The sequence below is a fragment of the Nannobrachium achirus genome (genome assembly GCF_963921795.1).
Source record: "Nannobrachium achirus genome assembly, chromosome: 9".
In the NCBI taxonomy this organism is placed as follows: Eukaryota; Metazoa; Chordata; class Actinopteri; order Myctophiformes; family Myctophidae; genus Nannobrachium; species Nannobrachium achirus.
The window spans coordinates 678,993-751,081 of NC_137818.1; the positions used below are offsets into that span (position 1 = coordinate 678,993).

At 42.0% G+C, this 72,089-nt stretch overlaps 1 protein-coding gene across 1 annotated transcript; it reads right to left on the reverse strand.

The window, feature by feature from the left end:
• Positions 1 to 32,833: 32,833 nt before the first annotated feature.
• LOC308291378 (synaptotagmin-1-like) lies at positions 32,834 to 58,657 on the reverse strand (the record flags this gene model as incomplete). Its single annotated transcript, XM_080733376.1, has 8 exons — positions 32,834 to 33,049; positions 36,206 to 36,339; positions 38,704 to 38,821; positions 41,316 to 41,483; positions 43,557 to 43,724; positions 45,463 to 45,600; positions 55,072 to 55,232; positions 58,453 to 58,657. The coding sequence occupies 8 exons, from the start codon at positions 58,655 to 58,657 to the stop codon at positions 32,834 to 32,836; spliced, it is 1,308 nt and encodes a 435-aa protein (XP_080589502.1).
• Positions 58,658 to 72,089: the final 13,432 nt, after the last annotated feature.

Genomic DNA, 72,089 nt, shown 5'->3' on the forward strand with positions numbered 1-72,089 from the left:
AGTAAGACTCCCTAATCGGGAGATAAGCGACCGTTGGTCGCTTATCTCCTGTCACACTGCTGACATCAGTATGACATCACACCGTACACAAATGACCCTTATATAAGACTGGCATTATCTACCGACAGATTAGTAACAAGATGTCAAAATCGTTGAAGGTTGAATCTCCAGATATGGAGATAACCAACACATCCCTCCATGGCTCCATATATGGAGATAACCGACGAATCTCACTAAGTCTGACCTCACAAGCCCCATATTTGGACACGAACAACATATAACTCCATATATAGAGACATAGCTGCTGACATCAGTATGACATCACACTGCTGACATCAGTATGACATCACACCGTACACAAATGAACCTTATATAAGACCGGCATTATCTACCGACAGATTAGATGCAAGCAGGATCTCGACTCTGACACAACTCATCGGCTCATAAGCTGGTTCTCCCTCCATATATGGAGATAACCGACAAATCTCACTAAGTCTGACCTCACAAGCCCCATATTTGGACACGAACAACATATAACTCCATATATAGAGACATAGCTGCTGACATCAGTATGACATCACATTGCTGACATCAGTATGACATCACACCGTACACAAATGACCCTGACGGCACACACCAAGCAGTGTGATGTCATACTGATACGGAGATATGAGCAGGGCAAAGGTGTGACGTGTGACGTGTGACCGACGGACGGACGGACGGCCGGTGGAGGTTTTGATACTAAACTGCGACCTGACGGTCGCAATGATGGACATCACAAGGTCACAAAGGTCAGTGTGACATCACCATGATGACATCATTATGACATCACAAGGTCACACAGGTCAGTGTGACTCAGATTCAGATTCAGATTCAGATTTCTTTATTAACCATTGTGTAATACACATAGGAATTTGCTTTGGCATACTACATTTTTGCATTCAAATCAATTTTTTCACATATAACATAAACAAAAACAAAAACAACAAACACAAAAACACCGACAGAACGCAACACGTAGTCACCACAGCTGCCATGGACGGCGCTAGAGCTTAGAAATTCAGCCCGAGCCCGACGGGACCCGACGGGTCGGCGCGGCGCGGGCTGGGCCGGGCTCAAATTTCCATGTATATGACGGGCTATGGGTCGGGTCTGGCTTTTATAATCCGGTAGGCAAGCGCAGCGCAGTATCATGATGTCTCTGTGACTGTGTAAACTGCGCGCTCATGACTCTATGGCTGCACCGCTGCGCTGTTTCGCAACTTGACAGTTGAGCGTGAGTGTGTGTGCGTGCGCTGTGTGTGTGCGTGTGGCTGGCTGCTCGCTGCTGTGGCGTGTGCAGTGCATGCATGCGCTGCCAGCGCTGGTCGAGCAGAGCAGAGCGGAGGACATCGTTGAAACAGTCCACAGACACTTTTTGTATCCTAATAATCATAATAGACGTTGTGTGAACGTTGTAGCTATAATAGCCTGTGCGCCTGCTGTCTGATTTAGCGGCGGCCGTCAGCTGTGTTTTCCAGCAAGGCTTTTTGATTGATTGAAGAATTAGGCTCCGATGTTTATTTGTTCCATAATTAGCATGGTACTTGCTACAATGTCTTATATAGGTCTATATAAAGACAGTTGGAAAAGGACTCTGTTCTACAAATCACCATATGAGAAAAAAGGCTGCTGCAGCAATTAAGCTTGTTTATAATGTCGGGCTGCGGGCTGTGTCGGTCTCCAATTGTCAATTATGTATCGGGCTTTGGGCCGGGCTCGGGCTGCCGTTCTGTGGGGTGGGTTGGGCCGGGCTCATTTTTTTAGGCCCGATCTAAGCTCTAGACGGCGCTATCTTGGAGAACCTGCGCAACAATTTCGGGCGGTCACGAGGGAGGGAGAGCAGATAGAGGTAGGGAGAGAAGGAAAAAAGCGACCGCCTTCCTTGAGGAGCAGATTCAAGTGACATCATTACGATGGACATCACAAGGTCACAAAGGTCAGTGTGACATCACCATGATGACATCATCATTATGACATCCAAAGGTCACACAGGTCAGTGTGACATTAGTCTTGCATAGCCAGACAACTATTTCACAATCTCGGAATGCTATATATGTTATATAGAGTCTGGAACTACACCTCCTGAATGTTATATAGAGTCTGGAACTACACCTCCTGAATGTTATATAGAGTCTGGAACTCACCTCCTGAATGTTATATAGAGTCTGGAACTACACCTCCTGAATGTTATATAGAGTCTGGAACTACACCTCCTGAATGCTATATAGAGTCTGGAACTACACCTCCTGAATGTTATATAGAGTCTGGAACTACACCTCCTGAATGTTATATAGAGTCTGGAACTACACCTCCTGAATGTTATATAGAGTCTGGAACTACACCTCCTGAATGTTATATAGAGTCTGGAATTACACCTCCTGAATGTTATATAGAGTCTGGAACTACACCTCCTGAATGTTATATAGCATGGGTATTCAACTGGCGTCCCGCGGGCCAAATGCGGCCCGCGGGGACCTTCCTTGTGGCCCTTAGAGCAACTTTGAAAAAAAATAAAAAATAAATAAAAGATTTGAAAAAAAAAAAAAAACGAAATTGTTTTTTTGTGGAGGCTAATGAACGTTATAAGTATGGTTTGCGCGGTATGAAACGTGAGCTTCATCTTACCATAATCACAGTAATCCCTATATTCCATCAAATCAAGTGAAGTGACTCCAGTCAGAGCACTGCAGCAGAGTGGAGTGTGTGTGTCTGCGACCCACCTGATCCTCGTTGAGCATCGTTAAAGCATCAGAGAAGGCAATTGTGTGTGCACTGTCAATAAGGTCGACATCTACTCTAAGATACCATCAAAGCCAGGTTGGCCATCACTAGTGTGATGTAGTTAATTAGCACTAGGTTTTAAACAAGAAAGCATGTTTACAGTTGTCAACTTGTTGAACAGAAATTAAGCACATTAACATGAAAAGTATTCTACTTGAAAAGTATTATGCTTTGCAATGTAGTTAGATGAAAATGTGGTTGTTTGTGAAAATGTAGTAGTGAAAATATGGTCGTGCCCGTTGTTTCAAGTGTACAATAGCTGGGGGGGGGGGGGGGGGGTACGTTGGTGCGGCCCCCGGCCCCTTGGGTTTCTGTCAATGTGGCCCCCTGGACAATTTAGTTGAATACCCCTGTTATATAGAGTCTGGAACTACACCTCCTGAATGTTATATAGAGTCTGGAACTACACCTCCTGAATGTTATATAGAGTCTGGAACTACACCTCCTGAATGTTATATAGAGTCTGGAACTACACCTCCTGAATGTTATATAGAGTCTGGAACTACACCTCCTGAATGTTATATAGAGTCTGGAACTACACCTCCTGAATGTTATATAGAGTCTGGAACCACACCTCCTGAAAGGCCAGTAACAGCAGTAGTCACTGCTGCACGGAACTGTAACAGAAACACACTAGCACAGACAGAGTCATTCTAATGAACTGTAGTCCCATTGGAAACATAACAGAAGCACACTAGCACATACAGAGTCATTATAATGAACTGTAGTCCCATTGGAAACATAACAGAAGCACACTAGCACATACAGAGTCATTATAATGAACTGTAGTCCCATTGGAAACATAACAGAAACACACTAGCACAGACAGAGTCATTATAGTGAACTGTAGTAGTCCCATTGGAAACATAACAGAAGCACACTAGCACAGACACAGTCATTATAATGAACTGTAGTCCCATTGGAAACATAACAGAAACACACTAGCACAGACAGAGTCATTATAATGAACTGTAGTCCCATTGGAAACATAACAGAAGCACACTAGCACATACAGAGTCATTATAATGAACTGTAGTCCCATTGGAAACATAACATAAGCACACTAGCACATACAGAGTCATTATAATGAACTGTAGTCCCATTGGAAACATAACAGAAACACACTAGCACAGACAGAGTCATTATAGTGAACTGTAGTCCCATTGGAAACATAACAGAAGCACACTAGCACAGACACAGTCATTATAATGAACTGTAGTCCCATTGGAAACATAACAGAAACACACTAGCACAGACAGAGTCATTATAATGAACTGTAGTCCCATTGGAAACATAACAGAAACACACTAGCACATACAGAGTCATTATAATGAACTGTAGTCCCATTGGAAACATAACAGAAACACACTAGCACAGACACAGTCATTATAGCAACATATTCTTGTGATGTGTGTATAGTTTAAGAAAACATTTGAAAACATCATGGAGTAACACCAGCAACACCAGAGAAAGACGAAGTAACATATTGATTTATTGAAAGAAGACATAAAGCTTCCAGTAGGACTTGTTACTGCTACTGCACCAAGGGAGCGGATGATGCATCACTTCCTACTGATGATCAGACTTCCGTTGCTCCAGACTGTTGGGTTCCAACATTAGCGTTCCGTGGGTAAGCAACCCGGCCTGGCGGAGACGCATCGATTTTACATTGATTGATCACATCAATTGACCTTTAGAGGAGTAGTTCACTCCAAACATTTCTATTGATTCTATTGATTACTCACGCCATGGAGACTTGAGTTCAATAATATATATATGTCACGGTTTGTTAGAGAAACAGTACGGTCGAGAAACGGAGCACTCGCCGTGCGGCACGGGGCGGAACAAGCGGTCGCCACAACAACGTCCTCCAGGCGGAGCCGCTCGATTGTCCACGACATTGCAAGCGGCGCGAAGGCCAGCGGAAGGCGGAAGGCGGAGCGCCGCGCGAGTTACGAAGCCGTGGTGAATGCAATCGTTATATTTATGCCCAGGCCGTAAGGCCTGGGCAAGCCCACGATAAACGCCCTGTCCAAGTGACTACAATGGAGCTAATGGCTAATGGCTAATGGCTAATGGCTAATGGCTAAACACTGCTGAGCTAGGCTAGTAAATAAAGAAAGAGAGTCGCAAACGAGTGACGTCAGCGCCTTCACTAGTGAATGGCTGTCGTCGCCATCTGGTGGTGATTGGTGTGTGGTGAACGACAAAACAAGCGCTCTTACAATGAACGTACTGAGTTACCCAAACGTACTGTAACATATATATATATATATATATATATATATATATGTCTTTGTATTTGTCGCATTCCTAAGACAAAAATGTGATTATAGTAAATTTACCCTGATGGTTTCCCCATCCAGTGCCATGCATTGGTCCCCATCCAGAATCAATGGGGGTAAATTTAATACATCCGTCTTAGGAATGCGACAAATACAAAGACAAATCTATTATTGAACTCAAGTCTCCATGGCGTGAATAATCAATAGGACAGCCTAAAACAAAGATATTCTTTAGATGTCATTTTTAATAACGTCAGCGTTTTAACCTCTGACCTTTAGAGAGCAGACAGGATGTCAGAGCCATGCAGCAGTCAGGAGGCGGAGAGGAAGGTACGTTACTATGATGTCACGGAAATATTTCACTTTTTACTTCATCTTCACCACACAGAGAGGAAGGTACGTTACTATGATGTCACGGAAATATTTCACTTTTTACTTCACCTTCACCAGGGGCGTCACTTCAGCAAAAGCTAGGGTATGGCAAAGATGGGAGTCCTCATGGAAAAGAGGCATTACATGTTTTATAACTCGGTTCTATTGTGAAAATAGCAGATCTACATGCTCACAACGCCTCGCGCTAAAAAACTAGTTTAGTCCGTTTTTTTACACAGGTTTCTACAGTTTCTTGGGCTGGATATGGCAACGTGGAACGGTTGTTCAAGTGCAGCTAAACTTGGCATGTTAGTAAACGTGCCACATTTAACAATAATGCATTGCACCTGTGCAGCTGACCTGCAGAACGTGGGAATATACCATTCTGTCAAGATGGGGAGAATATAATTATAATACCGTGTTAAAGTGACCATTTTGTTACATTTTGCATTTGTAGTTATTTTACTGTAATTTAACAACATAATAACCAGCACAGATAGACAAAGAGACATTCATGGATTTATATTTAAAGTAACTTTTATTTCCCCCCCTGGACCCAGGGTATGGCAGCTGCATACCCCTGCCATTACTCCATTGCATGCGTGCCCCCAGGTTGGGGGCACGCATGCAAATCACTAAAACGATAGAAAGAAGTAAATGAAAACATTTTAACACTCATCTTTTCTTTTCTCTAATGACCATCTAAAATATGAACCCTTAAAGTTGTCCTTTAATCGACCAATTTAAAAATATATATTTGATTTTAAAATAAATAAATATTCTCTCTCTCACTTCTTGTGCCAGGGTGCCAGTGATCACTCTGCCCTGTGCCAGGGTTGGCACCGTGCCAGAGACTGCCTAACCCTGCTTTATGTTTTCTCAGGAAAAAACGTTTCTTGAGAAGAAAGTGTCGGACATGGAAGAGGATCTAAAGGTCAGTGAATGTCACACTCTGGACAAACTGCACCAGGGCATCTGGTACTATATGGTTATGGGGGGGGGCAGGGGGAGGGGGCCAGGGGGAGTGGTCTGCTATGTTGATTGACACCTGCCTGTCACCTCACCTCAAAAGACACAAGCATGTGTGTACACACACACACACACACACGCACGCACGCACACACGCACGCACGCACGCACGCACGCACGCACGCACGCACGCGCACACACACACACACACACACACACACACACACACACACACACACACACACACACATAGCTACTGTGTGTGGCTGCAGTGATGCGAGTCACAGGGAATCCGCTGGCTTCACCACAGGAAGAAGGAAAACGTGTTCTGTAATTCATGGATTTACACTAGAAAGTTCTGCTCTCCATTAATTATGTCTTAGCATTAGCATTTAGCACATTAGCATTTAGCACATAGAAAATTGACTTTTGGGGTCGCAGAAAAGGTTACAGAAAACGTCAGACGAACTCATTGAACAAAAAAGGTTCACAAAAAATACAGGTTTACTTTAGTGGTCATTTCCTCCTCATAGAACTCTGATGGGTTGGTTTAATTTGTGATGTCATCTCCTCATAGAACTCTGATTGGTTGGTTTAATTTGTGATGTCATCTCCTCATAGAACTCTGATTGGTTGGTTTAATTTGTGATGTCATCTCCTCATAGAACTCTGATTGGTTGGTTTAATTTGTGATGTCATCTCCTTATAGAACTCTGATTGGTTGGTTTAATTTGTGATGTCATCTCCTTATAGAACTGTGATTGGTTGGTTTGATTTGTGATGTCATCTCCTCATAGAACTCTGATTGGTTGGTTTAATTTGTGATGTCATCTCCTTATAGAACTGTGATTGGTTGGTTTAATTTGTGATGTCATCTCCTTATAGAACTCTGATTGGTTGGTTTAATTTGTGATGTCATCTCCTTATAGAACTGTGATTGGTTGGTTTAATTTGTGATGTCATCTCCTTATAGAACTGTGATTGGTTGGTTTAACACAGCGGCCATCTTGCCATTCAGTCAATGAAATGTATTTACAGTTTTCAATGCAAATTTCAAACATGGCCGCCAGGGGAATATTATGGTCAGTGTCTCCCTGATCTCTCCTGCTCACTTAGCCTGGTTAATAAACCAGACTGCACAACACCACCCCCTGTTGGTAGTGGTGGTGTTGTGTAGTCTGGCCCTTCACATTAAAAAGCTTTTTCCACCAGCCCTCAGAGAGGGCGAGCCAATCAGGGCTGTAGGCTTGGGGCATGTGGTGGGTGGTGGCCTGGTTCAAAACCATTCAGCCAATCAGGCGAGTCTGTGTGTATTCAAACACATTCCCCCCTCCACTCTTATTACATCAAACAGATTGTAGTCTTTGATGCTTTCAGTGACTAACGAGCTATTGACACTTGTATGGCTCAATCAATTACAGCAGCTCACATGCCCTTTGAAGTTCAGAGGGAGCAATCAAGAGCAAGTCAACTAAACATGATGATACCATATATAGACTGACTATTAAACCTGATCATACCATATAGACCTGACTTCTAAATGTTCTGGTGATACCAACCTAGATGTGACTTCTACAGACCAGTCCATACTTCATGAACCATGAAGTGACGTGCAGCCTGTTCCTCCCGTGTTCAGACAGACGGACAGACAGACAGACAGACGGACAGACAGCTGTCTCACATGGTTGCATGTAGCGTCCCTCCTACTGGCTGTTTCCTTTCTAACTTCTACTTTGGCTAAAATTCCTTTCTATTTCCTGCTGTTAAAATGTTTCTTTGTCATTTGGTTTGTTGAGAAGTGTTATTTCCCTGTCTGTGTGTGTGTGTGTGTGTGTGTGTGTGTGTGTGTGTGTGTGTGTGTGTGTGTGTGTGTGTGTGTGTGTGTGTGTGTGTATGTGTTTCTTTCCAATCCCAGCTTAAAGTTCTTTCCCGTTTTTAGACACGCAGTCCAATCCTCTGTAATAATATAATATAACTCTGATGTTATATTTATTAAAGAACAGGATTAGACCTGATTAAACCTGCCAACCTCGCATGCTCTCTGTCTGTCTGTCTGTCTGTCTGTCTGTCTGTGTGTCTGTGTGTCTGTCTGTCTGTCTGTCTGTCTGTCTGTCTGTCTGTGTGTCTGTGTGTCTGTCTGTCTGTCTGTCTGTCTGTCTGTCTGTCTCTCTGTAGGCGTGTCCTGCTAGGCCCCGCCTCCAGGCATGGCGCCACGGTAATGCGCTCCTATTGGCTGAGAAGCGGGCCATGCTGCGCGTCCTGGCCAGGCTGGCTCACATGGCGCCCGTGCCAGAGACACAGGACCTCTGACATTTGACCTCTGATCCATGCCCTGCATAGACATAGAAAGGTCGACGCCCCCTCCGGCTCTGGGCGTTGGTAAAAGAGGACTGGCATTTTTACAAGCTTCTGGAATTATCCTCACAACCAATCAGAATGGGGTAGTGTGTGTGTGTGTGCATCTGTAGTGTGTGTGTGTGTATGTGCATCTGCAACTCCACGTTCAGCAGTTGTTCAATTGTCTAAAAAACATAATACAAAAATCAACGCATATTCCTTGCTGACCATCAACTTTTCCACCTTCAAATGCATCTCTACTTTTCATAATCACAGAATGTTTGTGTTTGTATGCTTATTTCGCAATACCTATTGCGCAATCCTCTGTAGAGTGAGTTTGTCATTATCATCACGAAAGTATTGGGTTTCAAGAGGGAAGGGGGGGTCAGATGGAGAGAGAGAGAGAGAGAGAGAGAGAGAGAGAGAGAGAGAGAGAGAGAGAGAGAGAGAGAGATGTACAGTAGGGTACAGTAAAGTACAGTACAGTACAGTAAGTGGATGGATGGATGGATGGATGGATGGATGTGGATGGATGGATGGATGTGAATGGATGGATGGATGGATGGATGGATGGATGTGGATGGATGGATGGATGGATGGATGGATGGATGTGGATGGATGGATGGATGGATGTGGATGGATGGATGGATGGAGGGATGGAGGGATGGATGGATGGATGGATGGATGGATGTGGATGGATGGATGGATGTGGATGGATGGATGGATGGATGGATGTGGATGTGGATGGATGGATGTGGATGGATGGATGTGGATGGGATGGATGGATGGATGGATGGATGGATGGATATGGATGGATGTGGATGGATGGATGGATGGATGGATGGATGTGGATGGATGGATGGATGGATGGATGGATGGATGTGGATGGATGGATGGATGGATGCATGGATGGATGGGATGGATGGATGGATGCATGGATGTGGATGGATGGATGGATGCTTGGATGGATGGATGGATGGATGGCTTTGAATGGATGGATGGATGGATGTGGATGGATGGATGGATGGATGTGGATGGATGGATGGATGGATGGATGTGGATGGATGGATGTGGATGGATGGATGGATGGATGGATGGATGGATGGATGGATGGATGGATATGGATGGATGTGGATGGATGGATGGATGGATGGATGGATGTGGATGGATGGATGGATGTGGATGGATGGATGGATGGATGCATGGATGGATGGATGGATGGATGGATGGACTGCATGGATGTGGATGGATGGATGGATGCTTGGATGGATGGATGGATGGATGGATGGATGGCTTTGAATGGATGGATGGATGGATGTGGATGGATGGATGGATGGATGGATGTGGATGGATGGATGGATGGATGGATGTGGATGGATGGATGGATGTGGATGGATGGATGGATGTGGATGGATGGATGGATGGATGGATGTGGATGAATGGATGGATGGATGGATGGATGGATGGATGGATGTGGATGGATGGATGGATGTGGATGGATGTATGGATGGATGTGGATGTGGATGGATGGATGGATGTGGATGGATGGATGTGGATGGATGGATGGATGTGGATGGATGGATGGATGGATGGATGTGGATGGATGGATGGATGTGGGTGGATGGATGGATGGATGGATGGATGTGGATGGATGGATGGATGTGGATGTGGATGGATGGATGCATGGATGGATGGATGGATGTGGATGTGGATGTGGATGGATGGATGCATGGATGGATGTGGATGGATGGATGGATGGATGGATGTGGATGAATGCATGTATGTGGATGGATGGATGCATGGATGGATGGATGGATGTGGATGGATGTGGATGTGGATATGGATGTGGATGGATGGATGTGGATGGATGGATGGATGTGGATGGATGGATGGATGTGGATGGATGGATGGATGGATGGATGGATGGATGGATGCGTGGATGGATGGATGGATGGATGGATGGATGGATGGATGGATGTGGATGGATGGATGGATGGATGGATGTGGATGGATGGATGGATGGATGGATGGATGTGGGTGGATCACTGCTGCAACGTAGCTGTGAGCGCCTGCGAAGCAGGCGCAATCTCTAGCCCGAAGGGCCGCGAACCTCTAGTTATTATTATTATATTTGTTTCTATAATGCTTATACCACGATTTTGTAACCCATTTTTTCCCACCCAGTGCCAGTTGCCTAAGCTGTAATCATGGGCTCTGCATATGAAAAAGATTTTCAGTCTTATTTTTTATGGTTTAACAGAATGTTATACAAGCTGTAGTAGGGGTCCCTGCTTCATCTCTCTCTGTAAGGGGTCCCTGCTTCATCTCTCTCTGTAAGGGGTCCCTGCTTCATCTCTCTCAGCTAAGGGGTCCCTGCTTCATCTCTCTCAGCTAAGGGGTCCCTGCTTCATCTCTCTCTGTAAGGGGTCCCTGCTTCATCTCTCTCTGAAGGGGTCCCTGCTTCATCTCTCTCTGTAAGGGGTCCCTGCTTCATCTCTCTCTGTAAGGGGTCCCTGCTTCATCTCTCTCTGTAAGGGGTCCCTGCTTCATCTCTCTCAGCTAAGGGGTCCCTGCTTCATCTCTCTCTGTAAGGGGTCCCTGCTTCATCTCTCTCTGTAAGGGGTCCCTGCTTCATCTCTCTCAGCTAAGGGGTCCCTGCTTCATCTCTCTCTGTAAGGGGTCCCTGCTTCATCTCTCTCTGTAAGGGGTCCCTGCTTCATCTCTCTCAGCTAAGGGGTCCCTGCTTCATCTCTCTCAGCTAAGGGGTCCCTGCTTCATCTCTCTCTGTAAGGGGTCCCTGCTTCATCTCTCTCTGTAAGGGGTCCCTGCTTCATCTCTCTCTGTAAGGGGTCCCTGCTTCATCTCTCTCTGTAAGGGGTCCCTGCTTCATCTCTCTCTGTAAGGGGTCCCTGCTTCATCTCTCTCTGTAAGGGGTCCCTGCTTCATCTCTCTCAGAAAAGGGGTCCTTAGTCCCTGTCATGTAGTTAGATAGATTCCCCCCCCCCCCCCCCCCCCCCCCCCCATTCATCATTCATCATCACTGCATGGTTGGAAATCCTTCCTTCAACACTGTGTAAAAATATACACACACACACACACACACACACACACACACACACACACACACACACACACACACACACACACACACACAGTAAATTCACTTAAACCAAGATCCTAAAAAATGTGTGTGTGTGTGTGTGTGTGTGTGTGTGTGTGTGTGTGTGTGTGTGTGTGTGTGTGTGTGTGCTTACGTGTGCACGTGTAATCAGATACACACAGAACGTTGTACAGTAGTCTGATTGTTCCACAGAGCAGATCTTTAATAAAACTCATTAAAGGGATATTTTGAACACACTTTTTAATTTGCTTGATTCAATATTTAGATATTTGATGTAAATGTTACCAGGCCCTCCAGGCCCAGGGCCTCTCCCCACACACACCCATTGTAACTTCAAACTCCATTTTAACCATGATAGATTCATCAAAACACACATTATGTTTTCTGGTCGACCCCCCCGTTGGTAAAAGAGGACTGGTGGATAAAGTACTTGTATTTTGTACTTGAGTAAAAGTACAAAAAGGGGACTGCCCCATTGGTCGAACTCCTGTTGCGTCGAACAGCGTCGTCAGGTTAGATAATCACCCGCGTCACGGTTACTGAGGTTAGGTTTAGGGTTAGGGTTAGAGTTAGGCATAGTTTTACTGAGGTTAGGTTTAGGGTTAGGGTTAGAGTTTGGTGGTCGATCCAAAGGGTGTTCGACCTAATGACCTAATGACATGTTACCATGGTAATGACATGTTACCATGGTAATGACATGTTACCGTACAAAAAGTATTTTATCAACCCTCCTAATATGTGAGCAGGCCGTGTTTTTTCAATAACCTTTTTCAGTTTTATTTGTAATAATTCTTTGGGAAAATGAAAAGAAATATATATTTTACTTTATTTTAAATATTAAAATAATAAATAAAATATTACATATTTTACTTTATATTAAAAATACAAAAATATTAAAAATAAATGGAAGAGGTTATCGGAAAAAACACGGCCTGCTTACGTATGAGGAGGGTAATATGAGTCACCAGAACAAATAATGGGTGTTTTAATGAATCTATCATGGTTAAAATGGAGTTTGAAGTTACAATGGGTGTGTGTGGGGAGAGGCCCTGGGCCTGGAGGGCCTGGTAACATTTACATCAAATATATAAATATTGAATCAAGCGAATTAAAAACGTTCAGGGTGTTCATAAAAGCCTGATTAGATGATAAAATGACCAAAAGTTTTTTTAAAGTGGAATATCCCTTTAAGTTCATCATCAGATAACAGATTGTTACATTGGCTTGTTTGAATATTAATCATCCTATATGAATACTGATTAGAGATCTAATTAGAGATCTACAAGCTGGCTGTGAGTTTGTAGATCAGATTACAAACAGCTGTTCTCTCTGTGTGTCATCAGGTACTAGCTGACCTCAGGTCAGATTATAATACATTAATCAGATTATCTGTGATGTCATCAGATCAGATTATAATACATTAATCAGATTATCTCTGATGTCATCAGATCAGATTATAATACATTAATCAGATTATCTGTGTGTCATCAGATCAGATTATAATACATTAATCAGATTATGTCTGTGTCATCAGGTCAGATTATAATACATTAATCAGATTATCTGTGTGTCATCAGGTCAGATTATAATACATTAATCAGATTATCTGTGATGTCATCAGGTCCTCGCTGACGTCCAATCAGAGAACAGGAGGCTGAAGGATGAGAACGGAGCTTTGATCAGAGTCATCAGCAAACTGTCCAAGTGACAACAAACACGTTGTCATGACGACAACAAACACGTTGTCATGACAACCCAAGTGAGACAACAAACACGTTGTCATGACAACACACACGTTGTCATGACAACACAAACAACTTGGAGATCCACCTCTATACCTCCAGTGGTTCTCAAACTTCAAACATGTCAAGGACCATCACAACACAAGAGTACACATGGCACCAAACAGACCTGTAAGGGTCCATTTGGTTCCATTTGTACACTCTCAGAGTTACAGAGCCGTAAGGGTCCATTTGGTGCCATTTGTACTCTCTCAGAGTTACAGACCCCTAAGGGTCCGTTTGGAACCTCCTCAAGGACCCATGAGGGTCCCCGAACCACGCGTTGAGTCCTTTGAGGATGTTGGCGTTTTGACTCCACCCAAGAAAAGGTTGTTTAACTGCATCACAACATGATCCACAGTGTCATGTCCTTATAAGGAGTGTGTTTAATTACATCACATGATCCACAGTGTCATGTCCTTATAAGGAAGTGTGTTTAATTACATCACATGATCCACAGTGTCATGTCCTTATAAGGAAGTGTGTTTAATTACATCACATGATCCACAGTGTCATGTCCTTATAAGGAAGTGTGTTTAATTACATCACATGATCCACAGTGTCATGTCCTTATAAGGAGTGTGTTTAATTACATCACATGATCCACAGTGTCGTGTCCTTATAAGGAAGTGTGTTTAATTACATCACATGATCCACAGTGTCATGTCCTTATAAGGAAGTGTGTTTAATTACATCACATGATCCACAGTGTCATGTCCTTATAAGGAAGTGTGTTTAATTACATCACATGATCCACAGTGTCATGTCCTTATAAGGAGTGTGTTTAATTACATCACATGATCCACAGTGTCGTGTCCTTATAAGGAAGTGTGTTTAATTACATCACATGATCCACAGTGTCATGTCCTTATAAGGAAGTGTGTTTAATTACATCACATGATCCACAGTGTCATGTCCTTATAAGGAAGTGTGTTTAATTACATCACATGATCCACAGTGTCATGTCCTTATAAGGAAGTGTGTTTAATTACATCACATGATCCACAGTGTCGTGTCCTTATAAGGAAGTGTGTTTAATTACATCACATGATGCACAGTGTCATGTCCTTATAAGGAAGTGTGTTTAATTACATCACATGATCCACAGTGTCATGTCCTTATAAGGAAGTGTGTTTAATTACATCACATGATCCACAGTGTCGTGTCCTTATAAGGAAGTGTGTTTAATTACATCACATGATCCACAGTGTCGTGTCCTTATAAGGAAGTGTGTTTAATTACATCACATGATCCACAGTGTCATGTCCTTATAAGGAAGTGTGTTTAATTACATCACATGATCCACAGTGTCATGTCCTTATAAGGAAGTGTGTTTAATTACATCACATGATCCACAGTGTCATGTCCTTATAAGGAAGTGTGTTTAATTACATCACATGATCCACAGTGTCGTGGCCTTATAAGGAAGTGTGTTTAATTACATCACATGATGCACAGTGTCGTGTCCTTATAAGGAGTGTGTTTAATTACATCACATGATCCACAGTGTCATGTCCTTATAAGGAGTGTGTTTAATTACATCACATGATCCACAGTGTCATGTCCTTATAAGGAGTGTGTTTAATTACATCACATGATCCACAGTGTCATGTCCTTATAAGGAGTGTGTTTAATTACATCACATGATCCACAGTGTCATGTCCTTATAAGGAGTGTGTTTAATTACATCACATGATGCACAGTGTCATGTCCTTATAAGGAGTGTGTTTAATTACATCACATGATCCACAGTGTCATGTCCTTATAAGGAAGTGTGTTTAATTACATCACATGATGCACAGTGTCATGTCCTTATAAGGAAGTGTGTTTAATTACATCACATGATCCACAGTGTCATGTCCTTATAAGGAAGTGTGTTTAATTACATCACATGATGCACAGTGTCATGTCCTTATAAGGAAGTGTGTTTAATTACATCACATGATGCACAGTGTCATGTCCTTATAAGGAAGTGTGTTTAATTACATCACATGATCCACAGTGTCATGTCCTTATAAGGAAGTGTGTTTAATTACATCACATGATCCACAGTGTCATGTCCTTATAAGGAAGTGTGTTTAATTACATCACATGATCCACAGTGTCATGTCCTTATAAGGAAGTGTGTTTAATTACATCACATGATCCACAGTGTCATGTCCTTATAAGGAAGTGTGTTTAATTACATCACATGATCCACAGTGTCATGTCCTTATAAGGAAGTGTGTTTAATTACATCACATGATGCACAGTGTCATGTCCTTATAAGGAAGTGTGTTTAATTACATCACATGATGCACAGTGTCGTGTCCTTATAAGGAAGTGTGTTTAATTACATCACATGATCCACAGTGTCGTGTCCTTATAAGGAAGTGTGTTTAATTACATCACATGATGCACAGTGTTGTGTCCTTATAAGGAGTGTGTTTAATTACATCACATGATCCACAGTGTCATGTCCTTATAAGGAAGTGTGTTTAATTACATCACATGATCCACAGTGTCATGTCCTTATAAGGAAGTGTGTTTAATTACATCACATGATCCACAGTGTCATGTCCTTATAAGGAAGTGTGTTTAATTACATCACATGATCCACAGTGTCATGTCCTTATAAGGAAGTGTGTTTAATTACATCACATGATCCACAGTGTCATGTCCTTATAAGGAAGTGTGTTTAATTACATCACATGATCCACAGTGTCGTGTCCTTATAAGGAAGTGTGTTTAATTACATCACATGATCCACAGTGTCGTGTCCTTATAAGGAAGTGTGTTTAATTACATCACATGATGCACAGTGTCATGTCCTTATAAGGAGTGTGTTTAATTACATCACATGATCCACAGTGTCGTGTCCTTATAAGGAGTGTGTTTAATTACATCACATGATGCACAGTGTCGTGTCCTTATAAGGAAGTGTGTTTAATTACATCACATGATGCACAGTGTCATGTCCTTATAAGGAGTGTGTTTAATTACATCACATGATCCACAGTGTTGTGTCCTTATAAGGAAGTGTGTTTAATTACATCACATGATGCACAGTGTCATGTCCTTATAAGGAGTGTGTTTAATTACATCACATGATCCACAGTGTTGTGTCCTTATAAGGAAGTGTGTTTAATTACATCACATGATGCACAGTGTTGTGTCCTTATAAGGACGTAGGTTCATGATGAAACGCCTTCACTGCATCCACATGGAAGTAACTTATTATCCATGGCGTTTCAAGGCTTTATGGTGATGAGCTGTTGTTCAGGGTTCGGCCCACCCGGCCTGGTGAGGATTCAACATGTCAGAGAGAACGTTTGTTAAAATCCTCCTTGAAGACTTTGTGGCGCTGCTACTTTACATCTGCAGTGTATTCATAATATTAAACATAATATAATATTATTAGTGCCGGTGCTATATATATATATATATATATATATATATATATATATATATATATATTCATAATATTATGTGTGGTTGTAAAAAGATATTTCAGACTGAATTAGATATGTTAGTTTGCTTATAGATCTGATATGTTTGATATTAATGTTTGATAATATCACAATTCAATTGAAATATTAACTACTAGTGATGCGCGGGCTGACCCGGTGCCCGCGACGCCCGCCAACCCGCCGCGGGTGGGTTAAGGTTTCAGACTCAATTGGCGGGCGGCGGGTGGGTTATCACCACTCTCATGTGTAAAAAATAAATAAGAATAATCACCTGCTCTTGTTTTGCCTTTTATTCTTAATAAGAGTAGGCCTATAATAATAAGAATACAAAGTTTTGAATACGAGCACGAGCGAGCGAGTTTTAAAATGCGCCAGAGAGGCTTGGAGCGCTCCTTGGTGCGAGGACCGTCCCAATTCCGCTCCTGTTGGGGCCGCGAACCACATTCACCAACATTTGCGCTCACACCATCAGACACACAACGTGAGCACAGCAGAGAAGAATGCACAAACAATTCAGCACGTGTCGCTGATCAGGATTTCACTTAAATGTCTCTGTCATCCACACAAGTCTGTTTGTGTCGGTTAAGTTATAACCAGCCAGTCAACGGATACGATTTGACACAACTTTCGCAAGTGAGACGGATTCTTTGACTGAATGAACCACGCTCGAGTCGCTCCCATCTCTCAAATCTGGTGATTAATCAATAACCAACAGGATTTAATATTGTACGTCTTTTGCTGTCTGTTTGAAGTGCGAGGCGCTGTATAAATATGATTGACATAAAACCTGAAACGCCATTCTTACCCCGACGATGCCCCAGAGAGAATGAACGTCTTTGAATGAATGTCTTTTAGGCTAAACCCCAATTTGAACAACACGTTTGTTTATTTAGCCCATGACAATATTGTGCTACTGTAGACCTTTCTGTAAAGTGACTTTGGGTCCTTAGAAGAGCTGTATATAAAGATGAACTATTGTGGAGATGATATACCATCTTTTCTTTAAATGTGGGTTGCGGGGCGGGCGGCTCCGTTGATTTGTACATTGTTCTGCGGGGCGTGCGGGCGGGTCTGCAGGGCGGGCGGGTTACGTTCCATGCGGGCTGGGCGACGCGGGCTATGAAAAAAGCTGACCCGCGCATCACTATTAACTACATTAAGCCTGCTGTTTTCAAAGGTCCAAATTGGTCGAAATGTGATTGAAACATTTTTCAATTTCCTTTTTTTATTCCAAAATAGCAAATTCTGCTAATTTAAGCCCACAATGCATTGCGTCACAATGTGTTGTGAGCTTGCAGATCAGCTATTTCCACTATTGATAAAGTATAAAATAGAGAAAGGCCCTTAGCTGAGAGAGAGATGAAGCAGGGACCCCCACAACCTGTTCATAGATTCCATATAGTTTCATTGTTTGACAGCACAATCATCAGTGTATTTTGGATTCATGTCAATTTGTGTTTTCAGATATTTAACCACTTGAACCGTAAATACTTAATAAACTTGACCTTTCACTCTGTACTTAGTCTGCTCTTTTTCCCCTCTAAACCAAACCTCTTTGCCGAAAATAGCCGATCTACAAGCTCACAACGCCTTGTGCTGCGAGGCGTTGTGAACATGGTGGTTGTTGTGACATTAATATGAAATGGATTTAATAATATGTTTTCATGATACATTTATATTTAATGAAACATTTACTGTAATAAACACACTTCACATGTACTGTATTTATGGTGGTTTGCTTGATTGTGCAATTTTTCTTTTGACGACTAAAACTATGACGAAAAATATTTTGTCGACTACCTTTTTTCACGGACGAAACCTACACAAAAATTAAATAAAAGCTAAGCTATGAAAGCTATGACAAAATATAGTATCGATTTTGTCAACAAACTGGACTAAAATGTCAGGGAGGGACTACCGGAGAAGAGATCCAGTAGAACTAAGACTAGCGGAGAAGAGATTCCGTAGAACTAAGACTAGTGGAGAAGAGATCCCGTAGAACTAAGACTAGTGGAGAAGAGATCCAGTAGAACTAAGACTAGCGGAGAAGAGATCCAGTAGAACTAAGACTAGTGGAGAAGAGATCCAGTAGAACTAAGACTAGTGGAGAAGAGATCCAGTAGAACTAAGACTAGTGGAGAAGAGATCCAGTAGAACTAAGACTAGTGGAGAAGAGATCCAGTAGAACTAAGACTAGCGGAGAAGAGATCCAGTAGAACTAAAACTAGCGGAGAAGAGATCCAGTAGAACTAAGACTAGTGGAGAAGAGATCCAGTAGAACTAAGACTAGCGGAGAAGAGATCCAGTAGAACTAAGACTAGCGGAGAAGAGATCCAGTAGAACTAAGACTAGCGGAGAAGAGATCCAGTAGAACTAAGACTAGTGGAGAAGAGATCCAGTAGAACTAAGACTAGCGGAGAAGAGATCCAGTAGAACTAAGACTAGAGGAGAAGAGATCCAGTAGAACTAAGACTAGCGGAGAAGAGATCAGTGGCGCCGGCAGTGGTAAAATAGTGAGGGGACGGTGATGTGGGCGTGGCCAGGTGGTGACGTCATAACCGTAACCAAACGTACACCTCGGACTTTAGTATAACTATCACAACAATCACTAGCACAATGTGTTGTTAGATGACAATTGTTAGTAGCTCTGGATTAAGAATTGAATTCAACTTTTTCACAATACATAGGCCTAACTTGTTTTATCCTGCTTTTCTTATTTCAATATTAATTATTATGCCCTACAATGTTGTAGGCCTATGCCTTGTTATGCCTTCTGTAATCTTGGCATGAATGAGGGCTCTGCTGCGCTCAATGTATTTTCGAGAAAATACATTAAGTTTAAATGTGAATAAAGTAAGGGAAATTCCAGCTACTGTATAGTGAAAGTTAGAACGAACTGCTTTTACATCGTAGTCGACTGAGTGAGGAGAGAGAGAGTGACCGAGCCGACGCTGCAGCCCGGCCGTCAGTGAAGAAAAAAGAAAAGTAGACCTACTCACATGTTTTACTTAAGTAAGTAAAAGTAGAAATACTCTGTTAGAAGTCCCATGTCCAAAATAGGCCTACTTGCATAATGACGTTTTGGTATCAAAATGTAGCTACTGTATAAATAAAACATAATCATTTGCAGAACGTCCCATTTCACAGGTTTTAAAAAATGTACCATAGATACAAATATTTTAGCAGATCTTGTATTTTCATTTCTAATGGTCTAAATATATAGACTGAACTGGTTAATGTATGCCTTTATAATAATCGAAATCTGCAAAGTAACTTAACTGTTTTTAAATATTTGTAGTGGAGTAAAAGTAGCCTACTATATTTGCCTCTGAGAAAGCCTAAAAATTGTACTACAGTAGGCTACTTGAGTATAATGTAGGCTAATTTGTTACTTTAGGCTACCATGCACTGCAGCCTGGCCGTCATCAGAAGTTCAGAACCGGTTGAACATGTAAGCAGACAGACTTGTGTATTGGAAGCAATTAGCATGAGTGACTGGGGGTCGCACTGGGCGGGGCTACTGCCCTCGCGCCGGTCGAGGAGAAAACATACAGAAAAAAAAGAAAAAAAAAGCTGATAGCCTAAAAGTGGGGTGGCAGTCCAGCCCAAACAGTCCATGGTCCGGCGCCTATGGAAGAGATCCAGAAAAACTAAGACTAGCGGAGAAGAGATCCAGTAGAACTAAGACTAGAGGAGAAGAGATCCAGTAGAACTAAGACTAGCGGAGAAGGGATCCAGTAGAACTAAGACTAGTGGAGAAGAGATCCAGTAGAACTAAAATACAAGTCATTATATGCTTGGATCGGGTTCTACATCTGTTAAGGAATATAAAAGAAAACATATCACAGGTATTTTTCCAATCACTTGCCTTTCGATGTGCACAGTACATAATTAAATAATAATAATAACAGTAAATAATAATCGTTTCTGTCTCCGAAGTATCGCGATATCAGGAAACGGTGGATAGTCTCGCGATACTTGGCACGTTTAGAAACATACTTTGTGCTCTTTAGATACTGCTATAAAATGACACACATCGAAAATCAACTCGGCAGAAAAAGAATTGTGACATGCCTTCTTTAATTTTCCTGAGCTGAGTACAGTAAGTTATAAAGTACAGTATGTACAGTAAGTACAGTATGTTATAAAGCTGAGTACAGTATGTTATAAAGCTGAGTACAGTATGTTATAAAGCTGAGTACAGTATGTTATAAAGCTGAGTACAGTAAGTTATAAAGTACAGTATGTACAGTAAGTACAGTATGTTATAAAGGTCTCAATTGTTCAGAAATAGTGTTTGTTAATGAGCTGCTCCCAGACTGCTCCAGTGCAATCTGCCGAACCTCCGAGTGCAGTTTGGCAGCCACGGTGCGACCGATCTGCCCACGGTGCGACCAATCTGCCCACGGTGAGACCGATCTGCCCACGGTGCGACCGATCTGCCCACGGTGAGACCGATCTGCCCACGGTGAGACCGATCTGCCCACGGTGAGACCGATCTGCCCACGGTGAGACCGATCTGCCCACAGTGAGACCAATCTGCCCACAGTGAGACCAATCTGCCCACAGTGAGACCGATCTGCCCACGGTGAGACCGATCTGCCCACGGTGAGACCGATCTGCCGGTTAGAATTTGCGAGATAGCGAAAGGGGCGTGGGTGTCTTTACCTCCTATTTACCTTGACGCAAACAAAGAAGTGTTGATCAAATAGAATCCATATTTGGTCACTGTATTGTCCATTTCTCGCTTCTAATGTTTTCAAAAACCTTCTTGAGGGCAACGTTTAGTTGTAAATGACGCTGTGTATTTGTTTACATGGCTGACATGTTGGATACAGCATAAATTCACACAATGCATCCAGAGTGCAGCAGGTGTTCTGAGCCTTTGATTAGGCAGCGTTCCGTTATAGTGCGGAGCGGGCTAACATGTCATTAGGTCAAACACCCTTTGGATCGACCACCTAACCTTAACCCTAACCTCAGTAAAACTATGTCTAACCCTAAACCTAACCTCAGTAACCGTGACGCGGGTGATTATCTAACCTGCGGACGCTGTTCGACCCAACGGGAGTTCGACCAATGGGGCAGTCCCGTTATCCAGAAATATCAGAACTCTGATTTCAGCGATTGACCAATCAGAATCAAGCATTCAAACCAGCTGTGCAATAAAGCATGCTAACTATCCAATAATAGAAAGGTGACATTTCTTTCATCCATGATGTCACTGGTGGATGTTTCGCACACACACACACGCACGCACGCACGCACGCACGCACGCACGCACGCACGCACACACACACACACACACACACACACACACAGAGTCGGGGTTTATTAAAAGGCCTTTATTTCCTATCAGTTTCTTACAGAACTTGGTAACACATAATTAATGATGAATTGGTATTAAGTTATTTGGTTCCCTTGATGGTTGTTTTTGCCCCCCCGCCTGTAGCGGTGCTTTGCGCCCACAGGGGGGCAGTAGAGTACAGGAAGATGGTTGAAGACGGGTTGAAAAGCATGCGATTCACATCAGAGGCACGACCAACGGACAGGACGTTTTCTACACACGCAAAAAACCACGACACGAAGACAGACGTTTAAAAAACAGGGCTTTTAGAGGACGCAGCGCCCACGTGTCCCCACGCGTCCCCACGCGTCCCCTCCTGGAAGCTTCCAAAGACGAGGAGGAGGAAGAGAAACAAAGTCTTTACAGAGATTTTTGCTTTGTCGTATAAATTAACGACGCGGCACAAATTAAGAATGATTTAGACCTTGTCGCGCAACGGGCGCCGCCCGCGGGGCCGGAAACAGCCGACCTGTAAGCCCGTCGTGAGCTTATAGATCGGATATTTCCGGATCGCGGGAACAGTCGCGGGGACGGTGCACGAATGAGGCTTCTATACGACCGCATGGAGGATGGGATCATTTGAATACGACCGCATGGAGGATGGGATCATTTGAATACGACCGCATGGAGGATGGGATCGGGAGAAGAAGTGTAGCTCTGTGAAGTCCTGCGTGTTTGGCAGTTTTGAAACACTTATGATGAATAAACATGGAACACATGAAGGATGCATTCTAACCAGCACAACGACAGCAACAATAAATGAACTTTAAAGGGTAATTATGTCCATGTTGTGAACATGAACATTCTACCAGCACATCCACAGAAACACACGCTCATCCACAGAGTTTTACAAATCATGGAAACAAAAAAACAAACAACAACTAAAAGACAAGATTGAGAAAAGAAAAGAAAAGCTCTAAAACTGTAGAATTCTCATTGTTTATTTGACTTTGACCAAACCAAATGGACCTTTGCAGTTAAACCCTGCATAATGCATCCCTGCCCCTTCCTTAATTAGTGTGCACTGAGAATTATACAGGATTAAATTACAATTAAAAATTAGACATATGCAGTATTAAAGCAAATTAAAATAGAATTATACAGTATTAAAACCAGTTCTCTAATGCAGTCCTAACGACACCATTAAAGAACTAAACACGTCTATCTGTGTGGAGTTTGCATGTTCTCCCGGTGTCCCCTAGAGTAGGTACCCTCAGAAAGAAAACATGCAGTAATCCTGGTCTCTATACTGCCTCCCCCTGGCCAGCCGGGGCGCCTGATGGAGGGGAAAAGAACTGGTTGGAATAACGTGTTCCTTCCACGCGCTACGTCCAACCAAGTGAACTCCCCCCTGTCAGGTGATAAGAAGCGGCTTGGACTCCTCATGCATAGAAGGAAGCATGAGGTCAGTCCGTTGCTCTGCCCAGGTTGGCAGAGGGAGTGTAGCGCCCTCCCCAGGTTGGCAGAGGGAGAGCAGAGCCCAGGATTACATTAGATAATTGATACGGGTGAAAAAATATATATTTGTCAATAAAACATTGACAAACAGCTGAGAAGACATTTAAAACATTTAGACATGGTGGTATAACTGTACTATGGGTTAGGGTTAGGGTTAACCCTAACCCTAACCCATGGTGGTATAACTGTACTATGGATGTTTTCCCTTTTTAAATCCTGTTATTGGTTAGAAAACTACAGAAAACTACAGAAAACTACAGGAAACTACAGAAAACTACAGGAAACTACAGAAATGCATCATAAACTGCTGTTGTTCTGCACCAGGGATGTCATTCCTGAAAGAAACCAGAGGGTGGCAGCACTGAGACAAGGGATGTAAGAATTACATTTAAAACGGTGACCGCTTTGAGCTTTTAAGAAACTCAAGATTTAAAAGAAAGATAAAAAGTTATTCTTTAAGCCTTTAAGAGATTTAATAAATAAACATGAAAGTGGAGAATAATGATGCATTAAAGAACTGAGATTGAGGTTATAAATGCAGACACTAGGGGGCGCTCTGTGCACACCGCCTCCAAATAGATGATGTTTGTTTGTGCATAATGATGTTATTACATCTACTGTACATCTACTGTACATCTACTGTACATCTACTGTACACATAACTACTAGAACATGTATAGATATAATCTATATGTCTAGATTTAATCTATATAAATGTATAGATATAATCTATGTAGATTTAATATATATAAATGTATATATATATAATCTACATGTATAGATTTAATCTATATGTATAGATTTAATCTATATAAATGTATAGATATAATCCCCGCTTATTTGGACTGATAATTCACATAATGTACATTAATAGATTAATTAACTGATAATTCACATAATGTACATTAATAGATGAATTAACTGATAATTCACATAATGTACATTAATAGATGAATTAACTGATAATTCATATAATGTACATTAATAGATGAATTAACTGATTCTGATTCTTCGGAGTGAAAAATGGTCGCACGACGTGGTATAAAATAATGAAGCTTTTTTATTGCACCGTATTGACTAAAGGGCAACGCTTTGATCTGCTTTACACACTGCACACATGCACACGCACACACACACACACACACACACACACACACACACACACACACACACACACACACACACACACACACACACACACACACACACACACAGAGTTGTCATAGAAGTGGTCAGTGTGTGATTGTGGCTGACCGGTGAGCTGGGCAGTGAAAACACTATTAAATGTAATCAATCTATGCTGTGCTATTCATTAATTAATACCGTTGGTTAATCATCTATTGATTAATTAATACCGTTGGTTAATCATCTTTCATCAGGATGCATCAGGGAATGACATTGGCTGTTTGTTATAAAAAAATAATAATAATAAATAAATGTTTGCTTTGACGTGGTGTCAAGAAAACACCTTCATCTGCGATGTTTCTTAAACACATGTTCATAGCATGTTGTAGACATGTAGAAATATTACTCCTTAAAGGAGTAGTTCACCCCCAAAATGTTTTTTTTTCTTTCTATTGATTACTCACACCATGGAGACTAGAGTTCAATTATATACATACATACATACATACATACATACATACATACATACATACATACATACATACATACATACATACATACATACATACATACATACATACATACATACATACATATATATATATATATATATATATATATATATATATATATATAGCCAAAAAAAATATTATAGTAAATTTACCCCCATTGATTCTGGATGGGGACCCATGCAGATGGGGACCCATGCAGATGCATTTGGGTCCCCATTGGGGTTCTGGATGGGACCCATGCAGATGCATTTGGGTCCCCATTGGGGTTCTGGATGGGGACCCATGCAGATGCATTTGGGTCCCCATTGGGGTAAAATTACTTATATTAATCAATAGGAAGAAAAAAAAGGTTATTTTGGGGAACTACTCCTTTAAATGTCAATAAAAATAGTATGTACTCTAAACAAACAGTATGTACTCTAAACAAACAGTATGTACTCTAAACAAACAGTATGTACTCTAAACAAACAGTATGTACTCTAAACTCTAAACAAACAATGAAATATCAAATAAATAAGTATTGTCAGGCGCTCACTATAATATATAATCTATGAAGAGTCCCCAGGAATTCTTTTTTTCACCACTAGGGGGAGGGTTCCCATATGAACCCTTTTGGCTCCCACAGATTCAAACATAAATGCTGGCTGGTGATTGGGCAGTATAATCATGGCATTATGGATACTGGCAGTATATTTTTTATTAACACATTGGAATGTTTTAATGAAGTAGATTAATTATCCAGTGTTTCTCTTGGTCTGAGTCAACCAGGGTTTAACTTTATCATTGAATGATGAACCATCATCAGTGATTCAATTATAACATTGCAGGTTGACTGTTGGCAGATACAGTAGAATCTACAGTAGAATCTACGCTTGTTGCTATCACTGGAGTTGTGGCAGTTTTAAAGTTTAGCTGTGCTGACATGACTTGTTACAAATCATAGTTCTATGGGAGGAGCCAGGCCGTCTATGGGAGGAGCCAGGCCATCACAACATAGTTCTATGGGAGGAGCCATGCCGTCACAACATAGTTCTATGGGAGGAGCCAGGCCGTCTATGGGAGGAGCCAGGCCGTCACAACATAGTTCTATGGGAGGAGCCAGGCCGTCTATGGGAGGAGCCAGGCCATAACAACATAGTTCTATGGGAGGAGCCATGCCGTCACAACATAGTTCTATGGGAGGAGCCAGGCCGTCACAACATGGGTCCTTCTTAAGTTTCTCCACACCTTCATGTGTCTGTTAGAACTCAACGTTACCTAACGAACAACATTATATTGGTGCTAAAAACTAAAAACCAATAAAAGAGAATCCTTTAGATCAATACGGCCTCAGTCAAACATAAAGCCTTAATGATTAGCTTCTACTATGGTACGGTCAAAGAGAAACCTGAAAGCAGAGCCAGTCAGATTCTCTCATTGCACTCAGCCCAAGATGCACAGTTAAAACCAGGAGGATTGTGAAGTGTAAAAACGTATGTTTACACTTCCACAGTTCTGACGAAAAGAAATTCTGTGCGGAAAATCTACTCTCATATAATCATTAGTACTTTTTTTCTTTTTTTAGAACTTTCTTGTGAGATTATATCTATTGATTCATTAACTATAATATCAAAACGAGGCATAGACACGACACGATAGTCACAACAACACCGTTAAAACTCAGCGACCTCGAAGGACATCCACAGCTTTTCAAAGTAGAAAAAACACATTCACTCAGTTAATAAAAGAAAAACACATTCACTCAGTTAATAAAAGAAAAAAGACACATTCACTCAGTTAATAAAAGAAAAACACATTCACTCATCAGTTAATAAAAGAATAAAACACATTCACTCAGTTAATAAAAGAAAAACACATTCACTCATCAGTTACTAAAAGTCCTCAGAGCTCACATTTACAGTAGAATGCATTCCATTTTGCCCTCGTTGAGCTGAATTCCTAACCCGCTGCGTCAGAACGTTGCTTGACAAAAGAACAGATCTACAAGCTGTAGGATTAATCGTAGTGTCTGCTTGTTGATTGAGGATTAACTGAACTAAGCTTGTTAGTTTAGCGTTAGCTTGTTGATCTGTTATCTTTCGGCGAGTGACGTTGTTGCCGCACTACGACATCTAAATGTAAAACCTCTGAACGGAATGTTGAAGAGAAAACACACTGGCCTAGGAAATGAAGACGTGTTCTTTGATTTATTTTTTATATATATCTATATATATATCTATATATATTTATAATATCGACTCTAGCTACTCAGCTGAGCTCTAAAGAGTTAGTGCTTGAGTTTTATGGCTTTAAGTTGTATCGTATTCGTCTATCCGTAAATACACATAAAACACATTTCATAAAACACAGTAAAATAGACAAGGGTCGTAAAAATTACACCCACTCAGAATGAAACTCCAAGCAAAGTAAAAGAAATGAATTAATCTGGGATTACAGACGGGGATTTCCAAGCCACTTGTGTGCGGAGGTTGAGACGTTTAATCTCTGCTTTGTTCTGGAACTTCTGACCTCAAAGGTTCTGCTTTCAGAGGTGAGATGCATTAAAGGTACATCTTCAGTTCAGACACAGTACTCATTATTACTATTGTTATTAATATTATAGTTATTTATTATCGTGGTACATAGCAGGCTGTACCTGTTAATATTATAGTTATTTATTATCGTGGTACATAGCAGGCTGTACCTGTCAGGACAGTTTATCATGGTACATAGCAGGCTGTACCTGTTATTTCCATGTCAGGACAGTTTTTACACGGCTGTGGACTTGGAGGCCGACCAACTCCCCAAAACATAAAAAGAAAGGCAATTCAAAATACATGAAAAAACATAACAAAATCAATCAATCAATTGATTATTCTCTGAAAAATAATCATAATAATCGTAGTCATGATAATATAAAAATACAAATTCAAATAAATCAATCAATTAAAAAAGAACTAGTATATACCTTGTAAAGACACGTTGAGCTTGAGATAAGCCTTAAATAAATAAAAACACACTTTTGAACTGAAAGGTAAATATATTGCTCCATAAACATCAACAGCTTGGACCACAGGGAGTTTAGCTAGCTAGCATGCGGCTACAGGTTCATCCTACACACGGTTACTCAACGTGACAACACATCTTTGTTTTAAGAAGTTTTCAGGCGTGGAGAAAAGGTTGTTATTATTAGTAATAGAATATTCTAATATAGCAGGACATTCTCTCCAAATGACACTCATGGAAAATCATCACACATTTTGATTCATTTAGAAAATATACAGTGCATCTTTTTTTTTTCCCCCGTCGTTTGTTGTGTTGTTATTAAAATGACAAATGACACCCATTTATACGTACCACAAGATATCTTTGCTTTAGTCTCTAAAACATGCTCTTATGTACAAGATCTTTGTATAAACATGCAGTATTAACATGTATGAGCTATGTATATATGTATACATATGTACCATATGTATGTATATATGTATACACACATCCATATGTATGTATATATGTATACATATATCCATATGTATGTACATATGTGAAACGACACACCAGTGGGTTTGCTTTGATTGCTTGCATTTTGTCTTTGCTTTAGTGTTGCTTTGTCAACAGAGAAGAAAGAAATTATACAAAACATTGAACATGAATTCTACTGGACAGAATACATAAAAATAAAAACTAAATGACTCGATACCCAACATTCATTAATTTCCCAAAGTTGTCTAAAAGTAGTGAAAACGTCCAAATGTTTGACTACGCAAGCATGTTCGTTGACGTTGCATTTTCTTGCTCATAATCAAGTTGTGTTTTTTTTGTTGTAAATTCTGTGTCTTAACCGACTGTAAAATGTTAATAAACACTTGCTCACTTATAAATTGCAATCTTAAATCTAGCAAATCAGTTCAGGTATTAAAGATTTGGCCCCAAGAACAAAGACTTTTGATCCAATCACTGGCTGTAGTTTGGAGCTCGTCGCCGTGTGGCCTGAAATCTGCCCTCCAACAGCGAGTCAGATCTCCGCTAAAACAACCGAATGTCACAACATTAAAAACAACCGAATGTCACGACGTTGCATCACAAAAACCACGCACCTCAAATCACCACAGAACGGAGCGAGTAGTGCAATTAAGGGTGATCTGTACGCAGCTGCCAGCCGCCGCCGTCGGCAAACCAAAAAGAGGTGTTCGGTGCAAAGACGCGGCCGCGCAGCCAAGCACACATCAGGCATTTAAGATTCAGCAGTTTGGTTTCTGTGTGTCAAAAATACACACTGATTGATGCATCCTAACACACCTCATCCTGGCAATCACATGAGAAAACCTTAAATTAAAGCAATAACCAAATCAAATCACACACAAACACAAACAAACAAAAATGCTTCCCTCTCGTTGTTTTGTTGTTAACCAGCGATATTTTAAACATTAAAGCTCTGGCTTTGGAGAGTAGCAAAATCTGTCAACGTAAAGTGCTTGAGGAATAAAAATGAAAATAAATAAATAAACAATCAAACAGAAATGCAGTAAACAATGGAATAAATAAATGAAGACATCAACACTGCTAACCGGAAGGCGTCCCTGGTAAAAGTGGTACAAGTTGAACATTGCTTATATTTTGTTAACGTTGGAAGGCTTGTCTCCTTTATGACTGATGTGTAGATTATAGGGATGTCTGCTGTGGGTCTAGAGATCGGTGCAGATCTAAAGACCCATCCGGTGGGTCCACGGCTGATGGCAGTGCAGACCTACGTACTGATGGAGAGGTGTTGAGAAGGTGGCCAGCAGGTGGCGCTAGATCTGTAGATGGCAGGCTGTACACACACACACAACACCGTATGAACGTCATGTCATTGGTCTCGTCATGGGCGGCGTGACGTCACCTTGGAGGCGTGACGTCACCTTGGAGGTGTCACGTCACCGTGGAGGTGTGACGTCACCGTGGAGGTGTGACGTCACCTTGGAGGTGTGACGTCACCGTGGAGGCGTGACGGTCACCGTGGAGGCGTGACGGTCACCAAGTCCCCACAGAGTCTCTTTCAATGACAAGCGGCCGCTCGCTTTCAAAACCACTGAACGATTTATCCTGGTTAGCGCAGCGCGGCGTCACGCACTGAGAATAGCTTTAGTAACACAGCCTAGTTTTTTGTGCGGTGCCAAAAAAAAACAGCCGTTCGGCGAGTTCACAAAGCCTTGAGCTTTCTGAGCTGACGGAATCGGCTGTTTTCAGTTTGCGACGCCAACTCTGCAACAATGTATACCAAGGATACATATATACCAATGTATACCAAGTATACATACCAATGTATACCAAGTATACATATATACCAATGTATACCAAGTATACATAGATACCAATGTATACCAAGTATACATATATACCAATGTATACCAAGTATACATAGATACCAATGTATACCAAGTATACATATATACCAATGTATACCAAGTATACATAGATACCAATGTATACCAAGTATACATATATACCAATGTATACCAAGTATACATAGATACCAATGTATACCAAGTATACACCAATGTATACCAACTCTGCAACAATGTGTACCAAGCCCTTAACAGTCAATGCTTCTCATGGATACAAACTAAAACCACCAACGAGTCACGAGCCTCGAGGGAACAACGCTGGAAGAAGCAAACGGTTGAGGTTTCAATTCAAACTTTTTCTCTTTCTAATCAAGCAAAGCGAAGGTTTCTGTATTTTATTTTTGAATTAAAAAAAGGCGTTTAAAATGGAGTTAACAGTTTCTTTTCTCTCTCAGATCTCCTGAGACTTTATGGATAGAAGTTTTAACCGATTGTAAAAAGGCAGTGAGTTTGTGGACCAATGGATACGCGACTATCTCTCCTCGCTCGCCCACTTCTAGGAATGTTCTTCAAACTAACCGGACCGCTCCCCAAGCCCCTCCCCCCCCCCCCGCCTCGTCCAGCCACGCCCAGAACAGCAGATCTACAAGCTCGCGGCGCGCTAGCGGACGCCACTCGCCGTGAGCTTGTAGGTCTGTTGTTCTCTCGGCCGTTCTCTCGTCGGCGGCGGGGCGTCAGCGAGGCTTGGTGTGGGCGGGGCTTAAAGGAGACTGATTGGCAGGTGAAAAGCGGTGCTCATGGGCGACGCCTACGGAATGGAACCTGCTTGTGTTTTTCTCTATCGGACGGCAGTACAAAGCATTTAGGAAGGATTTAAGCGTTTTTATCTTTTCTTTTATAAGGAAGCAAACTGACTAATAAAGGGAAAACTGGGGTTTTAAAGGTAACAATTGATGAGGTTATGAAGGATTCTGTGTCGTATCATAACCGTATCATAATTAATGAGGTTATTATCATAACCGTATCATAATTAATGAGGTTATTATCATAACCGTATCATAATTAATGATGTTATTATCATAACCGTATCATAATTAATGACGTTATTATCATAACCGTATCATAATTAATGACGTTATTATCATAACCGTATCATAATTTCCATTAACGACTTGTTCTCATGGAACCTCAACCCCGATATAAAAATATATCTAAAGAAAAAAATCAACTGAGTATTTTTCTGTCCATTCTGATCTCTCTGTTCCTTTGCTGTCTTTTATTTTTTTATTCTTCTTTTTTTTAATGACGTGATTCGGCGTAAACCTCGGGAACGCCGAAGGTTTTCATCTATGGATCGTTTGCGTGGTCGTGTGTGTGTGTGTGTGTGTGTGTGTGTGTGTGTGTGTGTGTGTGTGTGTGTGTGTGTGTGTGTGTGCGTGCGTGCGTGCGTGCGTGCGTGCGTGCGTGCGGGTGTGTGTGTGTGTGTGTGTGTGTGTGTGTGTGTGTGTGTGTGTGTGTGTGTTAGGGAGGGGACGATAAGCGATATTTTCGTTTATTGTGATAAAAAACTCACGAGATTTAATTTATCGTCAAATCGTCCTCCGTCATGCACTGGGATTGTCTATATATCTACCAAATCTCTTTGCCAAAGATTAGCCAATCTACAAGATCATAACGAGTCACATTGTGACGCGTTATGAGCTTGTAGATCGGCTATTTTTTGGCAAATGTTCCGCCCCAGGATAAAGGACGTTGGGAATGTTTTGATTATGGCGATAATATCGTATATCGCGATTTATTTAGTTGCAATAATCGTGACATATCGTATCGTCCAATCCCTAGTATGTGTGTGTGTGTGTGTGTGTGTGTGTGTGTGTGTGTGTGTGTGTGTGTGTGTGTGTGTGTGTGTGTGTGTGTGTGTGTGTGTGCTGGGGGCGGGGCTCCTCCTCTACTTCTTGGCGGTGAGCGCGGCCAGCGAGGCGTCCACCTCCTCCTCGGGCTGTAGGGGGTGCCACTGAGCGATGGGGCGGCGCGGGTTGGCCAGCATGTCGCTCCAGTGCTTAAGCCCCGCCCCCGTGGACTTGCTGCCCACCCAGATCTTGCCGATGGCGTCGTTCTTGCCGATCTTGTCGTAGTCGAGCACCGTGATCACCGCCTGGATTTTCTGCGGGAGGAGAAGAGTTTGTTTCTCTGTCTTGTCCATAATTACAACACCAGAGGCAGCGCCACAGATCAATTTCAACCCAGAGTCAAAACCAACAAAGAGTCAAACTCGTTCTTCTGCTATACCACCAAAATGTGGAAAGCCTTACCGAAGGCCATAAAGGAGTGTGGATCACTAGCATCCTTTAAAATTGCCCTGAAAAACCACTTACAGGCAGCAGCCGTTCGCAACTGGTAAAAAAACTAACCTAGCCCAACCCTACCCTCCCCTGCCCCTTCTTTGTATGTACTGTTTGTTTAGACTTACTGTTTTCTTTTTTTCTTTTTTGGTTCTTTCATTTTATTTTATTTACATATCTACTGCATAGTACTGAGTTCTATTCGTCTGTCATTCAATGTTATATGAGATACTTTAATGGTTTCCTGTGGAAATAAGCGTAGTCTTTTCATGGATCTCCTTTTAGTAGACCTTGTACCAGTGAACTGTACCGTCATGAAACTGTACCTTTTAGTAGACCTTGTACCAGTGAACTGTACCGTCATGAAACTGTACCCTTTCCTCAATCAATCAATCAATCAATCAATCAATCAATCAATCAATCAATCAATCTTCTTTTTCAGTTTATAGATACATTTTGGGTTTTTTTCTTCCATTATACAAGGGTCTTCAAAGTTTTCAGGCCAGGAAAAAAGATTTCCCTTCCTTGTTTTAAACTTGCAACAAGGTACAGTGAGCAGGGTGGCCGTGCCGCTACCATTTCTAAACATACTACTTATTAACTGAGAACCAAATGTCAATACTATCAACTATCTGTCCATTGCACAGTAATCATGTATACATTAGGGCATTAACGACAATTCGACTCAGTCGACTTCATTACACAAGTCGACTCCCACCAGAGAAAGTCGAAAGTCGAAGTAAAAAAAAAAGAACTTTCTATTGTGAAAACAGCAAATCTACATGCTCACAACGCCTCGCAACATGTAGATCTGCTATTTTCACAATTTCTGCCTTTGCATTTGACAATTTGGACAATGTTTCATTTGTTATTTTAGAGGTATTAAAAAGTCCTTATATTGTCACTTTAGAAATGTGCAGATACCCTCTATATACACTTAAACGTTATGTTGGTGTGTTTACTGTTGAGTGAGAAAACAATGTTTCACATTAAGTTAATCATCTGGGGAAGGAGCTCCTTTATCATTTGATGACGTCATCAAACGATAAAGTCGACTTCAACTAAACTTTTTACTGAGTCGAGTCGACTTGCAAAAATCACAAGTGGTGAATGCCCTAGTATACAAGACCTGTCCTAGTATACAATATATAACTGTCCTATACAATATATAACTGTCCTAGTATACAATATATAACTGTCCTAGTATACAATATATAACTGTCCTAGTATACAATATATAACTGTCCTAGTATACAAGCTATTCAAAATGGACAGAATCATTTTGAACATAAATATCAATTTCAAGGACCCCCTGCAGTACCTACGCCACTTCCACCGTCAGTCCGTCACTCAGTATGTCCGTCACTTCACGTCACGTCACACTTTTGGCCCTACTCTTATCTCCGGCACCCTTGCGCCGATCCATGCCAAACTTTGCACACGCACTCCTTGGCTGGCAAACCACAACCTCCACCACTGATTTCTCACATGTAGACACATTGTGTACCGATTTGCGTGATTTTAGGGCAAAATTTGTAGGAGTAGTCTCCAAAAATGTGTTTTGCAAGAATCGGCCTCATGGTGGCGCTAGAAGAGGGGCATGTGAGAATTGATGGGTTTTTGGTAGGCAAGGAGTGTGTGTGCAAAATTTGGTATGGATCGGGGCAACGGTTGCGGAGATATGAGCAGGGCAAAAGTGTGACGTGTGACAGACTGGCGGACGGACTGACAGCCGGTGGAGGTTTTGATAGTAACAATAAAACATGACACTGCTGCTCTGGCTGCCTGTACGTCATGATTCATGTCAATGTGCCTCCAGAATAACATTTAGGCCCCATTTAGACTGGCAGTCAAATCCAGCCTGAATCAGATCTGTTTCACATCCAGATTGGAATCTGATTTGCTTAAATTGGTCTGAATGCAGACAGGTCACATGACATCCAGAGGTGGATTCAAATCTGATTCAAATCTGATTCAAATGTGATTTCTAAAGATGTGTCTCAGTCTGAACGCAGTAACCTGATCTAACGAGGCAAGTCACATAATAATTATCAAACTGTCCAAAACATCACTTGCAGCTTGACCCGAGCACCACTCAATGCAGGGACAGAGAATTGTATTTTGAGGGTGTAATGACCAGGGATGGGTATCGTCTGCGATACTTTTAATGGTATCGATCCATGACGTCGATACTATCGAGTATCGGTTCACGTAAAAACGAACGATACCTCGTTTCGATACTTTTGAACAATAATAATAATAATAATAATAAAACTTCAACAGTATCAATAGCCTATCGGTAAAAAGTAGGTGTATATTCTATTGTAAACAAACAATAGAATTAATTATACAATAGCAGCCATAACAGTAATAGTAGTCACATCAACTACTCTACTAGGCCTACTTGACATGAAAATGGCTGAATAACTGGCTTAATAACATATTTTGGTGTGTAAAATAGCCCATAGAAAAAGGCAAATAAGAATTATAATAATAATAAATAAAAAGTATCGAAAATGGTATCGAAAAGGGTATCGTATCGATTCCCAGGTATCGAAAAAGGTATCGTATCAATTCAAAGTTGAACGATACCCATCCCTAGTAATGACATTCCAACAATAGTTCAGCATACGTTTTACACTGCAGAAGAAATGCAGAGCAGCATTCAGTGGACAGAGGGAGACATTTTACGTCTCCTAAGCACTTTGGGGGGAAGAAATGAACAGGAACAATTAATTAATTAATTAACACATCAGATCTGCTGTGTGAACAGTCGGGCCAAAAGATCAGGCTAGATTTGACTGCAGTCTAAATCCACGCTAAACTGAGATCTGAAGCTGTAGTGATTATGACTGTGTGTGTGTGTGTGTGTGTGTGTGTGTGTGTGTGTGTGTGTGTGTGTGTGTGTGTGTGTGTGTGTGTGTGTGTGTGTGTGTGTGTCATAGATATAATAAGGGTAATAAGGGTAATAAGGGTACCTGCATCTGCTCCAGAGGGATCTCAAAGCTGAAGGATTCGTTGTAATAAGGGTTCAAGGTGTTCTTCTTCACCGTCGTCTTCTTCTTCTTCAGACGCTTCCCGTTCTGCAGCAGGTTGATCTTTACGTAGGGGTCTGAGGGTTAAATAAGTACCATTTATTTATTTATTGATCTTTACGTAAGGGTCTGAGGGTTAAATATGTACCATTTATTTATTGATCTTTACGTAGGGTTCTGAGGGTACTGCGTACAAGTGGATAAATATGTATTTTTAGAAACATTTCTCTGTTTCTGTTTACACCAGCCCCCATAAGTCACATCTGCACGAGAACGTTTGCGATGCATCAATTGGGAATGGGCTGGGTTAGGGTTAGGGTTAGGGTTAGGGTTGGGCTTATTGTGTTTAAAAATACATATTTAGCCACTTGCAGGCATGCAAATGAAAATCATTAAAATCACTAAAACGATAGAAAGAAGTAAATGAAAACATTGTAACACTTTTCTTTTATCTAAAATATGAACCCTTGTTGTAAAAAACAAAGTTGTCCTTTAGAAAATACTAAATCTAGAATAAGGTCATCAATATGTCCATGTATGGACGTATAGATGATGACCTCTACATCAACATGTCCTTTAGAATATACTAAATCTAGAATAAGGTCATCAATATGTCCATGTATGGACGTATAGATGATAAAATACTAAATCTAGAATAAGGTCATCAATATGTCCATGTATGGACGTATAGATGATAAAATACTAAATCTAGAATAAGGTCATCAATATGTCCATGTATGGACGTATAGATGATAAAATACTAAATCTAGAATTTCCCACGAACGCCAAGTCTTTGCCACGGACTTGTATGTATGGACATATTGATGACATCAACATGTCCATACATGGACATGTTGATGTCATCTATATGTCCATGTATGGACATATAGATGACATGTCCATACATTGAATATAGTGTCCATATAAGGGCATATTGATGAGCTCTGGATCCACTGAGGTCCTGGTGTTGTTGTAATGCAGTGTTCTGCCAGCAGAGGGAGACAGCTACCATGCATGGAGAGGCACTGCAGTCAGCAGAGAAAATGGCTGTTATCTGTGTGTGTGTGTGTGTGTGTGTGTGTGTGTGTGTGTGTGTGTGTGTGTGTGTGTGTGTGTGTGTGTGTGTGTGTGTGTGTGTGTGTGTGTGTGCGTAGTGAATACTATACAGCAAGCTGTAATCGCACTAAATCACATTCTTAATCATGGAACAAAGCATTTTAGTTTGGTTTATTGGAAATATTAGAATCAGACGAATGTTTAATCGCATATTTGACCTGAGAAACGTATTTTTCTCAATTGAAATGTATTTTGCTTTACGCGTGAATCAATGAGTGTTTTTTTTTTATCTAAATCTCCCATCATCCACTGGGTCAAGCAAAGCGCTCTGATTGGCTCCACTGTGTTGCGCTGAAGTTTGTTGTTTGTTGGTTGGTGCAGCGGTACCATCGCTACGCCTGAGAAAAGGTTCTGAGTTGCAAAAACTAAGCAGGATTAAAATGTTTCTGTAATGAATTAATTGAAATGAATCATCATTAATAATAATAACAATAACTAGTAAGACACCTCAGGGTGACTTGCGACCTCAGGGTGACATGCGACCTCGCCCTAAAGGGCGAGGTCACACCAATTGTTGGCCATCTGGCCAGTGATGTATATGGGACCAGTTACTCATATATGGAGACCCCTTCATGATAGTTATGTTATGTCAAAACATGCCCATATATGGACATTACCAAATATGGGCATTCCTATATATGTCCTTAATATTGATAACATAATATCCTTAATAATGTCCTTAATATTGACAATATAGGAATCTCCATATATGGGCATAAAACGTACGTAAGTAATGCCAAGCAGGGCCTAGGTGAGTTAGGGCCTTGGTTGGATGCCTGTGGATCTCCATATATGGGCATAAGGGGGTACCCTAACATTCTCATTTTTGGCCTGGAATTTATGACATCAGAAATCTCCATGTATGGACATAAAAGGTTTTTTTCTTTTTCTGGGAATGACCATATATGGACTTTTATACCCTGAGAAATCTTGTAGCTTGTCTGACTGTCAGTACAGGAAGTGATGTCACGTAACATCCTTTTTATGCCCATATATGAGTCATTCTGTACCACATCACTGTGACTCACTGACATCACGTGACATCACTTCCTGTACTGACAGTCAGACAATACTGACAGTCAGACAAGCTACGAGATTTCTCAGGGTAAATGCGACCAACAATAATAACAGGAGCGTACCTGACAGTCCTCTGGCAGTAGAACTGTTAATAAGTGTAGTAATAATAATAACAGGAGCGTACCTGACAGTCCTCTGGCAGTAGAACTGTTAATAAGTGTAATCATAATAATAACAGGAGCGTACCTGACAGTCCTCTGGCAGTAGAGCTGTTAATAAGTGTAGTAATAATAATAACAGGAGCGTACCTGACAGTCCTCCCACATCCATCTTCTTCAGGTTCTTGGCCTCCAAGATGCAGATGGTCAGTTTACCCGCTGTGGGGACGTAGCGTAGAGAGATGCAGATGTCCCCGAGCTTCTCTGGCTGCAAGAATCATTAAATAACAACGTTTAATACAACGTTTAATACAACGTTTAATACAACCATTAATACAACCATTAATACAACCATTAATACAACCATTAATACAACCATTAATACAACCTTTAATATAACGTTTAATACAACCTTTAATACAACCTTTAATACAACCTTTAATACAACCATTAATACAACGTTTAATACAACGTAGCGTAGAGAGATGCAGATGTCACCCAGCTTCTCTGGCTGCAAGAATCATTAAATAACAACGTTTAATACAACCATTAATACAACGTAGCGTAGAGAGATGCAGATGTCCCCCAGCTTCTCTGGCTGCAACGACCATGAACATAACAACCTTTAATACAACGTAGCATAGAGAGATGCAGATGTCACCCAGCTTCTCTGGCTGCAACCAACATTAATACAACCTTTAGACTGACTTTAAAGACTATCTCATTTAAACAGTCCAGTGTCTTATTTGCATAACCCACCGGTGGGTGAAAAGTCAAGAGTCCATGTTGTTTTCTTTCAGGTTGAAATGCAGCATTTTATCACTGATAACACTGATATATTGGGTGCGTTCGGAATTGCGCACTCAACGCACTGGTGTGCCATGTTGTTGTTCGTTATTCGGTGCACTTGGTGCGTTGTCGTTCGGAAATCCAGTGCGCGGCGCATCGGGTGTGCTGAGTGCACGCACTGAACGACCCTACTCAGAAGATGGGGTTTGACGGTGCTTACTTTACTTTACTTTACTTTTGGTGCATCAGTGCTGTGTTTTGATTGGTTGGTTTTCATGGCCGTGTCTCGAGCGCTTCTCAGCTGTGAACAATGGAGGAAATGACCGCAAAATGCAGCTTTTGATTGGTCGTTTGGGCTTGATAGTTTCACACACATCAACATGTAAACTAACAGCAGGAAGGCCAATGTTATGAATTACATCTCCTTTCAATATCAACGTTACGTTAGCAACTGCTGCTTTTCAGAAAGTTTACCTTCAGAGTTCAGAGTGAAAAAGCTCACAGCTGCCTCTAAACTGGTCGTTGGTAAATAAGCCACACTGAACGCACTCTACGTCACGCCCACTGCACTCACTACACTGAGCACACACCCGAACGCACCCATTATCACTGATAACACCCGAACACACCCATTATCACTGATAACACCCGAACGCACCCATTATCACTGATAACACTAACATTAACATTAAATGATGAATGTTGTTTTCTTCAGGTTGATGTGATAATAACACCATTACATGATAAGAGTGTTTAGAGGACTCAGTCTGGAGGGCACTAAGACCCAGACATCTCATCATGTCATCCCAGGTTGAACTGCAGACAGAGATGTTGTCATGTTTGTCATTGAGCAAATATTTCTGCCTCTGATATTTTTGGTCAAAGTTCAATTTGTCATTTTGGATGTATTAACACTCGGGTGACTGAAAAAAATCACTACCACTCTGACTGCATTTATCAGTCAAATTGACAGGTAAATTCTCTCCCTTTTTGCCCATAGATAGATATATAGATAGATACCTTTATTATCCCAATCAATTTGACTGATAAATGCAGTCAGAGTGGTATAATCGTATATTATTTCATACTTAGGAAACATTTCAGAAGGGGAAAAAAAAACGAGAACATATATCTTGAGTATTTAGGAAAAGTCACGGGGAGAGTTATTGCACTTTGCGATCTCAAAATTGGCCAAAATGACCGGTTAGTCACCCGTGTGTTATAAAGTCCTTAAATTGTCACTTTGGAAATGTGCAGACACCCTCTATTCAGATATAGATTATAGATCAATATATTAGATCCATATGTGGATAGATCTACCTCCTCCTGGTCAGCACTGTCCAGATCAATAAATTAAAATAGCCGATCTACATCCTGGCGGTGTGAGCATGTAGATCAGCTATTTTCACAATTTCTGCCTCTATATATTTGACAATTTGGACAATGTTTAATTTGTCATTTTAGAGGTATTAAAAAGTCCTTAAATTGTCACTTTAGAAATGTGCAGATACCCTCTATACACTTAAACGTTATGTTGGTTTGTTTACTGTTGAGTGAGAAAACAATGTTTCACATTAAGTTAATCATCTGGGGACCCCCCAAAATAATTGGGGGGTCGTGTGTGATGTGATGACGTCATCAAACGATAAAGTCGACTTCAACTCAACTTTTTACTGAGTCGAGTCAACTTGCAAAAATCACAAGTCGTCGATGCCCTAATATGGATATAAGCGGTTGCCTCACCTCTTCCTGATCGGCACTGTCCAGATCAATAAATTAATAGATCAATAGATTAGATTATAGATCAATAGGTTAGATCCATATATGGATAGATCTACCTCTTCCTGATCGGCACTGTCCAGATCAATACATTAATAGATCAATAGATTAGATTATAGATCAATAGATTAGATTATAGATCAATAGATTAGATTATAGATCAATAGATTAGATCCATATATGGATAGATCTACCTCTTCCTGATCAGCACTGTCCAGATCTCTCCACTCCTCGATGGGCTTGGACAGGTCCAGGGTGTGCATGGGGAACTTCAGCTCGCCGATCACATCGTGTTTGGAGAAACGGTCAAAGTCGTAGACGGACATCACCAGAGTCTTCCCTCCCATCTCCTGGAAGGGAATCTGGAAAACAAAAACAAAACAAACGGTTCAGGTATAAGGTCCTTTCACACTGTGGTGCCATACCATAACAATAACAATAACCATAAAAAATATCTTCCTCCATTGAATTGGATGAGAGTGGATGGCAGCCTCCGCACCACAACGATAATGCCAACATAATTGACGTGAACGCCGACATATCGTTTGTTTGTTTGATTGATTGATTGATTGATTGATTGATTGATTGATTGATTGATTGAAGACTTTTTATTGTCAGTTTGAAAAGGAAAGGGTACAGTTTCATGACAATATAGTACATTGGTACAAGGTCAACTAAAAGGAGATCCTAGTAAGCGTTTCAGCTTATTTACACAGGAAACCTTGCCTGGCTCCAGCCCATAGCCCCGCCCACTCTCTGAGCGGACTGCTTCCATAGACCCGCCCATAGCCCCGCCCACTCTCTGAGCGGACTGCTTCCATAGACCCACCCATAGACCCGCCCACTCTCTGAGCGGACTGCTTCTCTTGGTCTGGTGTTGCGTAACGAACCCAGAGTTTCTCTGGTCTGAGGCGAGACCAGGCCGATGAGAGTCGGAGCCATGAGTTCCCAACAACCATTACTACTAGGGATAAACCTTTCCAACATGTGGAACAAATGGCCAAGCTTATAATATATCTGCTGTTTTGTAATATTTCTGACAGGATCTATGGGTTAAAGTGTGGGTAAAGCTGCTCTAGGATCTATGGGTTAAAGTAGGATCTATGGGTTAAAGTAGTATCTATGGGTTAAAGTAGGATCTATGGGTTAAAGTGTGGGTAAAGCTGCTCTAGGATCTATGGGTTAAAGTAGGATCTATGGGTTAAAGTAGGAACTATGGGTTAAAGTGTGGGTAAAGCTGCTCTAGGCTGTTGGAAGCAACAATGTGCCTTTGGAGGATGAGCTGTGACATTGTTTGTGGTTCAGGGACGGACAGGGACGCTCCTTCACAAGACAAGACCTAGATTTGTGTGTCTACAGACAGACAGACAGACAGACAGACAGACAGACAGACTGCAGTGCTGTCATTATAGTGGCATGATGAAAAATGCTCGACTCAATCCTCGCCGCGTGCGTGTGTCTGTGCGAGCGCACGCACACACGCACACACACACACACACACACACACACACACACACACACACACACACACACACACACACACACACACAGCCTTCTAAGCGGTTTAGCTGTCCTGTCAGTTTGAATCGTCTGCCACAAAGAACTTATTTTTTTATTTTCTTTGATCTCTTTTTTTATATTCCTTTTTTTTAGGTTATGACAAGATGTCTGTTATTCACATACAGTTACCATAGAAATACTAACATATTGCCTGGCATTGTGACTTTCATGTCATTAACAATGCAAATGATCACATTCTTGTGGGTGTGAATCGAGGTTTTTTTCATTGCATTCGCTACATTTAAACTAAATACCATGTGAGGGAAATCTGTGATAGAAATATTGATATTCCATGACAGGACAGGACAGGACATGCAGTGACAACAGTTCACATGCACTGTGTTTGTGCATGTGTATTTACAGTATGTTTTCATATAAATTATTATGTATTTACTTTTATTGTCATGTGGAGGAGGAAACCATGCTTGGCACCAACCTGCTCACCGGGAGCAACCAGGGGTTCAGAGTCTTGCTCAAGGACTCTTTGACACTAAAGCTGTTTGCACACTGCTGCGTTCTTTGGTTGCGGCAAGGAGAGAGAGAGAGAGAGAGAGAGAGAGAGAGAGAGAGAGAGAGAGAGAGAGAGAGAGAGAGCAAAGGACCCAGTGGTCCGAAAATAAATAGGAAACTGGCGGCAGTGTGCAAACGTGAATGACATAACATGAGGTTGATTTCTTTATTTACGTGCTCCGAAATTCACTCTGATATTCGGCCGGAAAAAAACACAGCAGTGTACAATAACCTTAACTCTGCCCGGGATCGAACTGGGAACCCTTCGGGAACCCTCTGTGTACTAATGATGGTTCCTCTACCCCTGATAGATCCTTCAGAGATCTTCAGAGATCCTTCAGAGGTCCTGACAGAGAGAGGCTCACCTTGAAGATGAAGGTCTCGTTGAAGACGGGGTTCAGGGTCTTCTTGTGAACCTTGGTGTCAAACTTCTTCTTTTTGTCGGGCAGAACAAACACCTTGACGTAGGGGTCGGATGTTCCTCCTCCGTCCATGGCCAGAAGCTCTGCTGCCTGAAGGATTCCCACGGTCAGCTGGAGAGAGCAGGACGGTCAAACAGTCAGGATCAGTTCACAATGAAACTATAGGATCATAGAACGCAGAGAGACAGCGTAGCGTCTCAGTAAACTATAGGATCATAGAACGCAGAGAGACAGCGTAGCGTCTCAGTAAACTATAGGATCGTAGAACGCAGAGAGACAGTGTAGCGTCTCAGTAAACTATAGGATCGTAGAACGCAGAGAGACAGCGTAGCGTCTCAGTAAACTATAGGATCGTAGAATGCAGAGAGACAGCGTAGTGTCTCAGTAAACTATAGGATCATAGAACGCAGAGAGACAGCGTAGCTTCTCAGTAAACTATAGGATCATAGAATGCAGAGAGACAGCGTAGCGTCTCAGTACACTATAGGATCATAGAACGCAGAGAGACAGCGTAGCGTCTCAGTAAACTATAGGATCATAGAACGCAGAGAGACAGTGTAGCGTCTCAGTAAACTATAGGATCATAGAACGCAGAGAGACAGCGTAGCGTCTCAGTAAACTATAGGATCATAGAACGCAGAGAGACAGCGTAGCGTCTCAGTAAACTATAGGATCATAGAACGCAGAGAGACAGCGTAGCGTCTCAGTAAACTATAGGATCGTAGAACGCAGAGAGACAGCGTAGCGTCTCAGTAAACTATAGGATCATAGAACGCAGAGAGACAGTGTTCTAAGAGAGACAGCGTAGCGTCCCAGTAAACTATAGGATCATAGAATGCAGAGAGACAGTGTAGCGTCTCAGTAAACTATAGGATCATAGAACGCAGAGAGACAGCGTAGCGTCTCAGTAAACTATAGGATCATAGAACGCAGAGAGACAGCGTAGCGTCTCAGTAAACTATAGGATCATAGAATGCAGAGAGACAGCGTAGCGTCTAAGTAAACTATAGGATCATAGAACGCAGAGAGACAGCGTAGCGTCTCAGTAAACTATAGGATCATAGAACGCAGAGAGACAGCGTAGCGTCTCAGTAAACTATAGGATCGTAGAACGCAGAGAGACAGCGTAGCGTCTCAGTAAACTATAGGATCATAGAACGCAGAGAGACAGTGTTCTAAGAGAGACAGCGTAGCGTCCCAGTAAACTATAGGATCATAGAATGCAGAGAGACAGTGTAGCGTCTCAGTAAACTATAGGATCATAGAACGCAGAGAGACAGCATAGCGTCTCAGTAAACTATAGGATCATAGAACGCAGAGAGACAGCGTAGCGTCTCAGTAAACTATAGGATCATAGAATGCAGAGAGACAGCGTAGCGTCTAAGTAAACTATAGGATCATAGAACGCAGAGAGACAGCGTAGCGTCTCAGTAAACTATAGGATCATAGAACGCAGAGAGACAGTGTAGCGTCTCAGTAAACTATAGGATCATAGAACGCAGAGAGACAGTGTAGCGTCTCAGTACACTATAGGATCATAGAACGCAGAGAGACAGCGTAGCGTCTCAGTAAACTATAGGATCATAGAACGCAGAGAGACAGTGTAGCGTCTCAGTAAACTATAGGATCATAGAAAGCAGAGAGACAGTGTAGCGTCTCAGTAAACTATAGGATCATAGAACGCAGAGAGACAGTGTAGCGTCTCAGTACACTATAGGATCATAGAACGCAGAGAGACAGCGTAGCGTCTCAGTAAACTATAGGATCATAGAACGCAGAGAGACAGTGTTCTAAGAGAGACAGCGTAGCGTCTCAGTAGTTTGCGATGGCAGGCATAGTGTTAACATACCTTGTTTTCCTGGAAGTCGTAGTCGATGCTGTACTGCAGCTTCCCCAGCTTCTCCTTCTCCTTCACTTCCTCTTCCTTCTCGTCTCCCGTCAGGCCCGTCTCGGCGTCGTCTTCGTCGTCATCGTCATCCTGTTGTTTCTGTTAACAGAAGCAAAGATGGCCGCCCGCGCCGCCAGTTAGCCACGCCCTGCTAAGCTGCTTCCTCCTCCCAAACCTCACCTGGGGCAGCGGCAGTCAGGGTTAGTAACAACAGCACCACCTACCTGAGCCCCGGTGTTACTACAACAGCAGTGCAATCTGTTCAACCATGACCACACGGTGCAACCTGACTTGATTTCACTACCAACCTCCCGGACCACACCTGTTTGATCACTGCTTTGATTGGTCGCTTTATCATAGCATTACTGGGTTTATCACTGCTTTGATTGGTTGTGGTTATCATAGCATTACTGTGTTTATTACATTACTGGACCACACCTGTTTGATCACTGCTTTGATTGGTCACTTTATCATAGCATTACTGGGTTTATTGTTGTCTTTCTGATTGTATTTTTATTGTGTACTGGATGTTCTAGAGACAGGTTGAACCAAACCACAGATTCCTTTATGAAACGACTGCAGAGAGAAGGAGAGAGAAAGAGAAGACTATGTAAACAGAAAGAAAGAAAGAAAGAAGTAGAAAAAGAGAAGACAATGTAAACAGAGAGATGGAGAAAGAAAGACAAGACAATGTAAACAGTCAAGACAGTCATTTTCCTCTTTTACCACGTTCACTCTATCCTTAGTTGACTGGCGGAAATGTCTTTGCCGAAAATGGAGGATCTGTAAGCTTACAATGCATCAAGACTAGACACGTTGTAAGCTTATAGATCAGCTATTTTCAGCTGAGGTTCGACCCATAATAGAGATGTCCTGGATCAGGTTCAGGTTTGGTTCTCAGAACATTGCTCAGCTCTGTTCCAGAACTTCTTAAAGCTATCGCTATGTGTGACTTTTATCTGTTAATAACATGAGTTCTCCTTAAAGCTATGTGTGACTTTTATCTGTTAATAACATGAGTTCTCCTTAAAGCTATGTGTGACTTTTATCTGGTAATAACATGAGTTCTCCTTAAAGCTATATGTGACTTTTATCTGGTAATAACATGAGTTCTCCTTAACAGTTCTACTGCCATATTTAATATTTATTTACCGGGGCAGGTGCCAGCAAAAAGCAGCTTACCTTTGCAATGTTATAGAAAAAGATCTATTCATTATTAATTGTATTTATTATATGTGTACTTTAGCCAAGCTGGCGGCAGAGGGCAGCCTTATGCAAAGAATGGATATGAATTGGGCCGCTCCGCTTGCCGTCGTTCAGCGTATAGAAATGCATAATCTAGATCAGGTCCACAGAGAACAGCCAGGAAGTGAATTGGACATCATTGATGTTTACGTGTGGTGGAGATTTGAAAGCAGCATTACGGGAGATGTTTTTACTGTACACACCCGCGCGACCCCTCATCAGCTTACAGTCATCAGACAAGGTAAAAGAACAAGCCGTATTGGCAACGAGCTGGGGTGAAAATTGGGGCGAACGGGAACGTCCGAAGCGGTAAAATTGAGGCGAACGGGAACGACCGAAGCGGTAAAAGAGTTAAGGCTATATGTGACTTATCGGGCATTACCCAGAATGCCCAGAATCCCCACATAGCGCTGGTCGAGCAGCCTCTCAAGTTTAGTCAAAAACAAAGAACAGACTTTTGTTAAAGAGGCGGTGCCATAGTTTTGTACTTGTTCTGGTTTTCATGTGTCTAGGAGGTTGACAGTATTTCATTTGACCCCCTGGTGTGGTTGTTATGAGCAATTATGTATTCCCTTTGTATTTGGGGTTTCTTCCTCGAGGCTGCCACCTTGTGGGTCAAAAGTGCCGATCCAAGTGTAGAAGGGCTCACATGAAAATGTATTTTAATTGTTATTCTGCACATATAAAATAAATGTAGCCGTTGGGATATCTTGTTTTACATCAATACCATTCATGTGAACTGGTTTGTTGAAGCGTGTTTGTTGAAATGTTGAATATCGGTGAATCACCGCCCCCTGCTGTTGGAACGAAGATCTGCTGCTCACTGAAATACCAGCTCTGGTTGGCAGACAACCAGAGCGATACATCTTATCGATTTGGATAATTAATTACAATGAATAAGCATAAAAAAAATTGTTCAAATTAACGATATCGACTCTGCCTGAACTGCAAAGATGTGGCATAATAATAATAATACTAACAATAATAAGTTAGTCAATAATAAGTAATAAGCCTGACAGAACTTTAATAATTTAATAATAAGTAATAAGTAATAATTTAATAATAAGTAATAAGTAATAATTTAATAATAAGTAATAAGTAATAATTTAATAATAAGTAATAAGCCTTAACTTTCTCCCTCTGTTTTATTGAGGTTTTGTGTCTTTAGAGAAGTTCAATCACAAGAAGACATTTTATTCTGAAGGATCGATGATGAAAGTCTCTTCTTACAAAAAACTGATGTCTTCATTGAGCGGATGAGCTGCAAGAGGAACACACACACACGCACGCACGCACGCACGCACGCACGCACGCACGCACACACACACACACACACACACACACACACACACACACACACACACACACACACACACACACACACACACACACTCACACACACACACACACACACACACACACACACACACACACACACACACACACACACACACACACACACACACACGCGCATGCCAACTTTCACTCATGCTGAGAAATCCACTATCCCTCACTGCTAACACACACATGCACACGCACACGCTCGCTCGCTCACGCACGCACGCACGCACGCACGCACACGCACTCGCACTCGCACACGCACACGCACACGCACACGCACACGCTCACACACACACACACACACACACATACACACACGCTCACACACACACACACACACACACACACACACACACACACACTCACACACACACACACACACACACACACACACACACACACACACACACACACACACACACACACACACTCACAGCTATATATTGATATAAATTGATAAATGCGTGTCATTCAACATGCCAGGCCTCACAATGCAAAGAGAAATCCTTCTGAACAGGAAGTCAAATGGAAATGAAGTTACCTTTGGGAACTGCAGCGCGTTGGTTTCTTTGATAGTTTTTTTTAGCAGTTCTTAAATAACCGCACATGAGCAAAATGAGCTGTAATGTTTTCATGCTAGATTGGACAGTTCTCCTCAAACTCTGGGCGGGGTTCACGGATCAAGACATGGAGCTTCTGAAAGCACGGCCTTCACCTCCAGAGGTGTGTGAAGTTTAATACAACACGTCAATAAAATGATAAAAAGCCAAATGAGGAAATATCTGTTTGGTGAAATGTGTAGCAGTTCAAAACCTTTCATACGTATCTGAGCGGATCACATCTGGATGAGGGACTGATTCATAAAACTAAACTACCAGTAAGACTCCCTAATCGGGAGATAAGCGACCGTCATGTCTTTAGAAGGCAATGGTAGCCAATCAGGAGGGAATATGGGGAATGGGACAGATCCATGTTGATGACATGACTGTAGAGATACTGTGTAGCGCTTAGCGTGATTTTAGGGCAAAATATGTAGGTGTCCAAAAATGTGTTTTGCAAAAACCGGCCTGATGGTGGCGCTAGAAGAGGCCTGATGGTGGCGCTGGGGAGGAGGGGTAATAGCTGGACATCTGTGATCGTAGAAACAATGATGTCAATAAGACATAATTATGATCATAGAGTTGTTAAAGCAACAATGATGTCAATACGACATCATTATGATCTGTGATCATAGAGTTGTTAAAGCAACAATGATGTCAATAAGACATAATTATGTACGTTTGATTCCTCTAACACAGGGGTTTTCAAAGTGGGTGACAGGGCACCCTGGGGTGCCGCGACGGCAGTCCAGGGGTGCCGCGAGATCAATTGATATATATCAATATATATATATAATATTTAGTATCATTTTAAACTTGAAGTACAAAGTTATTTTCAGTCAGTTCTAACCAAAATGGCTGTTATCTCAATGTTTTCCTCGCAACATAATCACTAAAATATCCTCACTGTCAGGCAGAAACCTCTGTCGCACAAAACTAGTGAAAACAGACAATTTACAAGCACACAATTGTGTGTGCTTGTAGATCTGCTGTTTTCACTAGTTTAGTACATTTTATAGATGATAAATACAAAACCGAATGGTTTTGGACATACAAGGTTTCCACCCGACAACGACGATATGCTATAAATGAAATGAAAATTATAATGTAGGGGTGCCTCGGATTAAAACATTAATATTTATAGGGTGACCTGAGATAAAGCAGTTTGTGAAGCCCTGCTCTAACAACCAGCCTCCAGATGTGAAGCGTTCGTTCAGACAGGATGAAAGGTGTTGTGTTGTAAACCTCCTGACACCCATGTCTGCTCCGTGGCACCCCAGGGTGCCGTGCCGGGTGCTCTAACAGGATATGTCCTAATATGGCCAGCTAGCAGCGTTACAGGGTCATCCAGGAAGTTGTCGTTACTCTCAAGTCAAGTTTGTGGCTTTCATTCAACGTTGGTTCAGCGTTAAGAAGAGCGGCCATGTTGGGACGCTTGTCAACATGAAACACCTTAACGTTGGTTCAGCGTTAAGAAGAGCAGCCATGTTGGGACGCTTGTCAACGTTGGTTCAGCGTTAAGAAGAGCAGCCATGTTGGGACGCTTGTCAACGTTGGTTCAGCGTTAAGAAGAGCAGCCATGTTGGGACGCTTGTCAACATGAAACACCTTAACGTTGGTTCAGCGTTAAGAAGAGCAGCCATGTTGGGACGCTTGTCAACATGAAACACCTTAACGTTGGTTCAGCGTTAAGAAGAGCAGCCATGTTGGGACGCTTGTCAACATGAAACACCTTGGAACACTTTGCATGTTGGCACAACCATTAGCATATGATTAGCATACCATTAGCATAACGTTTACCATTTCAAGACATAGCTCCAAGCATGTTGTATTGGGATGCGTTTTGAGCTTTTAGATCGGCTATGCTCAAATAGTCATAGTAATAATTGTGGTTTGAGTTGATTGGTGTCTGTAAATGTAAATGCATTCAACGGATTGGTTCTCAAAGTGTGGTCCAGGGAACCTCAGAGAGTAACTCTGAGAGTGTACAAATGGAACCAAATGGACCCTTACGGCTCTGTAACTCTGAGAGTGTACAAATGGAACCAAATGGACCCTTACGGCTCTGTAACTCTGAGAGTGTACAAATGGAACCAAATGGACCCTTACAGCTCTGTAACTCTGAGAGTGTACAAATGGAACCAAATGGACCCTTACGGCTCTGTAACTCTGAGAGTGTACAAATGGAACCAAATGGACCCTTACAGCTCTGTAACTCTGAGAGTGTACAAATGGAACCAAATGGACCCTTTCAGCTCTGTAACTCTGAGAGTGTACAAATGGAACCAAATGGACCCTTACAGCTCTGTAACTCTGAGAGTGTACAAATGGAACCAAATGGACCCTTACGGCTCTGTAACTCTGAGAGTGTACAAATGGAACCAAATGGACCCTTACAGCTCTGTAACTCTGAGTGTACAAATGGAACCAAATGGACCCTTACAGCTCTGTAACTCTGAGAGTGTACAAATGGACATGTTAGGGTCCATGTGGTGTCAGAGATGCGGGGAGACCTCGAAATGTAAAGTATTTGAGAGCCTCTGATTTAAAAGATATTTCCAATTGTAATTAGTACTGTACTAATTAGCATTAATTAGTACTGTACAATACTGCTTCATCCTGATTGGTTGTTTAATGGGTAGTGTACAAGCTGCTTCATGCTGATTGGTCAACATGTGGGTAAAGTGTGTCCTCTTCCTCAGGTGTGTGCGTTGACAAGCCCCCAACGTGCGCGCCCCTGTGCTCATGCATGTTAGTGAACTCTAGTGAGGTGCACGAGGCTGGGAGCCGCTCGGATGCCATCTTTAAACCTCTCCTGGGCGCCATGTTGGAGCCAAACCCCCCCGGGAGCCAAGACATCAGCAGTGGGTGTGGCATGTCATCAACCATATCCTAAACCATATCATATTAGGGCTGCACCATAAGTAGGAAAACATGCCATAACGCTTTAACATTGGTGGAGATTGATGGATTAATATTATTTAAAGTAATATTAATATAGTGTGTACCAATTTGTGTATAACGGTCAAATATCTTAACTCTTTGATTGTGCTGTTCCAAAACAAACCCTGTTGTTCTAACGTTGTTGTTCCTACAGCCTTGACACTGTACAAGGGCCTGATACAGTATGTAACTGGCAAACCATCTTTAATCAACAATTCTGTTGTGTTCTGACCACTGATAAAGGTCAGGTCAGCCGATGAGGTGACCACGGTCACGATATTACATCATACTGCTTCACAGTAACTATATAAAATCATGTCAACTGTCTATTAACCTGAGAGCTACGATGGGTGATTTTGCTCTACTGTACTTGTACAGTACAATTTAAACTGACTATATTTTCAATACAACTTATCAAAAAACGCATATTCCCCGGTGTGGTCTCATTCATTGTGTGGAGTACTTTATTATGGTTGGGGAAAACTGTTTATCCATATGGAATATGATCCAAATTCCATCAGAGATATATGAGGAATATGGATAGAATGTCTTGGTATTTTATATGAGGAATATGGTTAGAATGTCTTGGTGTTTTATATGAGGAATATGGTTAGAATGTCTTGGTGTTTTATATGAGGAATATGGATAGAATGTCTTGGTATTTTATATGAGGAATATGGTTAGAATGTCTTGGTATTTTATATGAGGAATATGGTTAGAATGTCTTGGTGTTTTATATGAGGAATATGGATAGAATGTCTTGGTATTTTATATGAGGAATATGGTTAGAATGTCTTGGTGTTTTTTCATGTAACAAGCATTCTGATAGGCTGAGGACAATAAGGCCTCTCGTGGCTCAAGTCCGCTCTAGACACCGTGGCTACGTAGTTTTTTTAGCAGAGCCATCAGACTTTTGACGTCTTGGTTTGAGAAGGGCACTTCAGTAGGCCAATTTCTAAAGAAAACATCCTTCATGCTTTGTTGCTGAAATGAATAAAAACCTAAACATGTGTTAGTGATTGTATCAAATGTATCGATATGCAGAGTGTGAACACATGGTACTTAATTATACCATTGAGTGCAATTCAAGCAGTCTATTTTTGTGATGTGTATTTGCGATGACGATACATTTCCGGTATATGGTGCAGCCCTATATCATATATCATATCATAACATAACATATCATAACATATCATATCAGAGTCATTTCAGTGACTTGCGAAGCTCCCCGCGACCGTCAAGCAAACCCTGCAATCAACGCAGCAGCAAACCTTGCAAGACTAAACAGAAAAGCCATCGCACTCGTCGTCATCATCATCATCATCATCATCAATATGCAAACCAGTCCCTCCAAGCTCCGCCCCCGCCCATCAAACCCCTCCCACCACCACTGGGCCCTGGGTCTGCGCTTACACAGAGCAGCCAGAGGGGGCGCAGTAGGAGCATCATGTCAGACCTACCGTCAAGGCACAGAGAGAGAAGAAGAAGAATCCACCACAGTCAAGATACACGAAGCACAAGACAATCACACCAAGGAAGAGAGATCAACATTACAAGCAGAGAAGAAGAGAGATCAACATTACAAGCAGAGAAGAAGAGAGATCAACATTACAAGCAGAGAAGAAGAGAGATCAACATTACAAGCAGAGAAGAAGAGAGTCACAACAAGACAACGAGAAAACAACACAATCAACTTGACTTGGAGATCAGTGGTTCTCAAGGACACGCCCCCAAATCCCTGATTGGTGCGTTGATTTCTTGATTATTCAAAACATTTTTAGACTTTTAAATTAATTTACAAGCTCACGACGTGCCTCGATGCAGTGCGTTGTTGAGCTTGTATATCGACTATTTTCAAATAGCCAAAGTATATAAAACAGGTTTAAAGTGTTTTAAACTGATTTTGATGCTGGGGACCACCTGGAACCCTTACAAGGACCCCCGGGGGTCCTGATGCTGGGGACCACCTGGAACCCTTACAAGGACCCCCGGGGGTCCCCGGACCCCACTTTGAGAACCACTGCGATCGGGCAAGGGAACATGAATTAAACTCAATGACATCATTAATTAAACTCAATGACATCATTAATTAAACCCCTCCCCTTATCAATGACATCATTAATTAAACCCCTCCCCTTATCAATGACATCATTAATTAAACCCCTCCCCTTATCAATGACATCATTAATTAAACCCCTCCCCTTATCCTTGTTCAATAAAACATTCAAACATCTTTACTGTTTACAGTTTAGACATTTATCAGACTCTTATCTGGCGGAAATGCAACAAACTAAATAAATGAAGAACCGAGTCAACAGGTGACAGGCTCGCGGGGCGTGTAAATAGAACGCAAAAAACTATGTAAATATAGTTTAACTTTAAACACAAGTATTTCCCTCTCATTGTTGAGCGGTGCAAACCGCTCCTACATTTGGCTTAGTGTGTACATCCCTATGTTTAGTTTGTTGAATAAACATGGGAATGCGTTTCGTTTTCCTTCCAAGACCAAAAGCACAAGAGAGAGAGAAGCAACACTCATGACAAATACATGTAATAAGTAATAAATACATAAACATACATAATAAAGATGATAACATAAATGGACTGTATAGTGAAGAATCACACAGTTAGGGTTGGCAGAGTGGAATAAAGACATGACTATAACCTACTATCATAGTATTATTGTTATTATTATTATTATTATTACCCGTATATAATGGTATCATGGGTTTAGGGTTAGGTATTGTATATATAGTAGATATATATTAATATATTCCTACCTCTCCACCCTTCATGCTATTCATCTATATAATGTTATAAAGAGGTTAGGGTATAGGGTATAGGATGGTATATAATGGGGTTAGGGTATAGGGGATAGGATGGTATATAATGGGGTTAGGGTATAGGGTATTGTATAGCGGGTATAGTATGGTATATTACCTCTCCACCCTTCATGTTCTTCATGCCAACATCTCCCTTGCCCTTCTTGTTATAATGTTAAAGTGTAGTTATGTATGGGGTTAGGGTTAGGGTATAGGGTATAGTAGGGTATATTTTCCTACCTCTCCACCCTTCATGTTCTTCATGCCAACGCCTCCCTTGCCCTTCTTGTTATAATGTTATAGTGTAGTTATGTATGGGGTTAGGGTTAGGGTATAGGGTTAGGGTATAGGGTATAGGGTATAGGGTATAGTAGGGTATATTTTCCTACCTCTCCACCCTTCATGTTCTTCATATATATATAATGTTATAGTGTAGTTATGTATGGGGTTAGGGTTAGGGTATAGGGTATAGTAGGGTATATTTTCCTACCTCTCCACCCTTCATGTTCTTCATGCCAACATCTCCTTTGCCCTTCTTGTTATAATGTTATAGTGTAGTTATGTATGGGGTTAGGGTATAGGGTATAGGGTATAGGGTATAGTAGGGTATATTTTCCTACCTCTCCACCCTTCATGTTCTTCATGCCAACGTCTCCTTTGCCCTTCTTGCCCTTCTTGTTCTTCTTCTTCTTACAGCAACATTTCTTGACGATGCAGAAGCAGCAAGTTAGGATGAGCAGCGCTGCTACCACCGCGATGGCTATGACCGCCCAGGATGGCACTACACACACACACACACACACACACACACACACACACACACACACACACACACACACACACACACACACACACACACACACACACACACACACACACACACACACACGCACAAAGCATTAATTATGTATTTATTCTAATTAGCATAATGACTTAAATTAGCATAGCACAGTAAACAGCTGGCAGCGGAGTGTTGCAACACATCTCTGACCCTGAACCACATAGGGAAGGATGTATGACCATATAAGGGCAGGATGTATGACCATATAAGGGCAGGATGTATGACCATATAAGGGCAGGATGTATGACCATATAAGGGCAGGATGTATGACCATATAAGGGCAGGATGTATGACCATATAAGGACAGGATGTATGACCATATAAGGACAGGATGTATGACCATATAAGGGCAGGATGTGTGACCATATAAGGGTAGGATGTGTGACCATATAAGGACAGGATGTATGACCATATAAGGGCAGGATGTATGACCATATAAGGGAAGGATGTATGCCCATATAAGGGCAGAATGTATGACCATATAAGGGCAGGATGTATGACCATATAAGGACAGGATGTATGGCCATATAAGGGCAGGATGTATGACCATATAAGGACAGGATGTATGACCATATAAGGGCAGGATGTATGACCATATAAGGGCAGGATGTATGACCATATAAGGACAGGATGTATGACCATATAAGGGCAGGATGTATGACCATATAAGGACAGGATGTGTGACCATATAAGGGAAGGATGTGTGACCATATAAGGGAAGGTGATGAGTTGCCAATTACGTGTGGTGACAATTCAATCTGTTCCTCGTTAAGGAGGAACGGCCTGTCAATCAATGGAAAAGAAGTTAGCAACTACACACACACACACACACACACACACACACACACACACACACACACACACACACACACACACACACACACACACACACACACACACACACACACACAGTGACATGCTGGGCCCCTGATTCAGCCCAGGAAAAAGAGTTGGAGAGGCCCTCATTGCAGCGCTATAGAGAGAGATCTCTCTCTATAGCGCTGCTGCTACTCAAAGATTTGCCATTTCAGATCATGACAAGTGACAAGCCAGTGGGCCAATTACTGTACATGTGTTATATATCGTCGTTGTCGGGTGGAAACCTTGTAAGTCCAAAACCGTTTTGTTTTGTATTTATCATTTAAAAAATGATTAAACTAGTGAAAACAGCAGATCTACAAGCACACAACGCCTCGCACCGCAAGGCGTTGTGCTTGTAGATCTGCTGTTTTCACTACTTTTGTGGAACGGCCTTGAAGCAGGGCTATATGCTTTGCGAAAAAATGTATACATTTGAAACTTGAAGATACAAGGTTTCTGCCCGACAGTGACGATTTACTTTGTTGGCCGCCCAGCCCCCAAAATGGAACGAAGGCCGACATTTTATTTTATTTTTTTCCCTAATGGCCGGCCTGGACTGGCCGGGAATGAACCGGCCGTTCGGGAGTTGGCCCGCTTTTCCCAATGGCCAGCACGTCCCTGCACACACGCACAGCTTGCAGCGACAGAGCAGATCCAATCCTAACACAATGCCTTCCCATCCTAACACAATGCCTTCCCATCCTAACAGCTGGGCTCTCTGAGTCACCAGAGCTTCAAAGATCATGACATTTATCTGACCTTTAAACACCCAGGAAGTGAGATGTGTTTGTTACAATAAGTGTCAAACAGCTGGAGATGTTGCCGTCTTGAGGGCAAGAACACTTGGCCTTTGGTGCTGCGCTTTCTTTGAGGGCACAAAGGCCAAATGCCAGGGCAGGAAGGACATCAAATAAAACATGGTTTTAGTCCATTTAAATAATTAATGTAAAGGTTAAGAAGATGATTTAAATATGAATATGTTTGACTATCAACCTGATCAATGCTAAGCCCTGCACCAATCAAAGTTACTGCGTTGGTTTAAAGATGGGGATTCAGAATCTCAACTAAAGACACGGGGGTCTAAGAACTGGAGCCTATTCTTTTGGTTGTGGTTTTGTTTCCATTGCGTACGGCCCGGTTCCAGACGTTAGGGTAAGGGTTAGGGTAACCCTAACCCTAACTCGGTTCCAGACGTTAGGGTAAGGGTTAGGGTAACCCTAACCCTAACTCGGTTCCAGACGTTAGGGTAAGGGTTAGGGTAACCCTAACCCTAACTCGGTTCCAGACGTTAGGGTTAGGGTTAGGGTTAGGGTAAGGGTTAGGGTAACCCTAACCCTAACTCGGTTCCAGACGAGTTTCCAGACAAACCTGAGTTCTGGGAACATATGGGCGGGGCCTGCAGCGCTGCAGTTCTTTTTTGGGAGCTTCCCGGTTGGGTCTGGTTATATGGAAACATAAGCAGAACTTGGTCCCAGAACTTCACAAGTTCTTGAAAGTTCTTGGTTCTAGTTCTGCCCTACAGTGGAAATGGAGCTGACAAGAAAGAGACACTGGTGTCTACTGTAGTGTCTACATATTGACCAGAAAGAGACAGAGGAGAAAGTGGTACAGTCAGCTGGGGCATTAAGGCCAATGTGGTCTCAGGTCATGCCATTGGTTTGAGGGGCATTAAGGCCACTGTGGTCTCAGGTCATGCCATTGGTTTGGGGGGCATTAAGGCCACTGTGGCCTCAGGTCATGTCATTGGTTTGAGGGGCATTAAGGCCACTGTGGTCTCAAGTCAAGCCATTGGTTTGAGGGGCATTAAGGCCACTGTGGCCTCAGGTCATGCCATTGGTTTGAGGGGCATTAAGGCCACTGTGGCCTCAGGTCATGCCATTGGTTTGAGGGGCATTAAGGCCACTGTGGTCTCAGGTCATGCCATTGGTTTGAGGGGCATTAAGGCCACTGTGGTCTCAGGTCATGCCATTGGTTTGAGGGGCATTAAGGCCACTGTGGTCTCAGGTCATGCCATTGGTTTGAGGGGCATTAAGGCCACTGTGGCCTCAGGTCATGCCATTGGTTTGAGGGGCATTAAGGCCACTGTGGTCTCAGGTCATGCCATTGGTTTGAGGGGCATTAAGGCCACTGTGGTCTCAGGTCATGCCATTGGTTTGAGGGGCATTAAGGCCACTGTGGTCTCAGGTCATGCCATTGGTTTGAGGGGCACAAGGCCAAACTGAGGAGCAACGACAGCCATGGCCTTCATGGTCCCCCCGGCGGTCCCCCCGCGGTCCCCCCCTGCGGTCCCGGTACTCACGTGGGATTTTGTCGATCTCGTTGAGGAACTTGTTCTTGATGTCGTCGAAGGCGTCGTTCTTGCTCACAGCCTCCGTGGAGTTGTCAGCGGCGGTGGAGGCCACAGGCTGCGGCGCGCCGGTTAGAGCGCCCCCTGCTGCCCCGGTGGGCTCCGGACCCACCATGGCCTCTGGCTTCTTCTTCAACAGGTTCCACTGGCCCGGCATGTCCTGGAACATAGCCATAAACACACCATAAACAACCTGCTCACTGGAACATAGCCATAAACACACCATAAACACCCTGCTCACTGGAACATAGCCATAAACACACTGCTTACTGGAACATAGCCATAAACACACCATAAACACCCTGCTCACTGGAACATAGCCATAAACACACTGCTTACTGGAACATAGCCATAAACACCCTGCTCACTGGAACATAGCCATAAACACCCTGCTCACTGGAACATAGCCATAAACACCCCATAAACACCCTGCTCACTGGAACATAACCATAAACACCCCATAAACACACTGCTTACTGGAACATAGCCATAAACACCCTGCTCACTGGAACATAACCATAAACACCCTGCTCACTGGAACATAACCATAAACACCCTGCTCACTGGAACATAGCCATAAACACCCCATAAACACCCTGCTCACTGGAACATAACCATAAACACCCCATAAACACCCTGCTCACTGGAACATAGCCATAAACACCCCATAAACACACTGCTTACTGGAACATAGCCATAAACACCCTGCTCACTGGAACATAACCATAAACACCCTGCTCACTGGAACATAACCATAAACACCCTGCTCACTGGAACATAGCCATAAACACCCCATAAACACCCTGCTCACTGGAACATAACCATAAACACACTGCTCACTGGAACATAGCCATAAACAAACTGCTCACTGGAACATAGCCATAAACAAACTGCTTACTGTAACATAGCCATAAACACCCCATAAACACCCTGCTCACTGGAACATAACCATAAACACCCTGCTCACTGGAACATAGCCATAAACACCCCATAAACACCCTGCTCACTGGAACATAACCATAAACACCCTGCTCACTGGAACATAACCATAAACACCCTGCTCACTGGAACATAGCCATAAACACCCCATAAACACCCTGCTCACTGGAACATAACCATAAACACCCTGCTCACTGGAACATAACCATAAACACACTGCTCACTGGAACATAGCCATAAACAAACTGCTTACTGTAACATAGCCATAAACACCCCATAAACACCCTGCTCACTGGAACATAGCCATAAACACCCCATAAACACCCTGCTCACTGGAACATAGCCATAAACACCCTGCTCACTGGAACATAGCCATAAACACACTGCTTACTGTAACATAACCATAAACACCCCATAAACACCCTGCTAAATGGAACATAGCCATAAACACCCTGCTCACTGGAACATAGCCATAAACACACTGCTTACTGGAACATAGCCATAAACACACCATAAACACCCTGCTCACTGGAACATAGCCATAAACACCCTGCTCACTGGAACATAACCATAAACACCCTGCTCACTGGAATATAGCCATAAACACACCATAAACACCCTGCTCACTGGAACATAGCCATAAACACACTGCTTACTGGAACATAGCCATAAACACCCTGCTCACTGGAACATAGCCATAAACACCCCATAAACAACCTGCTCACTGGAACATAGCCATAAACACCCTGCTCACTGGAACATAGCCATAAACACCCCATAAACAACCTGCTCACTGGAACATAGCCATCAACACCCTGCTCACTGGAACATAGCCATAACCACACTGCTTACTGGAACATAGCCATAAACACCCTGCTCACTGGAACATAGCCATAAACACCCTGCTTACTGGAACATAGCCATAAACACCCTGCTCACTGGAACATAACCATAAACACCCTGCTCACTGGAACATAGCCGTAAACACCCTGCTTACTGGAACATAACCATAAACACCCTGCTCACTGGAACATAGCCATAAACACCCTGCTCACTGGAACATAACCATAAACACCCTGCTCACTGGAACATAGCCATAAACAACCTGCTCACTGGAACATAGCCATAAACACACTGCTCACTGGAACATAGCCATAAACACCCTGCTCACTGGAACATAACCATAAACAACCTGCTCACTGGAACATAGCCATAAACACCCTGCTCACTGGAACATAGCCATAAACACCCTGCTCACTGGAACATAGCCATAAACACCCCATAAACACCCTGCTCACTGGAACATAGCCATAAACACCCTGCTCACTGGAACATAGCCATAAACACCCTGCTCACTGGAACATAACCATAAACACCCCATAAACACCCTGCTCACTGGAACATAGCCATAAACGCCCCATAAACACCCTGCTCACTGGAACATAGCCATAAACACCCCATACACACCCTGCTCACTGGAACATAGCCATAAACACCCCATAAACACCCTGCTCACTGGAACATAACCATAAACACACCATAAACAACCTGCTCACTGGAACATATCCATAAACACCCTGCTCACTGGAACATAGCCATAAACACCCCATAAACACCCTGCTCACTGGAACATAGCCATAAACACCCTGCTCACTGGAACATAGCCATAAACACCCTGCTCACTGGAACACAGCCATAAACACCCCATAAACACCCTGCTCACTGGAACATAGCCGTAAACACCCCATAAACACCCTGCTCACTGGAACATAGCCATAAACACCCTGCTAACTGGAACATAACCATAAACACCCTGCTAACTGGAACATAGCCATAAACACCCCATAAACAACCTGCTCACTGGAACATAGCCATAAACACCCTGCTAACTGGAACATAGCCATAAACACCCCATAAACAACCTGCTCACTGGAACATAGCCATAAACACCCTGCTCACTGGAACATAGCCATAAACACACCATAAACACCCTGCTCACTGGAACATAACCATAAACACACCATAAACACCCTGCTCACTGGAACATAACCATAAACACACCATAAACACACTGCTCACTGGAACAAAGCCATAAACACACTGCTCACTGGAACATAACCATAAACACCCCATAAACACCCTGCTCACTGGAACATAGCCATAAACACCCTGCTCACTGGAACATAGCCATAAACACCCTGCTCACTGGAACATAGCCATAAACACCCTGCTCACTGGAACATAGCCATAAACACACTGCTCACTGGAACATAGCCATAAACACCCCATAAACACCCTGCTCACTGGAACATAGCCATAAACACCCTGCTCACTGGAACATAGCCATAAACACCCTGTTCACTGGAACATAGCCATAAACGCACCACAAACACACATCAATGTGATTCAGAACATTATATTCTGACCTATGTGCTGTAGCTCTCAAAACAATCTCAAAGAGGACACAAACGATGCTGTCTTGTATAAAGTCCTGCTGTGATGCTTAATTAAACATATTAATTCAACTGAATTAAACATATTAATTAAACTGAATTAAACATATTAATTAAACTGAATTAAACATATTAATTAAACTGAATTAAACATATTAATTAAACTGAATTAGCTCAACGAGTGGAGGAGAGTCACCCAGAGTGATCTCCAAGCCTTCAATCTGATCTGAAGGCCACACATCAGTCACATACCACACTAACAGAATCCATATATGGCCAAGACAGCCCATATATGTGTGGCGGGTTCTACAGACAGGGATCTCCATGTATGGGCATAAAAGGGGTTGTATGTTATGTAAAACGGAACATTTGTTTATGACATATCCTTAACCACTGTAACCCTGATGTCTATATTTGGACCAGTCATTTTAGGCAACAATGTTTTAGAAATGTTTCCGAAATAACAGATCTACAAGCTGACAAACTGTAGGCTATTTTCGATTTCAGTTGAAACTGAATGTGCATCTGTTGAAACATCAGATTTATAAATGTTTCATGTCATTGCTGAGTTTGATCTTTGTCTCTGATTGAATTTAAAGATCAGATATGAACTTTTATGGACAATAATTTGTACTGAGTTCTGTTATTGTTATTTGAATGAACGCACACACGCGCACGCACGCACGCACGCACGCACGCACGCACGCACGCACGCACGCACGCACGCACGCACGCACGCACGCACGCACGCACGCACACACACACACACACACACACACACACACACACACACACACACACACACACACACACACACACACACACACACACACACACACACACACACACACACACACACACACACACACAGTGATAACTGTCATCCTCTGGCAGAGACTCAACAGGACAATCAGACCAGGACGTCTGCAGAGAAATGTTTGTTGACAATCTGTTTTTCCTCTCCTCTCCTCTCCTCTCCTCTCCTCTCCTCTCCTCTCCTCTCCTCTCCTCTCCTCTCCTCTCCTCTCCTCCTCTCCTCCTCTCCTCCATTCCCCGGTCATTTACACCAAGGCAGGATTCAGGCACGTGCACACATAGACATCAAAGGGGGCTTGAGCCCCTGCCCTTTTATCCGTCTGTAAAAAGTGCCCTCTCCAGACCATGAATGCATGTTTTCACTATGGTGAAAGAAATGCAAATGCCCCCTCTTTCCATGCCATACCTGAAGGCAACATTCAAGAGAATTGCCTTGTCCAAACTCTGCTGAACTTGAACACAGCATCTTACGTTACGGTTGAATGAATCGCCTTCTCTGTCTGACTATTGACCTGATTATGCTTAGTTCAGTGTGGTATCAAGCACCAAAAATAACTGACCTCCAAGCTCACAATGTGTCGCGCTGTTTTCTGCTAGAAATGTCAGCCGCTGCCTCTCTACAAACAGTCCTAATGAAGACCAATAGATCAATAATCATTTAATACCAAACAGTGAAGACCAATAGATCAATAATCATTTAATACCAAACAGTGAAGACCAATAGATCAATAATCATTTAATACCAAACAGTGAACACCAATAGATCAATAATCATTTAATACCAAACAGTCCTAATGAAGACCAATAGATCAATAATCATTTAATACCAAACAGTCCTAATGAAGACTAATAGATCAATAATCATTTAATACCAAACAGTCCTAGTGAAGACCAATAGATCAATAATCATTTAATACCAAACAGTCCTAGTGAAGACTAATAGATCAATAATCATTTAATACCAAACAGTCCTAGTGAAGACCAATAGATCAATAATCATTTAATAGTGAAGACCAATAGATCAATAATCATTTAATAGTGAAGACCAATAGATCAATAATCATGTAATAGTGAAGACCAGTGAATATAATGATATTAATTGAATACATGCTAGACGGAGGCAGAAACACTGCTGTGCAGGATAGGTTTTAAGGCAGAGTAATTAATGACTTATGACATCATAATGCTACCATTAACTACTGGGAGTGCTCTTAAAGTGAATCTCATAATAAGCCTTCAGGCTTATTTCATTATATTTAATTATATTTAATTATAACCCTGATTCTATCTGTCAAACCAGGAGCAATTATCTGAGCTCTCCATTACTGGAGAAAAACACACACAGCCTGCTGTATGACGTCACTAATGACATCACTGCATCACTGATGACATCACTGCATCACCGTTGACATCACTAATGACATCACTGCATCACTGATGACATCACTGCATCACTAATGACATCACTGCATCACTGATGACATCACTGCATCACTGATGACATCGCTGCATCACTAATGACATCACTGCATCACCGTTGACATCACTTATGACATCACTGCATCACTGATGACATCGCTCTATCACTGATGACATCACTGATGACATCACTGTGATGTCAGGGGAACCACAATAACAGAATCGCTTTTATGCCCTTATATGGAGATCCCTGATGTCATCAACATTAAGCCCTAAGGGCGAGGTTGTGCTGAATTTGAAACAACTGACACAATATGTCCATATATTCCCAGATATGGGCTTAATATAGGTGACCTCAGAGATCTCCATATATGAGCATAAAGGGGACAAAGACGGAAATCATTTGCAAGTGTGACTCGCGGCGCGACAACCTGAGACTGACACCACATGTCCATATATGGGCATTCCCAGATATGGGCATGCCCATATCGCATGCCTATCGGTCGCAATCATACAGTAGTGTATATCTGCTGTGTTACAGAGTTGACTAATAATAAATCGTACAGTAGTGTATATCTGTTGTGTTACAGAGTTGACTAATAATAAATCGTACAGTAGTGTATATCTGTTGTGTTACAGAGTTGACTAATAATAAATCATACAGTAGTGTATATCTGCTGTGTTACAGAGTTGACTAATAATAAATCGTACAGTAGTGTATATCTGCTGTGTTACAGAGTTGACTAATAATAAATCGTACAGTAGTGTATATCTGTTGTGTTACAGAGTTGACTAATATAATAATAAATCATACAGTAGTGTATATCTGTTGTGTTACAGAGTTGACTAATATAATAATAAATCGTACAGTAGTGTATATCTGTTGTGTTACAGAGTTGACTAATAATGAATCATACAGTAGTGTATATCTGTTGTGTTACAGAGTTGACTAATAATAAATCGTACAGTAGTGTATATCTGCTGTGTTACAGAGTTGACTAATAATAAATCGTACAGTAGTGTATATCTGCTGTGTTACAGAGTTGACTAATAATAAATCGTACAGTAGTGTATATCTGCTGTGTTACAGAGTTGACTAATAATAAATCATACAGTAGTGTATATCTGCTGTGTTACAGAGTTGACTAATAATAAATCGTACAGTAGTGTATATCTGTTGTGTTACAGAGTTGACTAATAATAAATCGTACAGTAGTGTATATCTGTTGTGTTACAGAGTTGACTAATATAATAATAAATCGTACAGTAGTGTATATCTGTTGTGTTACAGAGTTGACTAATAATGAATCATACAGTAGTGTATATCTGTTGTGTTACAGAGTTGACTAATAATAAATCATACAGTAGTGTATATCTGTTGTGTTACAGAGTTGACTAATAATAAATCGTACAGTAGTGTATATCTGCTGTGTTACAGAGTTGACTAATAATAAATCGTACAGTAGTGTATATCTGCTGTGTTACAGAGTTGACTAATAATAAATCGTACAGTAGTGTATATCTGTTGTGTTACAGAGTTGACTAATAATAAATCGTACAGTAGTGTATATCTGTTGTGTTACAGAGTTGACTAATAATAAATCGTACAGTAGTGTATATCTGCTGTGTTACAGAGTTGACTAATAATAAATCGTACAGTAGTGTATATCTGTTGTGTTACAGAGTTGACTAATAATAAATCATACAGTAGTGTATATCTGTTGTGTTACAGAGTTGACTAATAATAAATCGTACAGTAGTGTATATCTGCTGTGTTACAGAGTTGACTAATAATAAATCGTACAGTAGTGTATATCTGACAGAGTTGACTAATAAAAGAATGAAATAATTCATCTCTGTTCAGCATAAACAGAGTTTATTCTTAGCAGGTCAGGTGTGTCTAAATATAAATATGGTCGTTGTTGGGTGGAAACCTCGTATCTCCAAGTTTCAAATGTGTATGTTATTTCGCAAAGCAAAGCCCTGCTTCATCATACAAGGCCGTCGCACAAAAGTAGTGAAAACAGCAGATCTACAAGCACACAACGCCTCGCTTGTATATCTGCTGTTTTCACTGTTTGAATCCTTTTTAAAATGATAAATGCAAAACGAGGGGTTTTGGACATGCAGGGTTTTCACCCGACAACGAGGATATAAAACATCCTGCAGCAGAATGTTCTCACACAGCTGTGTGAGAACATTCTTAATTACACAACACAACAACACATTCCCAGAGCAGGCTTTCATTAAGGAGATGACACGCACGTACCAGCGCACGCACAAGTGCATGTACGAGAGCACACATTACTGAATTTCCCCCTTGAAATTAATTTCCCCCTTGGGATAATAAAGGTATCTATCTATCTATCTACCCACACACACACCCACACACCCACACACCCACACAACCGCCTTGGCTTCGTCCTACTATGAGTTGTAGGCTTGTAGATCAGCTTTTTCTTCTCTTTAACACCCAAGGGGCCAAACTCGTTCAGTAACGAGATACGACCACTGGAGGTCGCTGTGCCAAAAGGAGTTGTCTCGTTCAGGAACGAGACAAAGGGTTAACTTGGTTACATGCAGCTGCATGCATCCTGTGTTGTCAGTGAAAGACCCTGGTCCATACGTCATAACGTAGCTCGCAGAGAGACAAAATGGCGCGACTAGGCTGCATTGATTTCTATTCTATGCTGAAACATAAAAAGGGCTTTATCTATGAATGAGGTGCAAAGAACGCCAGGGAAGCAGAGATCTGCCTGTTTTCATGACGACACTTTACCGCGATGGTCGGCCCCGGTTTGGATTTTAGTTTCGCAAGCGTTTGTAAACAAAGGGATTATCCTCCTCAATCGTCAGTGGACACTCACGTGCACACACACGAAGCTTCCGAGGCTCATCAAAATTAAAGCGTAAGTGAACGACGGCAGCAGCAACAGCTAGAAATGTTAGAAACCTTGGCTTCCCATGTGTAAAATGTTTGTAAAGTATCAAATGATTAAATATGTCAGTCAGTGATTACTTTCTAAGTTATTAAGTCATACAGTATCAGTCCGGTGTCAGTTCTGTTACCAAGACTAAAAGCCAAACAGAAGAACGTACATTCTGATTCAATGCCAAAAAACACAATTCAAACGTTTATCACAGTTAATTAATCGTCAACTTAATTTGCAATCTTGACGGCATTAAAGGAGACGCCAGGATGCAGCTTGGGGGGGGGGGGGGGGGGCTTCTAAAATAGCAAAAACTACGTTGAGAGCTTGTAGATCAACTATTTTTGCTATTAGTTCGGGGGCAAAGTGTAATAAATTGATGGTTGCATTAAACAATTAAAGTATGTAAATTACAACAGCTGTCTCATGTAGACGGACGGCCATCCATGATTCATCTGTAAAACTATTGAGTTGAGTTGAGCAGTAAATTACTGTCCTGTGCAGAGACACAAAATGGCTGCTTTACACCAGAGGGGGGGGGGGGGGCAGCATTTAGTTAAAGGTTACAGCCTTACACAGTCAGTGGTAGAAAAAGTACTCCATCTTTTTACTTGGTATCAAAATGTACTCAGAGTAAAAAAAGTAGAAAGTACTCAATGTGCAGAATGTCCTGTTTCACAAGTCTTCAAGAAAAGTATACCATTTCTTTTTTTAAATAGCAGATCTACAAGCTCAGAATGCGTCGCACCAGGACACATTGTGGGCTTGAAGATCAGACATTATGGGTCTGAAGTGGGCAACGTTTCCTCTGAGGACCCCCGTGCTGTGACCCCCGTGGAAGAACAGCCCACTCACTGCCCTGCTAATGTGCCATCTGTGTGTGTGTGTGTGTGTGTGTGTGTGTGTGTGTGTGTGTGTGTGTGTGTGTGTGTGTGTGTGGCCTCAGGCTCTCCTTTCATTTCCACTAGAGCTCAGCCTCTCTCTCTCTCTCTCTCTCTCTCTCTCTCTCTCTCTCTCTCTCTCTCTCTCTCTCTCTCTCTCTCTCTGCCAAGGCTTTGCAGAGAATCTAACACATTTATGGATTTATTTTCCCAGCGTTACGAGAGCAGAGCAGCCTTTAAAACACACTGCTGTTTGTCTCTGTGACTCTCTGGCTGGCTGGCTGGCTGGCTGGCTGACTGGCTGGCTGACTGACTGGATGGATGGCTGGCTGGATGGATGGATGGATGGATGGATGGCTGACTGGATGGATGGCTGGCTGACTGACTGGCTGACTGACTGACTGACTGACTGGCTGGCTGACTGACTGACTGGCTGACTGACTGGCTGGCTGGCTGGCTGACTGACTGGCTGACTGACTGGCTGGCTGACTGACTGGCTGACTGGCTGGCTGACTGGCTGGCTGACTGGCTGACTGACTGGCTGGCTGACTGACTGGCTGACTGACTGACTGACTGACTGGCTGACTGGCTGACTGGCTGGCTGCTTATTAATATTTTCACGACTAGTCAAGGTTTAAATAATTTAGTATCAGCTACATTTTAAGTTGTTAATAATATCTCACTGCAGAAGCAACTTCTTGTATTCCCTTTAACCATTACAACACAGTGTAACATAACCTGATTCAGAGACTAGTGCTGTAGCTAAAGGTAACAGGTCCAGAACTAATATCAAAAAGCATTGTGTATCCGCTAAAGCAATCCATAAATGGAATAGCTGTGAAAATGATATAAAAACATGTCGCTCCATATACAAATTTAAGAGAACCTATAAAAGTAATATGATAGAAAAATACAGTAATATATAGATTAATAAACTGCTCAAATGAATAATAAAATAAAATAACAAAAAGAATAAAAATTGATAATCACAACCTGAGATTGTTAATAATGTCATTATTTAAATGTCATATATATGTTGATTTGCTTTGTTTAATTATTCTGCAATAGTTTTGTTAAATACAACACATTAATAATAAGAAGGGTAGGTGTTATAAGCTTTAGCTTCAGCCTTCTCCTTTTCGGTCCAGCAGTCTTGTGCTGCTTTGTTTTTCTGTTTTAAAGGTGGTTGCACACTGCTGCGTTTTTCGGGCCGAATATCGGAGTGAATTTCGGAGCACGCAAATAAAAAAATCGCCCTCACGTTGTGTCAGTCACGTTTGCACACTGCCGCCCGTTTCGCGCACCACTCTGTCCCTTGCTCTCTCTATCTCTCTCTCTCTCCTTGCCCTGAAAAACGCATTTCGCAACGAAAAACGCAGCAGTGTGCAACCAGCTTAACTGTTTCTGTTTTTATTATGTGAAAGGTTTTGCTTTTTTGTTTTTGTTTTTACAAATGGAATGTTGTTTTAAATGTAAACGATGACCGAAATAAACTACAACAAACTACAACTAACTAACTACTGTTAGATCTAGTGTAAATACTATAATATAGTATTTAGTATTATGTAGCTTTACTGTAGATCTACAGTAAATACTAGAGCAGAGAGCTCAACCAAGCAGCTGTACTCATTAGTATAATCACAGCTGTGAATGGAAGTGATCAGGCTGAATCACTACAATCATCACAATAAGTGCTTTCCTTTCCCACAACAAACGCCCTGCAAATGGATTTCTTCTTGACGTGCCTTGGTGGGAACGTTTAACACAGGCCACACACACAACTAACTAGAAAGTTAAAAAATTACGTGTAACTATGAGATTATCTCTGTCTGTCTGTCTGTCTGTCTGTCTGTCTGTCTGTCTGTCTGTCTGTCTGTCTGTCTGTCTGTCTGTCTGTCTGTCTGTCTGTATCTCTCTGTCTGTCTGTCTGTCTGTCTGTCTGTCTGTCTGTCTGTCTGTCTGTCTGTCTGTCTGTCTGTCTGTATCTCTCTCTCTCTCTCTCTCTCTTCTCTCTTCTCTCTCTCTCTCTCGTCCTCTCCTGCATCTCTCATTCTCATCTCTCCTCTCTCTCTCTCTCTCTCATTTATTTTTACATACATAGATTATGAATGAACCAGGATGAAATATTCATAAGCTGGCATTTCCAGGCCTTCCACAGACAGACAGACAGACAGACAGACAGACAGACAGACAGACAGACAGACAGACAGACAGACAGACAGACAGACAGACAGACAGACTGCTGTGTTGTTCAGAGGAGCTGCAGACACTAAGAGTCCTGGTCTGATTTACTGGATCATTCATTTATAGATCAGATTTAAAGGAGCATTCATTTATAGATCAGATTTAAAGGAGCATTCATTTATAGATCAGATTTAAAGGAGCATTCATTTATAGATCAGATTTAAAGGAGCATTCATTTATAGATCAGATTTAAAGGAGACACCTTGACTCAGCTGCTGATGACATCACTGCCACACACACACACACACACACACACACACACACACACACACACACACACACACACACACACACACACCACAAATCAACACAACAACAAGCTACACACGCTTTGATGAGGAATCATCCAACAGAGAAATGCCCCGAAGATACTACAAGAGACCACAGCTGTGCATGCACACACACACACACACACACACACACACACACACACACACACACACACACACACACACACACACACACACACACATATGCACGCACGCACGCGCACACACACACACACACGCACGCACCGCACACACGCACGCACGCACAAAAACACACACACTATGCACGCACGCACGCGCGCACACACACACACACACACACACACACACACACACACACACACACACACACACACACCACACCACACACACACACACACACACACACACACACACACACACACAGGTTGTCCATTGGCATCAAACCCAGAGGTGGAAAAAAGTACACAAATATTTCACTCAGCCGATAGGTAAAAGTAGAAACAAAACATAAAGAAGTTAAAGTAGAAACAATACATAAAGAAGTTAAAGGCTGGGATTCACATTTAACTTGAGTCAAATCTTTAACAAGAATTGACATCCCAATAAACGTACAGTAAAATAATAATAATAATAATAATATACGTACGGGTTAATAATTAATAATAATATATGTACAGTAAATAAGGTTTTTCAACTAATTTAGGCTGAGCTTAGAAGTACAATATTTCCCACTGAGATGTACAGTAGTGGAGTCGTTGAATTATTGAGAAATGGACAGTCAAGTAAAATAAATGGGAAATAATAAATGGTGCATTTAACAACTTTACAGAGATTGTGCAAGCACACATACATTCATTATACCTTCACCCATTCACACACACACACACACACACACACACACACACACACACACACACACACACACACACACACACACACACACACACACACACACACACACACACACACACACACACATTCATACAGTGATGTCAGAGGAAACCATGCTTGGCACCAACCTGCTCATCAGGAGCAGTTAGGGGTTCAGAGTCTTGCTCAAGGACTCTTCAACACTAACTCTGGGGGAGCCCGGGATCCAACTGGGAACCCTTCGGGAACCCTCTGTGTTCTAATGGCGGTTTCTCTACCCCTGAGCCAGGGCCGGTTCCTGGCATAAGCAACATAAGCGGCCGCTTAGGGGCCACAACCAATAAGGGGGCCACATCACAGGAAGAAGATTTTTAAACATAGTGTTACATTATGTCATGTATCCCCTATCCAAAAACTAGCGTTATTATTTTAATATGCGCCCCCTTCCTCCTTCCTCATAATCCCAAACTTCACTCTAAGCCTGGATGCCTGTACTTGATTCATGAGCAAGTCAATATGCCTCCAAAAAGAACATTTTGATCTGGTGCTACAGATTATTTTAGGTGGCCCCTCACTAACGGATGCGCGCGGACGCACGCATCCGTTAGTGAGGGGCCACCTAAAATAATCTTGCATAGGGCCACTAGAGTCCTAGAACCGGCACTGCCCTGAGCCCCCACCCCACACACACACACACACACACACACACACACACACACACACACACACACACACACACACACACACACACACACACACACTCAGACATATCTTTAAAGGTTTGGT